Genomic DNA, 72,089 nt, shown 5'->3' with positions numbered 1-72,089 from the left:
CGCGCATTTATTTACAAACTCGCTCGCGGGGTTCGCGCACCCGTATATATATAAATACAAAAAATGCATGTTATGCATTCGTCTGAAGTAATTGTTTAAAACTACGGACCAACTCGTTCGATTTCATTGTTTTCCTTATATAATTATAATTATTTTCGTATGAAAGTTACATTCGATAACTTGAAAGTTTTCTAAAGTTTTTTTTTTTATATATATAAAATTATCAAATTTTAAAATTGACAATACGAACTTTGGGGCGTTGGAGTCACATAAATCTAAGCCTTATGTAAGTTCTATACATAACGATAATAATAATAATAGCGCGATTCATCGCTGAATCAATCTTATCGATACGGCGCTCGATAATAGGGATTTCCGGCGTTGAACCGAGGCGCTGGATGACGAGGAGGAGCAGCAAGAGGAGGAGTAGGAGGAGGTGGTGGTCGTAGATAGGGAAAAGGCCCCATCGGGAAAATCGGGGGCGGCGGCGGCAGGAGGAACGGATACGGCATCTGGGGCCCGTAAACGCTCAACCCGCGTCGACTCGACGGTGACCTAGATCGCGACCTGCTAGAGCAACGACGACGATGCGATCGTTCGGGGCTCCTGCTCCTCCTCCTCCTGTCGCTGGCGCGATGATGGTGCTGACTCGTCCTCGAGCGCGACGGCGACCTGGAATGGTGGATGCTTCGCGACTCGGGACGTCGGGACGCCGAGCTCGATCTGGATCTCCGCTGGACGCGTCGATGATCGTCGCGCTCGCTCGTCGGGACTCTCGAATCATCTCGACTTCTGGCTCGAACGCGATGATGATTGCCCAGCGATATGTCTTGGAAGCGTCGACAAATGGACGACGACGACGACGACGACGCAGGCTCGAATATCGCGGGCTCGCGACGATGATCGGTACGTCGCGGGGCCGACACAGCCGAGCTCTCCGCTGCTGCTGAGAAAAAATCGAATGAGTCGAGGAGGCTCGAAATTTTGGTCGAATCGATTTTATACACTTACGATCGACTACGGAGATGGTCCGGTATTCTTCTGCTGGAGCGTACGACGAAGAGGCTCTCTCGCTACTGGTCCGTCTGTGAGTTGTGAAATTCGACCAGGACTCTCCGTTGACACGTACTTCGGGTCGATCGAAAATCGGCCTAGATCCTTCTCCTGCAATCGATCCTGGAGATGTAGAACGCAGCCGAAAATCAAGATTTTAATCTAGTTTTCTGAAACTCGTACTGAATATTTCCTCAAAAGGCTCTATGGCGACCTTAAGAACATCGAACTAAAGGTTCAGCGCAAGTTTCAGAAAACTGTATTGAAATGTTGATGATTTGTCTGACTTCTATATCTCATCAAGTATTCGCCCTCTATCACCGTCTTCGAGAATAAAAATTAAAAAAAAAAAAATTACCGGGTCTTCTCTCTATGACAACGTTTTGGTAATTCACGGTAGGCCTACTCGGATCGCTCTCCCTCGCCTCCACCGTGAACTTCAGCTGCTTTTCTTTGACCATCGGTGATCTGAGCGGTGAAAAAAAAAATAAAAAAAAAAATTAAAACCGACTCGTCGAGAGAGAAGAAATTTCAACGAGGCACGCACTTGCTCGGTTCTCGATGATGGCACCTAGAGGGTTCGTCTCGGCTCTCTCTGTTATCGTCGCTCCCGTTATTTTCACCCCCTTGCCTCAGTCTTTCGGCTCTGTTTCGTTCGTATTCCGCCATGAACTCCCGCTTTCTTCGCTCGTGCTCGCGGCGCTGATTTTGCTCCCACATCCAGCGCAATCTTAGGTGTTCTCTTGATTCCTGCGCCTTCGGATGATCGTTGCTCATCGGAGATGATGAAATTTTTGAAAATCCGACTCCGACCGATGTGCAGGCGATCGGTGGAACACGCGCGCGCGACCGACCGACTCGTTGACTTAGACACACCGGTACACACGGCTTATTTTGCCCGGAAAATTCGAGTATCGAGTAGCGGAATTCAATTTTCGTGTTTACAATAACATCCGATCGTCTCGACACATTGAGCGACGCGACGAACTCACTCCCTCTCGCGTATTTTCATACAATTTCAAAATATTATCGAAGCGCCGAAATTTGAAACTTCGATAATTCATTGTTAAATTTATCAACTATTAAAAAGCAGCAATTAGCAAAGCATCACTGATTCATTACTATCGTATATTTTTAGCGAAAACAAAATTAACTCGTAACATCAACTTGACGCTGTTATTTCTTTTGTGCACCCTAACGAAATTAAAACGTTCGCTCGATTCAAAAAAGAAATCATTTCAAGCCGCTCGTGGTGCCGTGCAGGCCAAAAAACCTCGAATTTCTCTTCCTTCGCGCTCACAATAGACTCGCTTCCTATATGCAAACATCTGCGCGCTGTAAAATTTACGCCCTCGTATAACGTGCTTCGCTCCTACGACGGAGTAGACGAGTACTATCGTCGTTATTATTGTCATTATTATTATTTTTTTTTTTTTGGACTATCCTGATCAGATAAAAATATACCACTATACAGTCGCTCGCGCGGCGCCACCCCCGAACGAGCCTAAAAAAAAAAGAAGGACCTGTGCGCCGAATTCCAATATCGAAATTTGTCGCCTACACCTGCGCGCCAGGCCTCGCCGAAAATACGCCCGCGTCGAGTATCGCATGCATATTGGCATGCGTATACTTTGCCGCTCGGCTCGGTACAAAAATTTATGTACATGGTGCGCGAGGGTGAGCCTCGGTATTCGAAGATGTGTGGGTTTGATTCGAGTAATAACGCGGGGTCGATGCGAGGCCCATATACGCTTGAAATCTTGATCATAATTTGCGATACATTTATTTCAAATATCTGATGGATACGAATTGCAGTAGCGTGACTTATGGTCGATGTAATTAGGTCGATACAGCACTTTTTTTTTCGTTTCACGTACGAGAATAAAAGATGAGGTGAATTTCGATTCGTTTTCGAGCATTGCTTTCGATGAGTGTGTTACTAGAATGACCCGTAAAACACACAATATCTGAGGCCAAATTTAAGAGAAACACAATAGTTTTTGAGAGAAATTTCATAATAGTTCAACAATAGAAATATGAGAATTGAAAATTTGTCGTGATGTGGCTGTTTATTTATAATACTTAGGCAAGAGGTTTCTTTAATAATATCAACAACTTGGTTTCGTTGTGTTTATAAATTTTGAAAGCATGATTCGTAATTATTATTAAATCCAATTTGAATGAGTTTCAAATTAATACGGTACAATTAGTCGTAAACTAAACTCTTGGAGAATAAGATGGAATCTAACGGTTTATTCAACGGTGCCATCAGGTAATAATGAACTAAAAAAAAACAGATAAAAATATTATACCATAATTTTAACTGAATGATTTTAGAATAAAGGAGGAACCTATTGAGGTGTCGCTTACAGAAAATAATGATTTTGAAACGATTGACAAGGAACCCAATAGGAAAAATGTTCAGTCCTCCAGATTTCGAGATAATTCTGTAAGATTTAATATTTAAATGTAACTGGTATTTCATTTATTTGTCATGAAACTTTACGCACAACTGATTTTTCTATAGACCTGTAAGCTCCAAGAACGGGACAGATATTATGAATCTGAATTGAAAGATCTGGAAATTGAATTCGAGTGTAGAGACGAAAAGCCTCACATAAACTTATTAGTAGTAAAGGACGATTATTCTCAAAATTACTTGCAAAACATGAAAAATAGTGATGATTATATGACTCAAAACATCATTAAAACAGAATCCGTGGTTGTAAAAAAAGAATTTTCCGACATCGATGATGAAAAATTGAAAAAATTTGTTGATGATGGATTCAGCAAACCAAACAGTACGAAAAAGAAAATTGATTTGGCCCACAACGGTGTTACACATTCGTGTAATGTATGTGGAAAAACGTTTGGTTATAAGACAAGTGTAAAACATCACATAGATACAATTCATAAAGGTATTAACTACGCTTGTGATGTATGTGGATCAAAATTCAAAAGTAAAAGTTATCTTAGAATCCACATCAATGCGATGCATAATGGTAATATCTATGCATGCGATACGTGCGGCAAGAATTATGTAACGAAGGGTAATCTCCAACTTCACATTGATTCAATGCACAATGGCATCACATTTGCATGTGAAATATGTGGAATGACTTTCTCAACTAAAGGAAATCTCCAATGTCACATCACATCGAAGCATAAAGGCATCACCCACACATGTGACAAATGCGGGAAAAAAATTGCAAAAAAACACGATCTAAAAATCCACATTGATGCGGTGCATAATGGTATCAAACTTACATGTGAAGTATGTGGAAAAACGTTCTCAACTAAAGGGAATCTCCAATTTCACATCACGACGAAGCATAAAGGTATCACCCCCCACGTATGTGACAAATGCGGGAAAAAATTTACACAAAAGTGTCGCCTCAAAAATCACATTGATGTCGTGCATAATGGTATCAAACTTACATGTGAAGTATGTGGAAAAACGTTCGCAACTAAATGGGGTCTCCAATTACACACCACGTCGAAGCATAAAGGCATCACCCACATATGTGACAAATGCGGGAAAAAATATACGCAAAAGTCTCGCCTCAAAAATCACATTGATGTCGTGCATAATGGTAACAAACTGAAATGTGAAGTATGTGGAAAGAAATTTACACGAAAACATAATTTAAGAGCCCACATGCGTAATATGCACGTAATATGCAGTCGGTAAAATGCGACAACAGAACGGCAATCTGAAAGCTCAGAGTCATGTTCAGATTTCGGAATGATAAATATTCGGAATCGTAAATATTCGGAATATTTAAAATTCGGAATGTTTGAAAATCGGAATATTGAAAACGGAACATGAAAAATTCGGAAAAACAAAATTTCGGATTAAAAAAATTTCGGAATGAAAAAATTTCGGAAAAATTAAAATTCGGAATCCACAATATTGTTAGTGGAGAATGTAGACAATAAAATTTCCCATTAAAAATTTTGTGGATTCCGAATTTTAATTTTTCCGAAATTTTTTCATTCCGAAATATTTTTATTCCGAAATTTTGTTTTTCCGAATTTTTCATGTTCCGTTTTCAATATTCCGATTTTCAAACATTCCGAATTTTAAATATTCCGAATATTTACGATTCCGAATATTTATCATTCCGAAATCTGAACATGACTCAAAGCTCATAACGATGCAGTTTGCAATGGTACTATGTTACGAACGCCTTAAAGAAGTCCAGTTGGAAAAACAAATCTCAAATTTGAAACGGGGTACAATTTTAAGCGGAATTTCAATTTTATAGTGGGTTTCATAAAAGTATCAAGCAGAAATATGACAAGTGAATTTTACAGAAAATTTACATATCAACGAATGTATCGATGAGGTGCAAAAGGTACCAAGGACTCTGGATTTATTAAAATGTTCTAATCACTGAAGAGATCAATAAAATATGTTTCACTTTCAAAGCAATTAGACACACAAGTGATCAAATAAATTCAGTTTATGATAATTGTAGGCTCTATTAATACTATATGTTTAAATTGAAAATATAACTCATCTCAATATAATAATATAAGTTTTTTAAATTTGTTCCCTCATCAAATTAATCTTTCAAAAATCCTTTCTCTAAAATTAATTGTAACTATATTATCTCATTAGTTAAGGAAAAATAATGACTTATTTTGAAAAGATCAAAAAAAAAATATCGTTAAATTGTATAGTAGTTTTTTATAATAAGAGCGTCTAACAAGATATCGAAATTATATAAAATCATACCGATACTCCGATAATTATTCCAGTTATTTTCTCGAGAAATCAAAAAAAAAAAATTATTTTCACGCATAAGCAAGCGAGTGCTTTCCGTCTTCATCTTCATCCCGTCGAGACTTGGTCATTAAACGAGCTACGAGCTGTCCCTATTGTACTATTCAGGAGAAGATACATTTTTTTTTCATCGCCTCGGCGAACGATGTCACCTCGTTAAAAGAAAAAAAAAAGGAAAAAAAAATCACAGCAAGAAAATCGCACACCGTGTCACACTGCGTGCGTAAGCGTTATAATTAATCGCGCGTCTTTCGCTTCGTTGAGCATCTCTCCGAGAATCTGTGTCGCGCGATTGCCAGGCTCGTAAAACCAGCGACTCTCTCTCGCAATTATCATCGTGCAAGAGAAAAAAAAAGTACCCGTATTATCGAAAAAAAAGACTGCACAAAAAAAGGTATGATTTTTACTGCCTCTCGCGTACCCAACCCTTTTTTATCCATTCACTCTCGCCTAGAAGCTCGTCTCCGTCGAATCACTCCTATGCAGCATTCGGTATTTATTATACATGCTGCACGGCTCATCGATGATCGACACGTTGGGCGCAGCAGCAGCAGCAGCTGATGACGATCGAGGGACGCGCCTTATACATCGAGCTTCTGCTCTCTCTCTCTCTATATCCACCTAAGTACGAAACGATCCTCCGGAATCAACGGTTTGGAAGTAACGCGATGTCTGCTGCTGCGACACAAAGCTGCGAGGTGTGTGCACGCGGACGGAACATCGGCTCGTCGGGGGGATCTTTTCGCGCTTCAGCGGCCACATTGGTATATTATACGGACGCGAGGATATATTATAAATACGCGGCGTTTCCGCAAGCCTCGAGATCTCTCTATTTCGCTCGGTAATTCGGAGGCTTATTTCCCAATGGACGCGTGTAAAAGGCATCAGGGAGGAAAAAATGTCTTCATCGATATGACTAATAACCTCTGGCCGAGCGACGATCTTGTCCCGTGCGCGATAATTATGCACACGTACCGATCGCGGCGACCGGTACACGAATGATCGTAATTTCTCGAGCCTCGCATTATATTCATGATGTACGTTTGATAGTACTTGAATTTTTACCCTCTTACTCCCCTTCCAGGTCGATTCTTTTCGCGTTGATTCTCGTGTACACTCGCGCGCATACATACCTTCCTTCCTTCCTTCCTTTTATTCAATTTTTTTCTCTCTCTCACTCTCACTCGCTCGCTCCTGTATATTGGGGGTATTAAATCTCGGTACGAACTCGAATAAAGACGCACGCGGGCATCTGCGCAACAGATTAAAGCGACCTTTGACCCCTCTCCGCGTCTCTCCTTTTTTTTTCTCCTCATCTTTTTCTTTTTCTCTCTCTCTCTTCACTGCATAGTTTCTCTCCACTTTTCTAAACGTATACTGTATATAGCGGAGAGCGCGCGTGGCTCGTATTTTCGGTTTTATGGCTCGCTACCTCTTTGTCATCGGATGCTTCTCTCGGGGGCCTCGCGAGAAGTCGTAACTCGGAACAGCGGGAGAAAAACCAATCGATGAAATAATTGCGCTTCGTGCCTCGATTCCTCTACACGTATACACTTGCGCTCGATACACCTAAAAGGGTTGCCGAGTTATACTAGTTGCAAACATTACATCGAGAGAGAAAGAGAGAGAGAAAGGGTCGCGATCGTCTCTAGCAAATTTGCTTTATGATATTATGTTTCCAAGTGATAAAATATATAAGTGAGCGAATCATTGCCCCTTGTACACTCGTGCTCGCAGCTATTATAGTTTACGAGCGCATAGACGTCGTTGCGAAAAGTAGAAGAAGAAAAAAAAACAACTCCGTTACGTACTTCATACGTATACTGCGTAACTTTGTAGCTAATGTCCGAAGGATATACGATACATACCACCGCTAAACTCGTACTGATTCTTCGAAGGGTCGTACGTACTCGTATCTCTCTTTTCTTTTTTTCGCTACCGTGCTGTCGTTGTCGAGGTTGTTTATGAAGAGGCTGGTCGATTTTGGACGCGAGGTAATTTTCTGGAAAAACTTTCTCGAATTTGATGGTCTACGCTCTCGACGATGTATTTTCGGGGCTCGCGGCGCCTGTATATAAACTAAGAACGATACACCGAACGCGATATGAATGTATGTATATCGCAAGTGCAATGCGGCGTAAAATTTTTATTACGATTTCTATACAGAGTAATGTGAGCACTTGAGATTTCATCTCAGTTGTAGCTTGATTGATATCGCGCTCGAGTCAACGAGTTTACGACCTTATCCTTAAATTTCGGACTCGAAATAAGTGTATTAAACATAGCTCGTAAAAATTTCAAGGCTATATATACAGTAAACCCAATAACTTGTTAAATTTGCTTCGCTATATCACAGTTATATCATCTTTCACCTAATTAATTGATTGAAGCTGACAAGTATTTTAGATTAGGAAATTTCCTTCTTTGGCTTGGTCACTTTTTCGCAAAAACAAAGTCCAGCACTTGTCCCATTCATTATCCAACACTTACCGACTATACAATATTATAATCATAACCGTTTTGCGTGCGATTCGGACTCCAGGAAAAAAACATCGTCGTGCCAGCCTATACAGTCGACGCAAACACGCAACGAGTACCTTTAGGGTACTTAACTTGGATCGCGAGTCGGCCGCCTAACGCTTTTTTAATGCGGCGCAGTTGGCCGCGTCGCTATTATATTTGGTCGCGTGCGACGGTCATCGAGTCGTATAGCCTCGCTACTACATTGCTCACATATAAACCTTCGCAGGGGGTGAGTGCGCGTAAGTTATAATATCGAGCGAGCCGCGTTGATGCGTGCTCGATTATGCTCGTCCACTGGGCTGGCGCGTATGTACATCTGTATATTACTGCGTGGGTTTCGGCGCGATTACGGTCATTAAGTGCGAGCTTGCTGGCCTCTCTCTCTCTCTCTCATTTTTTATAAGCTGCGGAGATACGACGGGTTTAAACGGGCGTTAATAATCGGCGCGCGTTGACTATTACTGTTTTTTTTTGTCAGTACGAGTCCACCGCGGTGCGTACGCGCGAAAGCTGCCGTTTCTCATTATATTCCGGCACATTAGCCTTTCGCATCGACGCGTGGTTATCGCATTGTATTATTATTATTTTTTTTCATTATGCGATGATCATTGTGCGTTTGCGCGGGTGAAAAATGACCATTGACGCGCGCGTTATGTTTATACGTTATCGCGATTTCGTTGCGTCGCGACAATCCTGCGCTCGATTGTGCATAGGTACTTTGGTGAAAAAAATGATCGCTCGTATTATTCTGCCTCGGTGTACCACGCAAACAGCTGCCGATATAAATGCCGATGGTTCGATGACTTTCGGTTACCCTTGCAAAATGCTACTTCAAACGTCAAAATGCTATTCGAGATTATACCTAAAGTTGAGTGTACGATCGAAGTTAACGAGTGTTTAATATCGAAGAGATGTCGACGTTGAAGTTTATAATTCGTTAGTTCGACTCGTCTGTATGAGCGAGCTCAATATTCACGACCGCCAATCCCTTTAATCCCCTATTACACGCGTCGGTGGCAGTGAATCGATGGCCTCCAACGCCCTTGAAGAGGAAGAATGGAAGAAAAAAAAAAAAACACCTCTCAGGCATGATCTGCCGAGCCACCTACGCAGTTGTGTGTGATTCGGTCATTGGGCTCATCCCCTGCTCATTTTTTTTCAGTGCGACTGAGAATAACAAAAAGGAGCATAAGCACCTTTGAAACTCGGTCAATCGATTTTTAATACCGATCTTTCGTCACGAAGGATATCCCATTGTTGTGACAATTTCATTCAAGAGGCTATAATAATAGTTACTACGAACGGACTCAAAAATAGCCTCGCAGTCAAACGTAAAAAGTCACTTGTACCTCGAGCTTCCATTAATTTTTGAGTAAACTCGTGATGAACAAAAAATAAATTTACGGAATAACAGCAATGAACTCTGGACACCTCCAGCAACGTAGAATGGGTACACTTTTTTAATTAAGATTAAAAGATTCGATATATTGCATTGACAAAATATTTTTTGGTAATTTGGGTGACAGCTAATGCCACTGCATTTATAAAGCATCCTCGCGTCAAATGAGATTTTCAATTCGAGCCATTAGTGTTATGCATTTGAAAAATTGACATTCTAGCTAATATTATCTGGTGAGAAGAGTTTTGACTAAGAGTTTCTGATACGACTAATGAATCAATGGCACAACTAGCGTAGGCAGACAAAGCTGCCGATTGTTTTTGGGTGAAGTTAATGATCATCGATCGGATCGATTTGTGTCGGTTCAACTCGGTACTTAGCTGCATTATCATGTCTAAAAATTGAATATAACTTCAGAATAAAAAATATTATTAAAAATTTCAAAGTATTTACTTACATTAATTGAATTGAAGTGTCTCTTATGTAAGATAACTCGTCATCGTCAATATAATCAGATATTGCTTTCAGGTATGATCGTACGGTTTTCAAGCATCCATTTTCTTTTAAAAACATCATACAATGAAAAAAAGAATATGCTGCTTTAGCTATATCGGCTGGTTGTTTCTGTTTGATTGGTAAATCACACAATTTGTTATATTCTTTGATTGCTCTTGATTGATTACAACGATATACCTTGATACAGTTTTCGTTATTTTCGTTTAATAATACCTCGACACACACAACCAGCAATACCCCAACATTCATTCGATATAAATGTATTGTCTTTAAATATTCAGGTGTCAACATAAGAAGTGTGCGTTTTAATGTGCTGTATTCTATTCGTTCGGGGTTGCTATTCACTTGTCTTTTCATCCCCTTACGAATGATATCCTTTAAAATATTTTTATCATCTAAATTTTCTTTTTCAATTTCCTCAAAAATTAAATATTCTTGCAAATTAATGATAACCTTTGCATTACATTTAGCATTAAGATATTCTCGAGTTATGAGAAGCGGCTTTTTTTTTTTTATCATTTTTATAGAGTTAGGTAAAATAGATTTATGGTTTACTGATTTCGACACGCTCAATTCAGGAGCAGACGTGAGTACATTATCTTCGATGGTACCCTTAAGATCTACTGGTAGTTGAGCAATGACGTTAGCTGCCTTTTCTTTACTGAAAATTATAAATTATTTTTGAGTAAGAAATTATATAAGTCACTTTTAAAAAATGTACTCACATTACTTCAATAGATTTTGTTCGTATAAATTGTAGTTCGTTAGAGTCTATCTCAAGGCCTCTCAAGTAATTTCGAATTGTTTTTAAAAATTCACTTTTTCGTATAAAAATTAGGCATTCAAAAAATTGTCTAGCTGCTACAACTATGTTATCGTTTTGTTCTTTCTGTTCTGGGAAACCACGCAATTTATTATATATCTTTTTCGCCTTCACGTGGCTACAATGATATATTTTTCTCAGTTCTTCATCGTCCAATTCGGGAAACAAAATATATTCAATGCATCCCACGAGAAGTACGGCGGTATTGATACGATATAAATTTACAGTTTTCAAATAATCCGTTGTAAAAGTAATAATTGTACTTTTAAACGTGTCTAAGTATATGGACGGAGGTGGATGGTTTACATATCTGTTCATCCCATCACGCAATATAGTCGTCAAAACATTTTTATCCTGTAATTGTTCTTCTTCAATTTCGTTATCATTTAAATAATTTACCAGATTAATGAGAACCTCAGCACTCGATCTTGTAAGAAAATATTTTCGATCTATTAGAGTTTGCGGCATTTTTTCTGTATGCTGAATGCTTCAATAACGATGAAATAATATATTCAAAACTATTTGATGTTTGATAAATATTATAAATATTTTATTTAGAATGGATTAATCAATGTTCAACAATTTGATGTGTGAGATCCGAAAACAATCACAGCTTTATTAATTCTAACCATTGTACAAATAAATCAGCTTCACGTCAACATCATGTCTTCGCGCTCTAACTAATGCTAGAATACAAACACAACAGTCGAATAATACAAATACGAGAAAATAATTTCAAAATTTTCCTTGATAGATGATTTTCAATTTTGTATGCTACTGATAGTATTTTTTATTTAAGAAAGTTGATGGCTTTAGTTTGAGGAGGTGGTAGGATCTGTTCGATGGTTTTTCGAGCTTTATTTTAATAATATTTTTTAGCACATTGATTACACATTGATTTTTATATTTTACAATGCTATTTTTTACTATCTTGGTGCATTATATGTGAATTATTATACATACATCAAAATAAATTCATAAAAAAGTTATTACATGTTTATATTATGCATAGCAAAATTGTGCTTATAATATAAGCCTTATATACTAAATACAGTGGTTTAATGCAAGCCTTTCTTGAGTCTACGCGCTTGAAGATTTGGAAGTTGGCTCTCCCAATCGTTCAACGAAGGGTTGAGAAGACGGAGAAATTTTACTAGCTTTTCTTCAATTTCTAAATTAACCTTTTGAAACATAAAATTGCTAAGACTGCTCACAACGCGTTTTTCGCAACGACACGATCAATGATCAGGATTTCAACCTGCTTACAGTGAAGCGAAAACGCGATGTTGACAAGTGCCAAGAAGAATAAAAAGAAGAAAAAAATACACCTCGCAGGTACGATCTGCCGAGCCACCTACGCAGTATAAATGCGCGTGTAATCCTGTCATTCGGCTCAGCCCCCGCTCAATTTTTTTCTCGTTGCAACTGAGAATAACAAAAAGGAGCATGAGCACCCTCGAATCTCGGTCGATCGATTTTTAATACCGATGTTCGTCACGAAGGATATCTCATTGTTGTGACAATCTCATTCGAGAGACTATAATAATAGTTACTATACACACACGGACTCAAAAAAAAGGCCTCGCAGTCAAGCACAAAAAGTCACCGCATCTCGTCTCCATTCGTTTTCGAAACCAAAGCCCCGATGGATAAAAGCGCGAAACGTCGCGTAGGTGCACGAGGGGAAGGAAGAAAACACAATTACGCGTTCGCAGTTGAATGCAATCGCCTTTGTTTGGTAATTAGATATCCAATTACTCGACGCGTTCGTGGTGTGCACCCACACACGAGTTTGGCGCAGCTTCCGCGAGTCGCGTGCATTGTGATGCATTTAACTATATTACATTTGTAAATGCGTTTACGCGCCGCTCGTACATACGTGTAAAGCGCGCGTAAATGTGCACGCAGCTGTCCCGCATCTCACCTTCGAGCCAGCCAGCAGCAGTACCGGATATTATCAAACTTTCAGCTTTTTTCTCTCTCTCTGTCGTCGGGATAATGTAATATTTATTCGTCTCGTTTCCATACGTAGTCCTGCTCGTGTATAGCCGTTACATTCGAGAGCTGTGTGACACATCGGCCACGTATAACACGCTTCGGCTCGTGTGTATACATACAAACACCCATGTGCCCCGTCGATGATAACGTACGATTTTTCCTCTCTCTCTCTATGCCCCGCGTTTTGCGTTGGTCAATTGAAAAGTTTTGCGGTCGTTTCGCGGTACATATTCAATGCCACCCCGTATATACGCGTATACGCAAGTTTAATGATACGTTTCGAGCGTGTATCATGTGCGTATTTATATATTCATATATATATATTACGGAGCGCGTGTTGTACCTGTGCGGGTAGTACACCGCAGATCTCTGCGTTGACCCGCCGCGCGCGCGCAACTGCTTTTTCTGCTTGCCTCCGATGGCGAGTTGAGTAACATTCGAGTGCTCAATTATTCACGAGCGCGCGCGCGGGGCTATATTGATTTTTTTTCTTATTTTTTTCCTGCTTTTTTTTTTTTTTTGTTCACCACCGCTGACCATGTTTCACGAGCTGGCCCGTACCTTTGTGCGCGTTTACGCATTAGGATATTCATAAATTATTGAATCGTACGATATTCGAAGGAGCGAGAGCGCGCGAGCTGGGGTATAAATCGTTTTTCGCGAACGATACGGGCTTCTAAGGTAAGCGAGGGCATTAAAAAATACAAGTTTTAATCGTATAAGCTATTTACATACATAGAGTAAGAACAATAACAATGTATTCGTTTCTTTTTTTTTTTTGTATTTATTATTGTAAAACCGACAAAATTAAGCCGAGTGAATCAGTTGCAGTTTGACTCGGCGAGCAGCTGGTTTATAAAGTAATATACTACATAATCAGAGAAATGCAATTCGATGATGAATTCAATTACAATCCAATAAATCGTAGTCGTCGTCGTCGTATTTTCGTCATCAATATGAAAAAATTAATAAATTAAATTAACTTACAGCATTTGCTACGATCGATGGTTCGAATATTGAGACGTGCATCGTCGAACGTTCACAATAAATATTTCACGCTACGTCACATCTTCTAGATGGAGCTTTTATTTATAATGCGCACTCGGCGTCCATTGAAAATTCATATCCGATTCTCTACGGCTTTTTTCTGTATGCGCACGAAATTCAAATCGATCGAGTCGCGCGCGATCAAGGGTGCACTCGATCCGGCGAAAGGGTTCGAATTCTCGCACTCCAAAGGTCGTAAATTGCGCATTTGTCGCGGGAATAATATCGACGTATCTCTCACGCGTATACTCGATTTATTCATTCGCGCATCCTTCCCAAGTGCTCGGTAAGATGCTTTAATGAACGAGCAGTATAATTCGTGAGTTATTCATTTTGGGTCGCGAGGATTTGCCACAAATCAAATCGCGTACCCAATCGAATCGATAGCGACAGCTTTATACCATATAGTTGCAGAAAAAAAATGAAAAATTCAGTTTAAATTAAGTTATGACTTTTATTATTTTCAATAGTAGACCTGTAAAAGTCATATAGCTCAATACCGTTTTTTATTAATATTTGTTGCGTAAAAAATTATTTAGCTGCGACTTTGAGACTTTTCAAGTTTCGACTGAACTCAAAATTCGAGAATGACCTATCGAAAGCAACCGAAGATTCGAAGATGTTACCTTTTTTATCCGAAATATATCGAACTTCGAATCGTTCATACCACCAAGGAAGTACATCGATCATCATTTGAACGTAATGAATGTCATTTTTGGGCACTCGAAGCGACATGGCGCGCGCGCCCGTAGAAACCGAGGCTCGAAGTCATTAGAACTTCAAGTGCTATGCGTTCGAATTTTATACTTCAATTTTTTACTTCCGTCAAAAGTGAAAAAAGAGTGAATGATGAATGGGTGCTTATTTTGGGATCGTTTCGGAAATTAAATAAATAACGCAACGACTTTCGAGTCAATCTCAGCGATACAGGCTCGTATAGTAAATAAAATCGTAACGAGGATAATTGACTTGAATTTACACGCGTGTCCGACAAACGACTCGCGCGTCCAAGACGCTTATACATCCACTCGAACGACGACGCCCTCCCGTGTACCGCGTCAGATTTTCCTTGTAAGAGCGATTAATATTCCTCGCGCGCCAAAACGTCGCTCGCCAGACTTCCGAACCTTCGCGATAAATTAATCGCTTTCGGAGTTTTCGATTTTCGACATCGACGCAGCATACGCCTCTCTCCCTCTTTTTTCCTCGTCCTTACGGGCAGGACGTGTTCCATTTTTTTTTTTGTTTCACTGACCTTTTGGGTCAGTCCGCGTGTGCTGTATACAGTACACAACACTCGTACTCGAGATAGGAACACTTTTCGGGGGCCCCTTCGTGATCGATATTCGCCCGTTACGGATTCACACATTGTGTAACGTCCACAAGAGGTCCGGCAGCTCATCTATGCGCTCATTGTGCATCGCGCAACAGAAGAAGAGCGAGGAAAAAATTAATGTTCGGGTATATTTTTCTTTTACCGGAATATGCGGAAATAAATTACGATCGGGCGGTTTTTTTTTCATATGAATTAAAAAAAAAAGAGAAGAGAAGGAAGTGAAATCATCGAGTGCGGTCGACATGATTCTCGAGGGCTTTTCTTTTTGCCCTTTAAACGTACGATGACCGGTACACTTCTGAAGCGTCATTGGTTATGCTCGAGGATGAATTTTTTTTGTTGTTCTGGAACGCATCGATGAATGGCTTTTGTGCATATATAAGTAAAAATTGAGAATGAAATCCACTCGAAGGACTTGAAATACTTCGGTTGCAATAGTTGGCAACGTTCTCGGATTAGAAGCTTCCATAAATCTCGAAGTTAAAAAATTATTTATGCAGCCTGCGCCGAAACCGTGTTTCAGCGCGAACGAACCATACATCGATCGCGGTTTCAACCATTGAATAATAACTTTCTAATTCCTCAAAAAGACGTCAGTGCCCAGGTTGGCACGCGTATATACAGCACACTTTTGTCATTTATCATTCCTCCAGAGAGAGAGAGACAGAGCCGATCCGTGTCAGCTCTCAATCAGCGCGCAGCTTTCCAATATATAATAATGATCGACCCGTGTCAGGCTCGCCCGCGAACGGCACGCTTATGTGGGCGCGTGTATGGGGGTATATACGTACGAATGCAAGCGAGGATCAGCTGTGCCAGCCGAGTATACGAATTCGAAACGTCGAAATTTAGCCGCTGCATAACGATTATATATCGACGATTCTGACTCATATATATTTCCGCATTTCGCAATTGGCATTTAACGAATTATCGATTTTCCGTGCATTGTATATAGGGTACACGGCTCGCGCGCAGATTTCAGCTGCAGCCTATATATATTCGAATGCACGTACGGGGGTGGATGCGTCGCTCTCGGCTCTCCAAACGCGCGGCACGGGGTAATCGGATACAGCTATGTGCGGGTCGATCCGGTACAACAGCAGCCACAGGATTATAAAATTCTGCTACTCGATCGTATACGCATGTAATAGGCCCACACCCGACGTCGCTGTATTTATTATTCGCGTCATTGTACTCGGTCGAGCCAGAGTCAATTTGCTCCTGTAAATACGATACACGCCTGCGCGCGCGGGGCGTACTTATAAATATAACCGCTATTGCCGTTTGTATTATTGAAATTAGACAATCAAGCGACTGCCGTGGAGCTAATCAGATTACACAATGCTCGCGGTGAAATGATTTCTTACAAAAGCAAAAAAAAAACGGTATAAAAGGATCAGGGCATTAGAAACGATCATGTAACAGCGTAGCAGCGATAATCTAGAAATAGCCATAACTTAATAAGCTGACTCGAACGATCCGTAATAAGCGATTACGAGCGATTATTAAAAGCCACGAGGATCGACGGATGTAACAGAGAGAAAGAGAAGAGAAAAAAAATCAAAGCTGCACTGGACGCGCTCGTGGACGCGGCGCCGTAATTGGATCCGAGTCGCGTGCCCGCGCCGCCGCGAGTTTCCTCTTCGTATACGCGCGTATTTATATAAAGAGAGAGAGAGAGAGAGAGAGGAAAAGCTCGCATTTGCATAAACGTCCGCGCCGTAATATGTCGAACCGACGTCTGCGCCACTACAGTAGCTTTATAATTAACGAATTAGCCGAATAATGGGGTCGGATCGACGATCGGATCGGTACAGCGCGATGCTCGCGTCTACATAAACAGCTCGTTTCCAGCTAATATAAACGTCACCAACCAGCCCGCCAAAGCCGATGTTTTTTCTTCTTCGTTTTCTTTTTATGCGCCTGTATATATATACGCGTGCTACACATTGAGTCCTCCCCCGTAATGTGTGCGGTTGTATATATACGGTGCGAGATGATACGTATCAAAGTATACTCGCAAACACGCATACACATACACACACGGTCGAGAGATGACACGCGCGCGCGCCTCTGTGTGTATTGTGTTACGCGCGACACTTGAAAAGACGAGCGCGAAGCCCACGTGCTCGGTCCTGTACATACATACAACAACATCCCACGCACCGTCTCGGCCCAAGACTTGCATCTCGTTTCCAATCTCTTTCTATACACACATACATATTTATTTATTTATTATTATTATTTTTACACATGTCATTCACGCACACGCGGTTAAATCGTTACGTCACGATCCCTATACACTCGCGGACAAATCCTCGACGAGCGTACATGTATCTTTGTAATGTACCCTCATTTTCTTCATTGTACCTCGTATATATTGGTATTATGATCGCTATAAGAATGGCCGCGCGGAGCACTCGACGCCTCGTGTCATTGTCGCCTACGTAATAATAACATATATTACGTAGACGTAACTGGACTGGAGCACGCGATCGGTGTGTATGGGTATAGTAGGCGATCGGTTTTCACCAATTTCTTCGAGGGCCAATTATCTCGGGCCTCGTATACGTAGAATAGAAATAATTTATATAGAGAGAGAGAGACAGGGGTAAGTTTTTGTCGAAAAATTGCCGGCGCAGAGAGAAAAGGTGTAGGTACAGAGCTTTGACAGAATATATAAGAACGATACATGTGTGTGTACTACGATTTATAGCGCGAGCTGTCTTCCTTCGACCTTATTTTCTCTCGCTCTATCTTTTTATTTTGAAACGCTGCGCACTACGTCGAGAGCTGCGTGTACATTAAAGTATATATTTATACGCCGTACACCTATATACGATACAAAAGGAACGTTGAGTACTCGGCTGCAGCTTTTCGACTTTTCCTCATAGTCTTACATATCGCCCCGCGCGATTGTCCAAAAAAAAAAAAAAAAAAGGTAAAAAGAAAGAGAGAATACGTATATTATTGTACGGAGAGAGTCGTCGTCGTCGCGCGATAGAAGCTGTATACTGATCGAAGGGCAGATGTAGCCCGGTTTACACGTATAAATCAAGCGAAAGCCAAAAAGGAGGCGATTAATCCGTCGTTGTAATTGACAATTAGCGGCCGTCGTCGTCGTAGTTGAGAAAGGATCGGAGTCTTGGAAGAGGATCCCCCGAAATCGTCAGCATCTGCGACTCTTCGATAAAGTCCTAATTGAAGCAATCGCCACTTGATTGTGTCCGCAACGACGATGTATATTTATAGGCATAGGTCCAAGGAAGCAGCCGTGAATATCGTAAAACACAGGCTGGTCGCGTTATTACGTCGAATTCTCGCGGCCGACTTGACCGCGCGGGGCGATAGCTGCGACGTAATCGGCTACTCAAGAGCCTGATCGTAAATACAGATTATACGTCATCGATAAGTAGGCACGAATATATATGTACGGGGGCGCGTGTCGCATGCGTCCCATTTTTTTTTTTTTTTCCTGATAAATCCGATGCCGCTGGCACGCGCCTACGATCATCGCGAGAGAGAGCGGAAAAATCGGACCGCCCGTTGTATAACGTATAGCATACATTATGTAGAATCTTCGGAGCTGCTGCTTGGCGTATATATGTATACAAGACACATAGACACAGACATAAATATCCTTGCGCCGGTACTTCTGGAGCTCGCTAAGGTAATTTTTCTTCGCTGGTATACAATAACAATAACAACAGAAGCAGCAGCAGCAGCAGCACATCTGACTGTATATATATACGGTCGAGTCGTATACACATTATGTTGTATAATAATACGCGCGAGATTTCCAAAAGCATAAAGCCTAAGACCGAAGAAGTCTTACAGGAGTCTCTTCGAAAGGGGCGAAAGTCTTTTGATACCTTTTGCTTTTTGGCGCGTGTCCTACACACACACACACACACACACACACACACACACACGTATAAGCTGCATATGGTTTTCTTGCTGCTGCTGCACCGACACTATACCATGCGCGATCGCGTACCTCTGCGGGATGAGTGACAAGGGCTGCTGCTTTACTTACTCGTATACTTTTATACACACATACACCTTCGAGATTTTTGAAAGAGAGAGAGCGAGGCAAACAGTAAGTACGAGTACACGTACAATTGAATTTCTGCCACTGCGTCGCGCGCTTCTGCATATACATGTATGGTTAATGTGTGTGTGTGTGTGTGTGTGTGTGTGTGTGTGCCTCATTCTACAAGGGCGTAAAATGTATATACTTTTCGCCCGAAGTAAAGAGAGAGAAACGTAATAAGACAGTTTCGGGGTTATTATTATTGGGCGTGCGTGCTATGTACATTTCTGCGCGGCGAAAAAAGAAGAAGAAGAAGAAGAAGGAAGAGAGAGAGAGAAAAGAAAAAGGGCCCGTACCCGTACCGTGCACGCATTATATATAATGTATAAGGGAGTCAAAGGGTTAAAACGCGCGTGCATATTTTCGAGACTTTTATGTATATACGCACATATTGCATTATACATACATAATGTGTATCGCCTGAATTTTGACGAGTAGTCGTCGTCGTCACTCACTCACTCGCTCGCTCGCCTGTATACCACCGTCAGCGTCACGTATATACAGACATCATCCCTCCCGCGGGATTCAATAATAAATACGCGTATATTATAATGTACATTTTTTGAAAGGCCATCGTATTGTATGCAATAATGAAAGGCTTTATTACTCTGGCAGCGTGTGGACTGCGTCGCGATCTCTGCGTGAAAACGATCATCGATCGACGCGCGCCTATATGTATTGGTAATCATGTACACACACATAGCCGAGGAAGATGACAGAAAAATCAGAATCCGAATGGCGTATTCGTGTCCAACGCGCATCGAATCATTAATAAATGGGCCTCGGAAATGAATTGGTTTCTCGGAAAATAGACGAACAGGGCGAATCGGAAGGAGAAAAAAAAAATCATCCGCACACACCTGCTCCTGTATATATACCATACTGAAAACACAAGCGATGATTTTGAAAATCTTCTACGTACATAAATATAAGTCATCGTTATAAATGCAGGGTAATGAGTCGCTGATCATTACATTATGAAACTTAATGCGACGGGCAACGATACTAAATTCGCGATACGTTCATTATGCTTACGTATTAAGTGTATCCTATTACCTGGGCGATTCATCAAGGCGCGCGCGCAGAGTCCGCGAAAAATCCCCGTATATTGTTGATATATAAATTTGGCCGAGGTGCCGCATCGGTCCCCTTTACATAAATAGTTAACCACAAATCATAATACACATTGTATAAGTACTGCAGACAACGTATTCGGGTTTTTCGACTTGGTATATATATATATACGGCAACAAAAGTCACCCGGTATCGTCTTCGCAATTTTCGGTGCACGGCGTGTCAGTACTACTCTCTCTATGTGTATCTGTGTGTGTGTATATAATAAAACGTGATATATACATATAAGCGGACTTACCCCCCGCGGTATCGAGGGTCGTTGTGTGCGCGCCTCGAGTGAGAGATGCACTCGATTTATATATATATAGGTGTGCGTATACATTACACAGGGCAGGCTTAGGGCCACTGCTGTTGCTGATGCTGCACGGTTAATCAGATGCTAATTCTACGTGACCTCGGACGTAATAAACTTTTGCGGACTGCACACGGCTCGGAGAGATAATAATTTATTGCATATTATGTGTCTGTGTAGAGGTAGAAAGATATGGACTATACGCATCGGCGAAGGATTTATATAATATACCCAAACAGAGATTATGATCCTTGCACGTACCTATATGTATACGAATGTGTGTGTGTGTAACAATGGCCCACATACGCAGTGCGCAGTGTGGGTTACGATATAGAGACGTACACAGGCCGCCTCTATTTAAACAACTAACAATAAACAAAAAAAAAAGGGTTGCGTTATGATAGGTGAGATTATATAGATAATGATACTTATATTCATTATATTATATGCGAGAGTAGACGCGAGGCTGTTCAGCGGTGGTGGTGGTGGGATATTCGAGGGCGCTCGTATCATATTTGCGGTGGCGCGTATATTTATCGTACACGTATTCGTATGATGCAGAGAGGCTTAGGCTTTAAACAATAATATACGCCGGGGTAGTTGCATAGGAATCTCGATGTCGGTGCAGTTATTTCCTTCTGATTTTTTTCATTTTTTTTTTTTTTTTTTTTTATAATTAAGATCTTTTCTGTCGAGGGTGGGTATTCATGGGCAATTTTTTATGATATATGTATTATATTATAATAAAAGATCTAATAAGAATTTATAGCGGATATGTGCAAGTTAAGTAGCTTAATTTCAACTAGTCGCCCTATTGTGTCCCCGGATATAAATGCGTTCGAGGCAATCGATTCGACCTCGATGATTATTTTTCATCGGTTTAACGCCGTTTAACGGCTAAAAATCTAGATTCGTCACTGAAATATATATATACGTCGTACTTGTGTGCGTTTGTGCGTCACGCAGCAAGTACACACGCACATACAGAATCAAGTAGAGTATAGACGAAAGGTGCAGTACGTGTGTGTGTGTGTGTGTGCAATCCGACCGAAGTCGAAATTACAGGGTGCTGCGCGGCGTACAGCGGTGAACTCCATACATATACAACACCGCGTGCAAGTGTGCGAGTACACATACGCACACATACCAGTACACCGTATAGGGAGAAATATATAAAAAAAAAGAAAGGTAGGGATAGATCGGCGGCGGCGGCGGCGGCGATGGATGGTTGGATTATATACCAGCGGTGGATGGTAATGCGTGCAGCGGCAGAAGCAGTAGTAGTAGTAGTAGTAGTGTAGGTTTTATACGTAAGGCCCCGAGCGTATAACAGCCCCACCGCCAGTCAGTCCGTAGCCGAACGTTCGACGCTGCGCACACGACGCACAGCGACACGAGAAAGAGAGACACACACGCGCGCGCGACTTTTTTTAAATAGCAATATACTGTATAAAGTTATATATTTTATCGAATAAGTTTATTATTTATTGTTATTTAAATTTTATTTATTGCAAATTATATAACTGGGTGACGCGCGTGTGCGAACGAAAAAACGATATAATAATATGCACAGTGACTCGTCGAGGATAATAATGTCGAAATCGAACGACAAGTGCAGCACATAAACACAAGGCGGAGTATACCTTTGGGAGAGCGGCGTAATAATTATAAAAAAAAACGAGTGCGAATAATGCGAATAATCGGCAGTGGAGTTTTTCCCGACAACGTCGAAGTAGTAGTAGTAGTAGTGCATCGTCGTCTCGTCGTCGCAGGACAGAAGACGAGAGAAGCAGTAGTGGTGCATCGATTCACGGCCTAACAGCCAGAAATTCTTCGAGAGAGAAAAAAAAAAGTACCCACCCGAGGAACGCACAGGAACGAAACAAGCGAAGGAAAGAAGGAAGGAAAAGAAGGAAAAGGGATCTAAGGGTTGCGGATCTGCCGAGGAGGTGTCTGTGCACGGACTCGTAGCAGCAGCGGCGGCGCAACGTAAGAGAGTGAGTGTCAGATTTATCATCGTCGCATTTCCGCCGTATTGCTTCTTTTTTTACCGTGTTACGCGTACCTTTCACGTTTTTTTTTTATTATGTAATACGGGGTGGAGTAAAAAAAAGAAGGAAGAATATAAGAAAGAGAAGGAAAAAAAAGTACATAATCTAATACACGCGAGTGTGTGTGTGCCGAATCCGTGCGCGTGAAAAAGTAAAAATGTTCATCTCTTCCCGGGCTATATGATATTACTTACACCACGAGACAGCACGTGCGATACGTGCCTATGTAGCTGAGGGCTGCGCGATCGAGACTATATACACGACAAAATATAATATATCTATCTATCCACGGGTGAAAAGCGTGTAATATTTTAACGATCGCCTCGAGAGAATATATCTGCCCGAGGATGAACATGATCGATGTGTCGCGCGCGCTATCTATCTATATCCGTATATTATATATATTATAATTTACAAACTCAGCTGTGGAAGGCGCGCGAATATTGTTGTGTACGGAAAAACAGCTGTGATTTTAGGCTCTTTGTATACACATGCTACATATAGGCAAGGCAGTTGTCGCGCGATTATTATTTTTGTATTTCTTTTGCTCTCTCTCGAACGAGTGACTCGTCGAGTGGTCAGCGTGATTTTTTATTCTCTCTCTCCCTTTTTACGATTACCGTACACGCGAGTGCAAATTCGTCGCGAATAAACAAGCGCGTATTTGTCGACGCGCAATGGGCCGCAGAGGCGATTTAGAATTGGCCCGCGGCGATCGGCGCGCAGGATTCAAATCGAATTGTTTACACTGGAGTCGGCGACATTAGCGCAGTCACACACACACACACACACACATGTGCAGCAAAATGTCATATACAGAAAAAGCTAAAGCCTAATCCTTCTAAATATTTGCACAACTGCCTTGGCGCTCGCTTATCCGATATATATTCTTAGGCGAGCGCACGGAGGGAGAGAGAGAGGAGGTATATATATGTATAGAGTCTTAGAAACAATACATGCCGTGGACAGCGGCTGCAGCAGACACACACCGTACCACACACGCACACATGTATATAGGTAAAAAGTCGTTATAGATTTTTAGGACGACATTTCGGGCTCTCTATCTTTCTCTCTCTTTCTTTCTCTGCTGTTGCTACTCCTGCCTATATACATGGTAGTAGTAGTATCCGACTTTTGCGCTCTTATAGAAAAGAAATTTCTTCCAAAGCGAATTTCTGCAGAGAGAGAGGCCCGCGCGGATGGGACTCCGGGTTGAACCGGTTTTTTTCATTCTCCAGGCCAAAGGCGCGCCGAGCGATCACCCATGCATTGTACACACACACACATGTTTATATGTGCTCTCTGCCCTGCATACATATCTTCCGACCGGCTTCTTCTTTCTCTCTCTCTTTCTCTTAGCCAAAAAATCTTTTCTTCGGCTACAATACTTTCTAGTTTAACTGATCCTGACCGGGACTCGTATACATGTAGACACACACACACATACACATACATACAGAGTGGAGAGAGATAAAAAAAAAGGTGGAATGAGGGACGAAGTTTCGCACGATTTTAATAATGTCTCGTGCACTGCTGTTGCTGCTGTTGATGATGACGACGACGACGGCGACGATGATCAGTTCTACACACACATGTACATTTTACCCACTTGCGACTGCGTATATACGCGCAATGAACAAGTTTCTTTTATTATAATCGCTATATTGTCCGATCGCAAGTTTATATTTATTATGCGCGAGCGAGCTGCTATACTTTTCTTTTTTTCTCTTTCTCTCTCACTGCCTCTCTCTCTCTCTCTCTCTCTCTCTTTTTTTCATTCCTGACTCTTAGACGCTGGGGAACATGATTTTTCTAACTCGCAGATTCCATACACACTTTGTGTCGGAGCTGCAGCATATATCCTGCATTGATACTCCGATCGAGCGTAACGGAAAGTACGTTAAAAAGCGCCCATCATCGTCGTCCATCGGTATACACACGGACGATTAAGCAGCCGCAGCCGCGTTAAAGCGATTTTATAATTCAATTACGGGCATGGCCATTGTTACGAACTCGAGTCACTGTCTCAGACACAGAGAGAGAGAGAGAGAAATTAATTTTTTGCCCCCGCGCTCGCTTAGAGCGTCGCCCCCTGCGCGCGTTACACTGCACACGTCTGTCTATCAAAAAGCTATCGTGGTGACGCAAAAAAAAAAAAAAAATTCAGCGCAATGACACACAAAAGCTCGATGAAAATCGCGCGTGCACACACACGAGCGATTCGATTATAATAATATAATAATGATAATAATGATATCGCGACCCTCGCGTCTGCTTAGCTACGCGTCACGGCGTGTAAATAGTATATCCCGGGCACAAGTGGGTGTGTATGTATACGATACACAAGAGTCGGCGTTGCGAGCTGATCTCTGCGCTCGTTCGAGTGTCCTTTATTTTCGTATACAGCTCGTTGAAGAGCTCATTAGCATATACATATTTTTTTGCCTCGAAACTCCAAATTTCGAGAGGTCACGTCAATAGGACTGTTTCTGTTGCCTCTACCTTCGACTTCTTCTTTTTTTTCGCATTCGTGCGAGCGTCTTTATTATATTACATGCGCTGACGTCGCGAGCTGCACAGCTGTTGATTTTTGTATTTTTTTTTTTTGTCAGAAACTAATGAGCCTCGGCGTTTTGCGAAGTTTTGAGGGTGAGCGCCGATAAATTATCGACCGACCGCAACGAGCTTCTTATTATATTGGCCGATAATTGCTTCATTCGAGCGTTTGTACCCCTTTCTGAAATTTTTGATCGGAAGATTTTCTTCGTACAAAATATATAAATATGTTACATCGACGAGCGGACGTCGCCGGTACACTCGAGGACTCGACCGCAATTCCAACGTATTTATGTCACGAAAAGAAGAAAAAAAACAGAATAAATAAAAGCCGCAAAAATCGTACTAGGGTTGGCTCGGCGATGCTATAGACGTATTTTATTAAAAAAAAAAACTTTCCTGAAGTCTCGACTCCGTTCGTTACGCTCGCGCGAATCGAGGACGCGAAACGACTCCGCGCATTATATACAATATTGTCGTTTCGGACGCACGGCAGAAAATTGCATCGCTCGCGTGGACAGGGTATGCATCATAAAAGGGATTGCATACGAACGAGTATATGAATTTAAGTTAAAAAAAAAAAAAAACCCAACGGTAATCGTATACGTATAGATCGTTTGTTTTCCTTAGTCTACTCGCGCGACAGACAGACAGACGAATGTTTTCACATGTGCTGCTGCGTGGGATGACGTCGCAGCCCCGATACATCATACATCCATATTGATAAGTCCGATTCGTTACTCGGGATCGAAAAACGTAACGTAAAATGACAACAATCATATATGGTACCATAGTAACAGCGATTGGGTTATCGCAAATGGCCAACGTATAACGTATTACGGCGCGCCGCGGCACTCGAGCCGAGTTACGCGTATTATACAATTGGTCCGGGAAAAAAGTGCCTCGCGTAGCATCGATGACTCTTGTATGCGTTATGTATGCGCAATGGAAAAATCGACAAATGGTCATCGTCGTCGTCGTCGTCGTCGTACGGCAATTAAATGTCACAAAAGGATAGGGTGATCGAAGTTTATAAGCGCATGTGCCCCGCGTGCGCCAATCGACAAATAGGATAAAGGGAGAGAGAGAGAGAGAGAAAAAAAACCCTTGATTGGTCAATGAATCGAATCGAACGAGAGAGAGAGAAGGATGAAATACGCGAATATGCGTGTATTATTATATTCGTAGTATATATACGCACACAAGCCACCCTCATGCTAATTTAACGAGGAAGGAATTACTAGAGCGAAAAATTGTTACGTGCCAAACGATTTCCTATACAGAGCAATAATACATATTATGTATCCGTCGATCATCGATATCGAACTCGATCATTGATATCGAATGCGAATCGAATATTATATACCTTGAGAATCGCGACGAGAACTATACCTATACTCTCGATAATAATCCGAGCAATTTTTGATCATTGTCGCGTATATCGAGTACTTTCCACCCGGTTGAGTTCGATGACTGTTGGAGGGTAGTATAGATTATGATAACCAAAAGCCGTTTCGACGATTACATGAATTGAATATACAAGCATAAAAATATAAATATAATGTTTATACATGTGTGTGTGGCTCGTCTAACGAACCGCGTATACACAGGATCAATTTACCTCCGAAAAGACGTTTATGAAAATATTAAAAAGGAAAACACGGAATGTCATATATTTTTGATGCGGTCTGCCGCACACATGTCGCTGTTCTGCATACGCACGCGATACGACAAGTATAAACCTCCTCCTGTAATGCAAGCAAAACAAGCTTGTCAAAAAAAAAAGTCAAAATTCCATACCGCGATCACCGTTGATGTCGATCGTTTTGTGATCTTCTGCTGCTTGTACAGCATAACCGCGACGCGGTGTCGATGTCGCGCGCCTTCCATGCGTATGTACGTATACGCCTACGCGCGTGTGTGCATGAAAAAATAGAGAGAGACACATATAATGTATACATTTCTATTTTCGTCAAAGGGTATGCACATTAGACGGTTATAAAAGCCTCGATACGTATAGCATAAATCAATGCGTGTGTGTGTGTATAGGGAAATTTCTTAGTTGGACAAACACGTCGAATGTGTCGGGGGCTGCTTGTAGTACATATACGCATGTGACATGCATGAGCGCGCGGGAAAAATCAGCCTCGACTCCGTCACGCGTATAAGTCGGATCGGTCCCTATATACACGTATTTATTGTTATTTTATTCGTCTTCTTATTCTACTCCTTTTTTTTATTTTTAAAACGGTACCTAGACGGTGTAAATGTACATATATACATATGTAGAACCTTTTGATGATGCCGCCGATACATTTGTATAAATACTGCACTCTGTCGCGTGTCTCGCGCTTCTATACACACGCACACATGTACGCGTTCGATCGATTGTTAACCCGCATTGCATTCTCAATTGATCGGCCCGTGCATTGAAACGGCGTACCGCAGCTGTTTCGAGAGCTTTTCGTTTTCTCGAACTTGTGCGGCGCGTGTGGTGCATGCTATTGTTTCAACAAAAAAAACGCATTGTTTTCTCGAGCTTTTCTCCTTTGATCTCTCTCTCTCTCTCTCTCTCTCTTTCGAGGATTATATTATAGGTAACCGACTTTAGTGATATTTATGATCATAATGTCTTTCCGATCGGAGCTTCCGAAAAATAAAGCGTCGCCGATCGCGCGCCGACGAACGGAAAAAGGCATTTTAAACTGTCGGAGGTGCTTTTGACGAATGGCGATACGGAACACAAGCAGTTTTATATATATACAGTTGACAAACGGAAAAATCGTAGCGCCGAGTATATAAGACACTCGAAGAGGCGGTAATTTATACGTTACTTACACGCACGCGACTGTGGGCACTTGAAAAAAAATTAAGAGAGTCGTCAAGTGCCGTAGGGTTTTTTATCGTAACAACTTTTTTTTTCCTCCTCTTCTAAATACGCGAAAGGGCATTTACATTATCCTCGAAGTTAATCAACTTGTCATTGCGTAGGTGTGTGTATACATGTGTGCGCATAATGTACGTACGTATACAAAGAGAGGTATACAGGAATTCAAAGTCACTCTGCACTCGAGAGCTTGCATCCGGCGAGAGCGAGATCGAGCGCCCCGAGCATAGTTCCGAGTTCCGAGGGTAATTCATAATGTACGAAACACTCACGGCATTTAATCGCGCACGTGCGCCTCTACATCGCACTATACGTATACTTGATAATTATTTCGCGATCTCGGTAACTTTTCTTTGATTCGAGATCGATGCAAACTCGTATATACGTGGCTCGAGTGTAAGTGCATCGCTATAAATCTCGATAATCAGGTGCGGGCCGTTACGTTATTATAATGCCGGGGCAAATCTCAACGGAAAAAAAAGTTGTGTATTTATGCACGTGGTGTAAATAGAACTTGCGCAAACTAGGCCAAGGGGGTGACTCAATCCTAAAAGGATTGCGCGAGGCGTTTCATCGATATTTAGCTGCATTACGCATTATACTCGAAGTAGGCAGATAAGCTCGTTACACGCGATAGAGTCTTGATTTCACGGGATGATCGTCCGATGTATACACACTTTTAGGTACAGACGCAAATACAGTCACAGCCTGTATATAGAATTTCTCGAAACCAACCCCCTTGCAGCAGCAAAAAATCGAGTATACGAAATCCGTCCGCGCGATGAAAACGAAGAAGGAAGGTAAGAAAAAAATCGTCACGAGGAGGCGCGTTACACAATACAATGTATATCGAGAGCGGAGTCTGCTGCATTACGAAATTCACGGCACGCGACTCCGGACATCTGCTCTATAAAATGTATATATATGTATAATAAGTAAGGCTGCTGTTACGCGCGCGCGCGCGCGAATAAGGAAGGAGTGCGGCGCATTTCGTACGTAAAAAGAAGAGAAGAAATCTTTTTTCCTAACCTCGATGAGATTAGAAAAGGAAGCAGAAAGAGAAGGGGGACGACGACGACGACTTCCATAAACGTATTAGACGACGTTGTATATAGAGGGGTGGTCGGTTGGCTGCAGCGGTGGCGGCGAATTTTTCGGTCTGCCTAGAGAACAACAACCCCCCGTTCGCCCGAGGATCGTCTTCTTCTTCTTCTTCGTCTTCGTCTTGAAGATAGCGACGTGACGGTTTCTCTAGTACAAAGCTTTATACATAGTTACTATGTATCTGCCGATGCATCGAGTCGCGGCTACGCAGAGGGTTGGCTATATGTACGTACGACATATAAAAATTGTATAATTCAGCGTGGAGCGAAAAATCGAGCGCCAAAGCTGGAGAACGGCCTAAAATCAGAGCCCAAAGTCGCTCTCTCTCTCTATATATACCTATATATACAGTATATAAGCAACAGTCACCTGGGAACGAGGGTAAGGCAGCAGTAGAAACGGCAGCAGTCGGGAGCGCGCTGCAGGTGCTGTGTACCAACCTCGGCTCTATATATACGCATATATACTGCTGCACCGTATACACACGTACATTTTGCTCGCCTTCCTTTGCTCTCGTATGCGTGTATGTGTGTGTTTGCTGCATAAGTACGCACACCGATACGCAACGAGCGATTGAATTTCAATTAAACGTACTTACAAGTAAGTACATACGCGTGGTGTACATATATATGTGGATGCAGCTAGAGAGAGAGAGAGCTGCGTTTAATTGCGCGCGCACACGAGCGGTTTTCTCGCTGCGTGAGATACGTACATGCAACGGTTTAGATGGCGAATTACATCGACGCGGTGCGATTTAATTAGCGAGAGATTACGCACCTTATTACGCGCCCAACCGACCGTACTCAAATTAGGTCTTGGCTGCAAGCTATATATGTGTGTGATATAATGCATAGGTGCGATGTGCCTTTTTCGTCCAATACCTCGGGGCACGATTTCCCTTCCTTCCTTCTATTTTACATGGTTCTTCTCTGAAACATCATTTCCAATCATCGGAAATGCGAAATGAACGATATTGTGACTCGAGGGCGACTGCATATAATGGAATATGAATAAATGCATTACAACGGGTCAAATAAGCCGATGTGTTTACTCGAGAGTGCATCCGTGCAGCTTCCACGTATATTACACGGACGCAGCTGTGACAGCCTCTGCATATACACACACGCATAGAAAAATTTATATTTTATATACATTCGCGGTAAGAGAGAGAGAGAGGAGGTAAGCGAGAAAAAACAATGGATTTATGAGTAGTAGCTGCGCGATTCAAAGCCGCAGGATGGCAGCAAAGAAAACAATGCAATGGGGCTGCTCCGAGGCGAACGATAAAAAAAAAAGAAAAGGAAAGGAACCCTGAAATCTCAAGGTGCAAGTCTCATCTAGAAATATTATATGAAAAAAAAAGTATATATACCCTTTTCTAAGTCGAGTCCAATTCGAATGTCATATTTTATTATATACGTATATTCAGTATATTTTTGCTATATACCTTTTTCTCTCTCTCTCTGGGTTGCTCTCGTTACTCGAGCGCGAAGAAGAAGAAGAGGAAGAAGTAAGGAAAAAGAAGTAAAGGCAAAATCACCGATACGTGTACTGTATACACTGCTACCGTGTACATTTGCGAGCTTCGAGGCCTCCGGGATTGGGCACCTGGAACGCGCCGCGTAGTGTACTGTGTATACATAAACTCACTCACACCATAGGAGGTCTTAGAAAATGTTACATATGAACAACTGCGCGTACGAGTTGTTGTTTTTTTTTGCTTTGCTTCGCTCGCTACCTCCACGTGGCCTGCGTACATTACTTCCTTTTTTTTTTTTTTTTTCAAGTTTCGTCGGTTTCTTCGCGACGTTTGCTCGGATTCTCGGCTGTGCGCGGGTCGTTGAAAAGTTGCTCTCGGCTCGACCTATATCGACCACCCTTCGTATTTTTCATATACGTATAATTCGATATATATATGTACGCCGCGCAATAATGCGCGCATTGTTGATTTCATTGTTTCGTTATTAAGCTGCGATTTATCGAGCGGTACGGGAGCGCGCTAAGCTCGCCCCATTGAGCCGACCAATCGTGCGTGGCTTAAATGCGAGGCTGTTATTATTTAAGAAATTTCTTCCTTTTTTATTTTTTATTGTTGCTTTTATTATACATACATATATATAAGCGGTCGATGATTTTTCGCGATCGGCACCTGCATTAAATACACAGTAGTGTATTACAAGTACACAATGTAAAACGGACTGCCCGTATAATTTTCGACTTCTCTCTCTCTCGCTTTTTCTCGGTACACATTTTTCATCGGTTGCGACTGTTGCGCTCTCGAGGCCAACGATCTTTTTTTTTAACCCGAAAAAATCACCAGTTGCTTTACCGCGCGCGTACGTCCAGTACTCTCCGAAACATTTTTCAGTGTCGTTATCAAAAAAAAAAAAAAAAATATGTTTTCTCTTTCGGAGTAAGCTAGGTAGACGGTTGAACAAACGCGCGCGTAAGTCGAAGAAGAGCTCTCGTGTGGGTTCGAGGGAAATGTATACACACACTGCACAACTAGAAACTCCTCAAAATTCATACACAAATATATCTTTGTAGTGGCCCGCGCACAGATCTCAAAATTTGTACAAGCCGACATATTATATACACATTCGTACCGCACATGTGTACTGACGATTGTTCGCGTTACGCTAGAGTTTCTGTATCAAGAAATACACGACTTTTGGCCCTCCCTCCACCAGCCCTTAGGATTATACGTGTATAAAGATGTATTAATAACGATTCGTCGCGCGCTTATCGAGCTTCTCTCCTTTTTTATTTTCTTTTCCTCGTCGCTACGAGGCAAGAAAGAAAAATCGTCACCACGATATATGTACGTATATGTATATAGCAAGGGTGGCGACAAATATACACAATGTAATAACGCAAAATGCGAAATTACTCATGTGTGACGTACGAGCGCAGCCTTCGGTGCCTATATATACATAATGCATTATATAGGAATTATATATCGACGCGCATTGCATTCGCTCGTATACGCGACAAATATATATGTGTTCGTTATTGGGCGCGTTCGGTGGTGCACTTGAGAAATTTTTGCGCGACACATGTGTGTGTGTGTGTGTGTGTTTGCGATCGGGAAGGTCACTGCATGAACGTATATATGGTACGGGGCACGTATATACATGTGTGTTTACAACGAGTCTCTCACCTGCGCGCGATCTCTCTTTCTCTGCCACGCGTATTATCTTTATCTCGTTGTCGAGATCAGCGGTATATGCACGATCTGCTGCTAGAAGGGTGGCCGGCGCGTCACTGCACGTTATGTATATAAGCGCGCCTCGACGACAATAACTGCATACATGGGTGTAAGAATAAGAAGAAAAAAACAAATGGTAAGAATTTCTTGACTTCGTCGATGACGACGACGACGACGACGACGACGACCTCGAGAGTTAAGAGTACGTGCTACACATTGACTCATTATTATTATTTTTATCGCGGAGTAGTTTTCGAGCGAATACGAGATCGGTGCGGGTACTTCGGTACGTATAATATGCAGCGTTGTCAACACTCGTGTATACGTTTTATATTGTGGCAAGGTGCGGACTCGGTAAACAATTTCTCCTTCTTCTCCTTCTTCTTCTTTCTTCTTCTTTTTTCGATACGTATAACGAACTGTCGTAGACGCAATACGGCACATAAAAAGATGCCGTAAAGATTGCCAACAACAGCATCGAGGGATAATCCTGTACACGATCCACCCTCGCGCGCGTGTAACAAGTGCACCCACACAATAACGCACGCGTCTTTTTTTTCTTCTTCTTCTCGCGGACAATGAGAGAAGTCGTCTCGATGGGATAAAAAGCCTCGTCGGGCACAAAAACGAAATTCACTTGTAAAGCCGTAAATCTTAGCGCCGCGTTTTATTGATGCACAATTGAGTTCGGATCACGGTAGCAGCGAGATCGTCACGGGGGATCGATTACTCGATTACTGCACACACTCGTAATGACGATGACTGGAAATTATCAGCCCTCTCTGTACAGGTGTGAGAGTTTTATGTTTCCTCTTTTGATTTCGACTCATTTTTTTTCCCCACTTTTTTCATCCTCGTTAAAGCTCGTGATATTCCCACGCAAAGTCGGAAGTAGTACACACATCGCAACGCGTTCGTATGTAACAATACCTTAACCACCACCTCGCTCGAATTTCCCTCGCGCGCGAGCGTTTGATGCCCCAATTGACTGAGGTAGCCTGTATTATACGTCGCGATTTTGATTCTCGTATACTAACCCGCGGTAAAAGGCAAAAGGCGAACGAAGAAAAAAAAATGGAAGGAAGGAAGAAAAAAACTAGCGCATCATCGAGTGCGAGCGAGCGAGAGAGAGCGACATTACAGGAATTACATTCGTCACGCCGCATATAACAGATCGTAAAGGAGTGTAGTAGTAGAGAAGTATAAGGTAGGAGAAAAAAAAATGAATCGTCGTATACGCTATACTACACGGTTATACACGTATTATAATAACGCAACGCGCGCGTAACAGCGCCCTGGCCGAAAGGTTCATTTCACGTGTGTGTGTGTACATGAAGAAAAAAAGGGGGGAGAATGAGATTTCTCGTTCTAAATTATAATCACCCGGGAAAAAGGGGGTAAGCTGTAGAGCACAAGTTGTTGTTGTTGTTGTTGTTGCAGGTTTATACGCGAGCTTTACCTAAATATATCGTGCGGTAAACGCTACGAATCAAACTGGTATCAAACGTGTGTCGCAGTGCGTGGAAGAATATATAAGTAACGTATACGTATAGCAATGACCGCGATCGACGCCTAGTATATAGAGTCGAATTCGCAGCAGCAGCCGCGAATCGAAATCTCGTCGATCGACGTATTATTATTTACATATAAACACGAACGGCGACCGATCACGATATACGAGCTGTATACATTATACGTGTCCACGGGGCCATCCAGACCGATGTTTAAAATCTCACCTTACCGTGCCCCGCGTGTGTACATTATCCGAAACTCGAGGATACAACCCTTGACGCAGCAGCAGTAGCAGTGGTAGTAGTGGTAGTAGTGGTACAAGCAATTCGGTTCGACGTTTATATTACATTTTTATTTGTATATTTATACAAGACGACGCGCACGACGCTTTAAACTTTATTGCTTGCTGCGCTCCATTTTTAATCTCTCGCTGCGTTCACGTTCGAGTCGTGAGTACGTATATAGAGCACAAGAAAGCCGAGAAAAACGAGGAAGAGGAAAAACGAAAAGAAAAGACGAATACGACGAGGACTATAAAAGTTAGACAATGCGATTATTGCTAGACACAGGCGCATGGGTTATATACAGGGAGGATATGTACAGGCGTAAAAGTGAATCGAGGTGTACGGCACGGCATCTCTCGATATATATGTATTATATAAATAGTAAAGTTGCAACCGTCGATTTACTTTATTCGCGCCTTACACTCGCACGTTTATATCGACGAGCGAGAGAGAGAGAGAGAGAGAAATATCCGAGGCTATTGTCGCGAATTTCTGCAGTCGGTCTCTCCTTATAGGCGCATTATATATTGTATACACTGCAACGAGGGCTGCTGCTGCCGCCGCTTCTATGCAACCAACGACGCGCTCGCGCCAAGGGGAGAGAAGCTTCTTCCTTTGTAAGATTCTTGGAGCGAGGTTCACGGAGTCGCGCGAGCGAGCGACGACGTCCTATATATTTCCAAAGCGAATAAAGTGGACCAAAAAGGGACATTCGCCTTGTATTGCAGTATTGAATTGGTACACGGACGGACGGACGGACGGACTGCACGCCAAATAGGCCGAGAGCGAGACTTTATGTTGTTGACATACACGGCGCTTCCTCTGTTTATACACACACGTATAACACGAGTATGGTATAGGTATATATACGCTATGAAAATCACAGGGGAGGATATGCTGCACCGGTATACACACGAGAGTCGATGCATTTGTACCCGATATACGTGTGTGAGTGTGTGTATATAATTTACGATTGCATTTTGTATCAAGTATATAAGCGCATTTTTATTCTCTCTCACTCTATACATATATAAATGTAATAATATATAAACGTGCAGCGACGCGTCAGGTATATAAACACGTATATACGACTGCAAGCGGTCAGTTTTCAATATTTCTCTACTCGGACAATGTAATAATTGCTTCGTTTTGTATATAGTACACACACACACACACGTTAATGCCATAATATACGTATTTCGTGTTTTGTAAATATGCGTATTGTACATACGCACGGGACTGCAGTGTACACTTTCGACTTTCACAATACGCGCGCGCATATTATAATGCGTATATTCCATAATCCTTTAATGCAGTAATAGAAATATATATGCGTTTATGTATGGTGGACGTGTACGCCATTGAAATGCATATCGTGCGTCACAATGCGCGGGTACTCCAGTTTTTTTTTTTTTCATTTTTATTCTCGCTGCAAGGGATGCAGGTCGTTAATCGCCGTTTAAACGATCGTCGATTTGTGCCGCGTATCTCTTTTGACGGATGCAGTTGTACGAACGAATTGAAATGCTCGACTGCTACTGCTCCTTGCATACATAAAGACACATGCTACATATGTACTCGTCAAAAAAAAAAATCTCTGACCTACTAAAAGCAGGACGACGATATACTGGCGCGCATACCATTAACACAATGCACGCTGATCCGTCCTTTGCTCCAATTTACCCGGCAACGTTTCCCGCTTATCTCCCTCCTCTCTCTGTCTCGTGTCTCACGTCTAGGCCAATTTTTGGCACATGCACAACTGCTTTCTCGCTATTATACACGCTCTCGGGCAAGATTCTCTCTCTCCGTCGCTCACTCGGTTCTGAAAACCATCTGTTTTTATCTCCAAAGCTTTTTCTCAACAATCGAGTCGGCTACTTATACACACACACACAGACACATATATATAGGACGTGCAGCTAGGCAATTTTCTAAACTTCGCACCGAGAGAGAGAGAGAGAGAGAGAGAGAGAGAGTCGTCGTCGCGCGGCGACCTTACCCTCGATTCTCCCTCTCGACGCGCGGACAGCACACATGCCGCCGCACACACAGAGAGAGAAGCTCTTTTTCATTCTCGCGGCGCACAGACTTACTTTCTTCGCTTCGGGTAGTAGTAGTAGTAGTAGTAGTAGTAGTAGTCGAGATCGAGTCTAGTACCAGTAGTAGTTGCCTCTATTTTCCTCCTGCCTGTATCTCGTTCCACGGCAGAAGCGGTATTATATACGGCTCGCCCTTCGTAATACACGATACGCGCCGAGAGAGAGAGAGAACATTTACCCCTCCGCAAATGGTGTTTCGCACTCGTTGCGCATTATAATGCCCGAGGAAGCCGAAGGGCAGCCTTCGACAATGGGCCATTTAAACTGGGCCATATATATATATATCTATGTATATAGAGAGCGAGTGCTCGCGAGCGATGATATAATTACACAATAGTTCGGCCTCTACCCTCGATGCGCAGCTCCTCGCGCTGTATAAAGAGTGAGCGAGAGAGAGAGAGAAGAGAGAGAAAAAAATAGTAAGTAATCTCGTGGAAAAAGGGGTGCTCTCTATTTCTCTTCGACTTGGGATAATATGTGCGAAAAGTTTCGGGCTCAAGGTCGAGAAATTTATACATTCAATTATTGTATATATTTATGCGTATTATATATAGATAGCCCGCGCGGCATATATACTTCGGAACGAAAGGAGGGAGAGGGAGAACTAGAAATTATTATATTATTACGAGGCGAACATGTGCCGTATAAAGAGGGGATTATCGTCGCGATGAGAAAGAAAAGTGCGCGATTTTGGATTAGTCACGCCGTACGCTCGCACGTAAACGAGATTTTTATGTATACGCAACGTCTTTTATTTTTTATCCTATTTTTATCGCGAACGATTCGATCACTCCCGATATTTGCATCGAAAATAATAAGTATGTTACGGCATATACCATGGTCGAAATGTCAAAAGTTTCGGCGGCGCGCGGCTGCAGTTTTATATTGTCCTTCTTCCTTCCGGCGAATTAATCACAGGCACCCTTCACTCTCTCTCTCTCTCTTAAACTCTCTGGCTATTCGTTGCATTGTAAAAATAATTCGTCGCTTTTGTGCTTTATATATATATACATTTCGCTTCGATCCTATTGTTTCGCTCGCTTTTATTTTTCCTTCTCTCCTATTCTTTCTCCTTTTTTCGTCAGCCAAGTTAAGCCTCGAGCGCCTGTGTATTGTCGAAGCCACTCGCGTGGCTTTTCAAGGCCGATTCGGTTGACACTAACGCACAAAAACGTTTAGCAAATCCATCTCTCTTCAGAGGCGTGAAATTTCGCTCGTACTTCATCTCGTCCAAGTACGCGATCGTGTCGAGTTCTCTCTTCTTGCTATTTTCGTCTTCTCCTTCTTTTCTTTTTTTTTTTTTTTTTGAATTTTTATTTCGCTGCAATCGCGTATCGAGCGTAATGAAAAAGAGCGCGGATACTTCAATTTTTCGTGCCAAATGTTGAGCTGGTTATACGTGCCGACGACACTCGAATGTTTAAACGATCGAGCGTATATATATCGAAGCCGGCCAAACGATCGGTGTCACAACGAAAGTGGACCGCACAATCTGTTCCGGCTCGTGCTCCTGTTTTCATTTTATTTTATTTTACCTTTTTATCGCGCTCGCTCGAGTCCATCTGTTGAATAATCGAAAAAAAGAAATGCAATGCCCCTGCACGATATTCAACCGTATACGGTGTCTAATCGCGAAAGCCGCACACGGTGGTCAGTTTGCCAAACGGCGTTATACCAACCGCAAAATGAACATCCTAATCGTCGTGGCCCATCGTCGAAAAATAAAAAAAAAAGCCGCTGAGCTAAGTTGTGTGCATTATACACGCACTTAACAATGTGTGACTTACCTCGATGCAACACACTGTGCGTTCAGAGAGAGGATATCATTAGGCGTAATCGAGAAGCCGCAAAACTTTGGTTTACCATGGCGCGTTGTAGGCAGAGATTTATCTCGGCTGCGTACCCCTTTTTTTTCTGTGTGGATCAGAATCGCCGGTACGTATACAACACAATGGAAGTCGGTCGACAAAAGTACGGCTGCCGTTGCCGTCGCGTCGATCGCGCGATAAGATTCGATCGAAAAAAAAGGCTTGCTACCCTGCGCGCTATATACGCGTAGAAACGAGCGCGGATCTTTGATAAATTAAGCACGAAGGCGAGAGGGATGAAAATTTCGCGTCAACGTTATATTATATATATGTAGCTGAGACTTTCACTCGGCATATGGTATATATGCATTTGACAACGAGCAGCGACAGCGCAGCAACGAAAACAACCAAACAATAATAGTAACTCGCAGCACGGAGGATGGGAGGTAATTCGAGTGTGCCAAATCCTTCGAAGCGTATACAGCGATGTATGCATCACGTCCGAGTTATATCCCGCATCGAGCGAGAACGAATAATGCACTCGTGCGAGAGCCCAGAGCACTGCACCGAACACGTCGGCTGCGGCGGCGCCGAAAATGAATTATCAAAGCGTGAAAATTATTAGCTCGAGCTCGAGTGCATTCGCTCAATGGCGAGGAATGCCGCTGCTGTGTTGGGCCGCAAATAGCTGGGTTGATGTACGGAGAACTATACGCGTATTCGAAGAATCGCGCGCGAAAAAATCGATTAAGAAGTAGCGGTTATCGCACGACTTTATTCATCGTTGTTATTAAAAGTTCAGAGTGCCGCGCGCGGAGTTGTAAGGAATGCGAGCGCATCTCATTCCGAGCATACCGACATTTTCATCGAGTGCGAAATCGAGGGGTACTAGTGGGTATAAGGAAACGATTAAATTGTTGTTGCTGTTTTTTTTTTTTTTTTGCAAATCATCGATGTAACGAATCAACGGTAGGACATGGTCGCGATCGCGATTCGTTATTGCGGATCGACGCGTAAGCGCGCTCGAGAGATCCATCGTCGAGATTATTACAGCAACGTCGTGAAATTTAATGAAAAAAAAAAAAAAAAAAAAAAGATAGTCATTTACACGGTTTTTTCGGGGCTCCGATTATCGCACCCAATCGGGACACAAATTTCGACCCCCCACGCTACGTCGCGCGGCCGCAACCAGCTCGTTTCCTCTTTTTTACGCGTTCGATCGTCGCGATAAACGAAAGCGATTTATATATACACGTATTATACGTAATCAGGGCGGTCACACGATTTAAAGGCGAAAATCTCCGAAAAACAAAAAGATATACGCGCGCGTGAAGGTTTTCGATTTTACGCGAGGGTTAAAAAAAAAATATACGTATGATTAAGAGAGACATCCGATTATAATATAACGAGATTATCGATTTTTGTGCACGTAGTTGCCGAGAAAATACAAATTAAATTGTTAGAACTTTTCAGCGAGTTTCGATCGATTACGAGGCGCAGATTGCATTACCGGCTGAATAATGATGTACTCGCGTGTATGTAATAATACACTCGGTGATCGTTACGTCTTATTCATTAATCTTAATTACTTGGGATTTGCTGTAAGCTCACGATCGTGCATCGCGTCGCGCTCTCGTGATTGATTATGGCTAATCGATACGTCGTTAATCGGAAGCGTTTCGATCGACGTCGCTCGACTTTCGACAAAGATGTCGTGTAACTCGCGTCAGCTTTTACAGCATTGGTGCTCGAATAACCTACCGAAGCTTCGACGTTCGCGAAATTTTTCATGTCGATCGAGAGGAATAAATAGATCAGAATCCTGCCCGAGAATCATATTTTTTTTCTTCCTCTTCGAGTCGAGCAAACTCCAAGAAACAGACAGCTGTCATAATCTGACCGGATACACGATCGCGTTCCATCCTCCGTCTTATCATATTCTCGTAAATATTTTTCTACATAAGCTTTATTTAAACAAGTATTTTTTTTTCGTCTTTATCCGCGTACCCGAACGTGTGTTTTATACGCTCGTTCGACAGCTGCTGCTGTTGCTGTTGCAGGTCGAGTAATAATAATCGCAGAAATTTCCGAAACGGTATGTATATACGCATACGCGTACGAGAGGCCGACAGTTGGGTTGATACGGAAATCGCAAGCTAAATTCTAACGTCCTGCAGTCGGTACGCATTTGCGTACACGGACACACACACACGCGCGCGCGAGCGTATAATACGTAATCCCCATATATACATACACACATAGCACGAGGCAAGTGTCCTGCTCGGCCTCGAGAAAAACCGCAGTAACGCAGAGCTGCTGCTTACAAATACTCTCTCGCTCGCGCGAATTACAATTCCCATCGCTTTTAATTTTTCGATAAAAAAAAAAGAATAATAAAGAGAGTGAGAGAGAGAGATACAATAGCTTGTCTGCTCGCGGTGCGGCAATAAGGGAAAAACATTAACGCGAAAACGGGTAGTATGTATAGCGCGCAGAAAAAAAAGGTATGTGCGTGTGTGTAATATAGAGAGTGAGTGAGTGAGGCACACGGACCAGATGGGGTGATCCGTGAAGTATATATACATGCTATAGCTATGTATGCGTGTGTGTGTGTGTATATATAGACGCGGAACCGGAGCGAGCGAGCGAGACAGACACGAGGCAGGTGCGGCTCGATGTGTCTGTCGTTGAATGACTTCTCTATGCCAGCGAGTAACAACATACGATATATATAGATATAATACTTGGCTCGAATAGTCACAGCAGTACGTACAGCCGAAAAGTCAATCGGTTTATTATCACTATATTTTTTCTCGCTGATCGCTAAAAAGAAAAGATCGTCACCGAAAAATCTGTCTATATTTCCTCGTGTGCGCGTATTATGCGCCTCGCGAATCGGAAGAAAACACAACCATTATGCGCGTTTACACTGCAGCTCCAACCGGAGAAGCGTGAGAACAGGGCAAAAATCGCTCGCCGCGGCTCTCGGGCGCGTTAATAATACAATGTGTATTATTACGGCAATGTATATATGTCCACATTGCATTATGTACACATTGTGTGTGTTGCGTGCAGTTTGGGCTGAAAAGTCTTTTAAACTGAAAAATTTTTCGGGGGTATACTTGTATACATGGCCGCTTCCTTATGTACATATATGTATAATATGCACAATGCCGTAATACACGTGCGCGCACGCGTTACATACACTTCCCTCCTTCTTTCGACGACGAGTGTGTATTTTTTTCGGAGAGTCGCTTATCGCGATTAACCTGACGTCGTCGTCGTCGTGGGTTCAATGTCTCCTTCGTCTTCTCCTTCTTCTTCCATGCGTGCTCGAACCAACCTGCTCTCGTTGACACCCCGTCTCTCTCTTTCTCTCTCTCTCTCTTCCAAATAAAGTTTATATGCCCGCTATACGTTAAATTTTGAGAAATCATCGCTCGTTATGCGCCCTTTCGGAGCTCGACGATTGTCAACGAGCTCGTTTCGCGTCAACCTTCCTCTCTCTTTCTAAGATCTGCTTAGACTTAGATATAATACGTCATACACGGGAAGGAGCTATATACAGAGAGAGATAGATAGGCGCAATAAACTCGCTAGGTCGTAAAAAGCTCTAGAATAATTAAATTATGCCATTTACGCGCATTACTCCAGAGCACATATAGGAGGCACAGGAGTCCAACCCCCGTTCCTGCGATGCGCGCACGTATATCCTTAGAAAGGACGTATATACAAAGTTGCTTGCGATGAAAAAAAAGAAGAAGAAGAAGAAGGAAGAAAAATAAAGCGCATATCCATGTATATATACGTACGTATGTATGGAGAGCAGGTATATAACGCACGAAATGCAAGCGGCCCCGTTATGTAAATCAGTATACTTTTTTTTTTTTGCACTCTTGCGCGCACACACACACACACGTATATATATACATACATGCATGAACGCGTGCGGCGGCGCAAAACGCAAACGCACCCCCCTGCGTGTGTGTATGTACGAGCTGCTAGGAGCGCGGCGAGGAACCGTTAAAAAGTTGAAACCCGCTGCTGCTGCTGCTGCTGCTGCTGCTGCGTATGTATGTGTGTGTACGCACAGAGGAGGGTAGTTCGAAGGAATCGGGTGCTTTAAAAAAAAAGAGAGAGAGAGAGATTGAATGTGTATATATACACTGTGTTGAAAAGAGAGAGAGAGAGAGAGAGAAGGAAAAAAAAAGAGGAACGCGATTCCCATAGGACATCCCTTTCTCTCGTTCGCTCGTGTATATATAATATATATAAAAACCTCGGGCCTCGATTATATTTTTTGCAAGCCGGTGTTCTGCGCGCCCGAGCAAGTTAGATTTCTTTTGATATCACGAAAGTCGGCTCTCGCTCGCTCTATATATATAGGTACCGAATGAAAAGAGATTCATGGGAATCGATGATACACTTTTATTGTATATAATATAGGGCTGATCGTATTCGCGTAACTTTACGTAATTTTTTTTTTACTCTTCGCTATTCGATACGAAAGAAAAGCATTACGTGAACGACGATTACGTTGCAATCGTATGTGTACGTTATAGCGACTGTATCGATCCGACGCTCGAAACGAAAATTCCGTTATATAGATTTCGCCGAGTTACGTTACATCGCGGGCGCAAAAAGAAGAAGAAGAATAGGAGGAGGAGGAGGAGGAAGAGGAGGCGCAGAAGAGGCGAAACGAGTTCACAGTCGAGTCAGCTCGACCCGCTAACCTTTCCGATACATATACACGTATATCGTACATATGTGCGCGCGTGTGTGTGTGTGCACATGCACACCTTATGCTCGTTTTGCGCCTCATCAGCGATTCCGCAATTGCACACATACACACGCGTGCTATATCGTGTCCCAGATATACACGGGTGTAGAAACACACACACACACACACACACACAGACACGCGTTCTGGCTCGCGATCGTTGATTAATAGTCCCTCTGGATCGACGAGGCGTGACAGCTTATGTATGAGTATATGAAACGGCAAGTGCATGCCATACATACACACATATACGAGACTCGCTTATTAAATGCACTATAATATTTTCGTATTACTACGGCAATATGTGCGCCGTATGTGTGTGTGTGTGTGTGTGTGTATACAAGACGTGACCGGACATCACCCACTGCGGGTGCTGTATAAGACAGGCACGCACAGCAGTGAGTTTCTTTTCTTATATGCCTTTTCGAGGCGCGCGTTTTTAATGCTCCATTAGCAAAGGACGAGGACGACTACGAGGCTCAGGTGCGTTTCACCTGTCCTCTGTATAGAGCGCGCGCGCGCGCGAAAAATATGTACATAATACGTCGGTATATAGCATTAGCCTTCCCGTATGTCTTCGACTGCTATGTAGGTACATATATACAGTCCTCGTCTTCTCATTCTTCTTCTTATACGCGCCGTCTTATTTTTTTTTTCGACTTCGCGGCAGGTGGCGTTCGACCTGCGGCCTTAAACGCGTCGTTTTTATAATATTATTGCGAGCTAAACAATGTTATTCGCCTCTCTCGGCAAACGCGATAATTACCCCCGGCGCGCACGAGAGAGAGAGAGAGAGAGAGAGAGAGAGAGAAAAGGAGGATTGGATGCGCGACGCGACGTGTGCGAGGGGGTAACGAAACGATAACGCCCCGAAAGAGACAACGACGAAACGTTGGGACTTTTGAGTCGAAGCTTCTTCCTTGACCGACTTTCGTGAGAAATTTTGGCCGACTGCGTCCTCCTCTCTTTCTCTTTATCGGCCCGATCCATCTTCCTCTTTTCCTTTGCTCATTTTTTTTTCGAGGGTGTGCGTACCTGCCGCGTGTACGTAGTAGCTTCTATTGTTGCGTTATAAATACTTTGAGAAAGCGGAAGGTCGCCAAAAAGACGTTGCATGTCCTTCTCCTTTTTTTTATTTTTTTTTAGAATAATAGAGGATGTCGTTTAATGTACCTGTGCGCGCCTTTATACACTGCGTGTGTGTGTGTCATCGCGCGCGAGAGAGAAGTTAACGAGTCTCTCGTCGCTGGACATAGCCCTCACTTCACGGGAATGAACGAGTGTGGGTGGGTGAATACACGTTGCGACATCGTAACGTCTTTTGCGGTCGGGACGGTTTCTCTCTTTTAACTATTATACGTATGATGAACTCGCGTCGACTGTTAGAGAACGTCAATTAGCCTTAGAAATTCAACGGACATCGTATTCTAATTTTGCCTTCCTCCTTCGCTTCCTATTGCAGAACCAAAAATGCTCAAGTGGACGGTCTCGCGATCTCTGTCGCAAGCGAGCTCGACGCCACATGGACCGGGCGGAGGTGGCGGCGGGGTCACCAATAACAAAGTCACACACAGCAGACGACCGTTTCGCGACCTGTCCAACACGCCACCAGCGGCGAGCGGAGGAGGAGGAGCGCCGAGCTCGAGGCTCAGCGGTGGTCATCATCGAGTTAAAACGACGAGCGCAGCAGCTAACGGTGACAACAAGCCGTCGCTCAGGTCGATCAAGAAGACGCCCTCGAGGCGCCAGAGGCGGTGTCGCAGCCAAGGCAGCGATCTGCGCGGTTACTTTCACGTGAGTATTTTATTTAACGATGAAAATGATTAGACGAATGAAATTCCGATCCTGTTGCAGGCGACCAAACCAAATTTGCGAACGGGAAAGCGTAATTCCCTGACGCAGCGTAACAGTAGTTCACCCGTCGTGATAGACGGTTTTTACCAAAGCACACCGAGGGTCGATGCCGACATCGGTCCCCTCACCGTATCGTACCCGCAGCATCAGCGCTCGACGACGTTGTCCTCGTCCTCGTCCTCGTGCTCGTCCGCGTCGCTGGCCATGAGCTCGTCGCAGGCCATGTCCTCGACGCTGATGACGACGACCCTGCCCGTGGACCCGCAGACTCTGCTGATCGGCAGCTGCTTCCCGAGTAGTCATCAGCAGCCGACGACGATGACGCTGCAGTCGCACGTGTCGGACTTCTTTCATCAGATCAGCATGGCCACCAGTCCCGAGGACGTCATGGAGTTCGAGTCGTTGCGCTTCGACCGTAACAACAGACTCGCCGCCAGGACGACGAGGTTCACCAGTCATAACCATCATTACAATCAGCAGCACACGCCGCACTTACCAAAGCACCAAGCGAGATCGGCCAAGCTGAGCTCGCGCACGGATACGCCCTATCATCTCGTGCACGACGACAGCGAGAGGAGGAGAAAGCAGCTGATGCCGCTGCCGCCGGTGATTCATCGCGGAAACGACGAGATGAGGATGGAACAGGACGAGCAGGTGGAGGAGGAGGAGAGAATATACGAGGAGATCCAGGAGACACCCTCGAAGGGCAAATCGTCGGGGACGAAGCTCGAGCGGAATAATAAGCCAAATAACTTGTACGAGGATGTCGATAGTCTTCGCAATAGGTATTTATACGGCTCAATATTTTCTTTCGTAAGCGTATAATAATATATCGAGTCAACCCTTTCCGATCGATACCCTCCCCTTTTTATATTATATATCAGATTCAACCCCCTTCTATCGATTGGTATATTACACGCATAAATCACATCCCTTAACCGGCGTATAATAATTCACACGCGTCGCAGGATAAAGAATCGTCGGCCTCAGGAGCTGCCCAAGGACGCGTTAGCGACTCACCGCGACGACGACGACGAGAAGGAGAACCAGGAGGTGCCGGAGGCGGAACACATCTACGAGACGATAGACGAGCGGCCGGTCGACGTTGTGTTCGGGGCGCGACGCTCGTCCGTCTGCCTCATGCGACCCAAGCACAACGACAGCAGCGTCTCGTCGGCCAGTCAATTGCTCGACGACCCGTCGCCCACGACCTGGATGGTCTTCAGCTCGCCGCCGAGCTCGCCCAACGACGACGACGACGACGACGTAATCGGGGAATTTCCCCTGAAACGGCAGCGAGTCATCAGGCGGAAGAGGACGCTGCCGCAGGCGAGCAGCAACTCGGTGGCCAAGAGGCCGAAAATGGGCGAGGAGTTGCCGCTGATCGAGGCGGTCAACAGGCACGTGAAGAGGCTCGCCTTGGAGACGGATCTGGATCTGTCGACGACGATGAAGCAGGACGAAGGACAGACGACGATGCAGGTCGACGACGAGCCGCAGGTAACGATGGATCCTCCTAAATTGGTGACCCCGATGCGACGTTTCTTATTTTCTAACCAACAATAATTCTCAGGCTCAACGAAAAGAGGAAGACGCCAAGGAGACACGTCCCATCGAGAGCGGACGAGTCGACGAGCGTCGCCACGGCTGCGTCATCGACGTGGACGAGCCCCAACAACAACAACAACAACAACAGCAGCAGCCACAGCAACAGGAATCGCCGATAACCAGTAGGAAACGCTGCCCGATCAACATCGTGAACGGCGGCGGCAGCCACGCGTGGCAGAGTCCCTGCAGCAAGTCGTCCTCGCTGGCGCTCATGATGAGCGCGGTGGACTCGTTCGCGACGCCATCGTCCTCGGACTCGGAGAGATCGTCACCGTGCAGCGGTCGTCGGACCGCAGCGGCGGTGGCCATGATCAGTAGTCACCAAAACCACCAGTGCAGCACGCCCGAGGCCACGCCGTTGGTGGCCACGGTCAGGCGCTGCCTCGAGTACAGCCCCGAGACGCCCAGCGAGTACGGCAGCGGCAGCAACACCCTGAGAAACGACGAGGCGAGATACGGCGGCATAGGCTCCATCGAGGTCGAGTGCTCGAGCGCCGACGATCGCATAAGCGTCAAGAGTGAGTATATATAATATAAAGACAGACTCTTCGCTTTCTTTTCTTTTCGATGATCTTCTCCTCCGGTCGAAAAATCAGAAACTTTTTGGCTTCCGTGCGCGGCAGCGACAAAAGTTTCTTTCTTTTCTAAAAGGGCCTCCAAAAGCGTAAAGTTATACACGTCGCAAGGACGACCGAGCATTGTGTGCTCCTTCTCTCTCTCTCTTTCGCTTTTTAACGCAAAAATATAACGCGAAAAAGAGAAAAGAATAATCGTAACGTAGAGCACCCCGAAAAAAGCCATGTAGCTTAGAAGTAGCAGCAGCAGCGGTGGCTAAACAATTTTGCAAATATCGCGCGCGACCAGCTAAGCGTATATATATATACGCATTTACATGTCTTAGATGACGATTAGCATGTGAAAAGGATCTCTGCCCTTGCGTAATGTAAGGCTGGTACTTGCTTTCTCTTTCTCTCTCTCTCTCTCTTTTTTTGTCTTTCTCGTCTTGTCCTTGAGATTTTGCAAGCCGAAGCTATATATATAAGCTGAGCAAAGCAAGCAGCGGCAGTTTTTTTTTAACGTAATCTCATATTGGAAGGCTATACTAGCTTCGACCCTTTCTCTCGTCTTCTCCACTTTTTTTTTCCAGTTTCGCCTCTTACTTTTCATTGTCACCAGGTCGTATAAAGAGGGTAGTAATGTGCACGCTCGTGTGTATATATGCTGCACGTATATAGGATTCTACCTGTCTCTTCTCCCGTTATAGCTCGAAAAATCCCATTTATCTTTTTTCTAAATCACTTTTGGCCCTTGCAGCATACACGGTATAATAATATATAATAATACAGGGGTGTGCATTTGCATTTACTTCTCTCTTCTTTTTTTTTTCTTCTTCTTCTTCTCGTTGCCGTGTGTATACTTTTTACGTTTTAGCCTCGTATTATGTACGTTTTGAAAGTCGTCGTCGTCTTTCCTCGGGAGCAGCAACCGTAAAAGCTGTATTGATTAACTTCAGTTAGCGATGCGGATGACGAGTGTGCGTGTGTATATACATTATGTATGTATAAATAGCATAAACAGGAGCTTTCAATTGCGAGGATATCCTTTTCACTACTACTTTTTTTTTCTTCCTCTCTATCTCTTATTTTGCATTTCTCAACTGGTGCATATAATGAATGTGCGATTGCTCGAACGATTCGAATAATTCGTAATTCCCATCGCGCGCGTACGTCACTCGTCGTCGTCGTCGTATAATATGTACAATTATCTCGCGCGTGAAATTGAAATTAATTTTTCCACTCCAATTTCTTTTCCCCTTCTCCTTATTATCGAACGATTAATCGACCCGAGAATCAAGTTCAGTTTCGTATCATCCCTCTCTCGTATCAAAATCCCTATACACTACGGGTGTATACGTATATACCATATATAGTTGGCAGGCGCTGCTGCCTGTCCCTGTACTCGTAGGTGTACGTAAAATTGCCGCGGCGCAGGCGCTTTAAAGCCCGCAGAGACGTTGATATACGGGGTATAGGAGCAGAACCTCGTCGATTTCAAGCCTCCCGTGCGCGTGTATGTATACTGCTGCCGTCCCCTGCAATGCACACCGCACAGTTGGCAGCGCGCACGCGGCGGACATGCGCCCCGCGTCACCACCGTCGCCGCCGCCGTCGAGACTATAGAAAAAAGTTATATTTCTGCTGCACTCTCCCCCCTTGGGCTCTCTTTCTGTCCATATAGCCTCGACGAGCTCCTCTGTATTACCAGCCGCGTTATCAGTGGCAGCAGTAGCAGAAGCTCAGTGTAGCATCAGTGATAGCAGCGAGGCCAAGTACCGTACTGTACTGTACTGTACGTAGTGCGCGAGAGGCTGTGCGTCTCGTCGAGAGCCTCCCTCGATTCCAAGTTATTTATTTATTGTAATTTATTACCAGTGGAGACAGAGATAGAGAAGAAGATGTAAAAATGTGAGACGCTGAGGTGCGTGCCAGTGAGTGTCGGTGCGCGAGAGCGAGTGTGCGAATCGCTCGAGCTATTTCTCTCTCTGTCAGTGTGCTCCACATACATACGTATATACGTTTTCGGCTATATAGCTGCAAGCTCGCTGCGCTGGGGCTGCAGCAGCAGCAGCAGCAGGACATCCATCCGTCCACGCGCGCCTATGCACGGACGCGGAGCTTTTTAGCTGCTAGTCCAGTCTCGATCCATCGATCGTTGGTATATATTATAAAATACGTGTGTGTCGTTAAGTACTCGTGCAAAAAGTGTGTGCATGTGTGCTCTTTGTGTCGGTCGAGAGAGAGAGAGAGAGAGAATGACGAAACTCTCTCCCTGCATCTCGATACATGAATACGTACACAGCACGTGTGTGTATGTGTGCTAGCTATGCTGTGCTGCGTACACGAGTACGGCGCAGTGATACAACAGCCACTAGCCCCTTCGCGGAGAACGTGTGTTGGTGCGCCTAGAGAGACTGCAGAGGTAGGCCATATCTACATGTATAGTATCTAACGTGCGCGCGGGAGAGGGGTGAGATATCCGTAGTCTCTCTCTCTCTCTCGCTCGTCGACGAGACAATTATCTTTCGGCTATTGTTCTCAGCCAAAAGCTTCGCGAGCTTTAAAATCGACAGTATGAGATTATCGAATCTCTTTTACATGTATGCGAGGCAAAAAATTTTCGAGCAGCATCGATCGAGCCTCTTGGAAAAAAGTTTAAAAAATAAAACAAGGAAGAGTGAGAGAGAGGAAAAACTCGTTAGTAAAAGCGCGCGTATGTGTCGCGTATATAACAGCGCAATCACATGAATATAGAAAGGGATCGGTCGCAAGCTCGACTTTAATCATGTAGCATATGATATATTATACAAGGGTTTAAGCCTCGGAGGCATGCACTCGCGTTGAATTAATTTTAGAAAACTCAAGCTTCGTTTACCGCGGTTTTGGTGTAAAATATTATTCGCTCGCCTCTTCGAAATAAAAAATAAAAATAAAAAATTAAAAAAAAATTGGTCGAGTATATAAAATGCAAGCTCGACGTGCAGGCAAACTTTTCTAGCTTGATCGATTTCGTGCTCGAGCACACATGCATGCGGTAGTAGCAGCAGCAGCAGCAGAGGCACACATTCGTTGCAGCCAAGCCGGGAGATAAGGAGGCTATAACACATGCAGCTCGAATTCAAGTGGAGCACACATACACGAGCTCGAAACTTCTATAGGCTAGATCGGATAAATAATTCGGCTATATGTACTCGTTCGATTGATACACTTTTTTTTCTCTCTCCCTCCCCCCTTCTCGTTACCTTATGTAATCGCGTGGTACGAGCACGATCACTGCCACAGATATATATATGTCGAGCTTTCGGCACGAGGCTTATAGACTTGGGCGAGATACAACGAACGTAACTGAATTAATTATTCGTTCAAGCTCCGATATTATAGCCAGAAAAAAAAGAGAGAAGCGGCTCGCTGGCCCAGTCGGGGCTCGCGTATATATAGCGATATACATCTGGAGCGAGAAAAATTTCATTATAAATACTTGGCTAGCTATATGGGGGAGGGATCGGCGCGTTTATAAGCTGCATCGATCATGTCAGCCCTATTAATGCCGAGCGCATTATATATATAGAGCAAATACTTACTGGCTATAGATCGGAGCTATATAGATTCTTGACATCGTTTTCCCATTAACGCTCGGCGAGGAATCAATTCGCGAGTGTACGCGAGCTTTTATACGTGCGCGAGCTTTTTCGATCGCCTATATTCACCCCGCATCTCCATGTAATTCACTAATTCTTGTCTTCTCTGTCTTCTTCGTCGTCGCTTAGTAATCAGGTGTCGAGATCTGCGCCGGCCCGAGGGCCCGATCCACGCCTACGTCAAGGCCCACATCAAGGACTTGGCCAGCGGCGAGGCGCTCTGTCGCGTCGAGCGCACTGCCGTGCACCGGGCCACGCCGAATCCCGTCTTCAACGAGGTGCTGTGGCTCACCTTGCCGTCCAACAACAACAACAACTGTAGCAGCAACGATCGGGACACGAGCAGCAATAACAGCAGCAATAACAGCAGCAGTAGCAGCAACAGCAGTAGTAGCAGCAGCAGCAACGGCGTCAAGAGGCTGGCACTCGACATAGCCGTCTGGCATCGCGATCGCGTAGCGAGGTGAGCTTTAACGATACATAAAACGAATAGAACCGACGGTTTATATATATGTATATGGACGATGATGAATCGAAACCACGTGTTGAGCCTATACACAATGCATGTATATAAACGTACGCGTGAACTTGGACTGTATACGTATATAATACGCAGAAAAGAAAATAACGAGCGTAAGCCGATATTAATGCTTGATAAGTTGGCTTTCTTAGCGTCGACTTATGTATATACCTATACGCCGCGGAATAATAGCATTGATAATGTATGCTTTGCACGTACTACCCCGGCTCCGTGTGTGAGCTTGCGCGTATACGTGTATAATAACACGAAAACGTCAACACACGAGCGGGTACGCGACAATGAACACGTGTGTATAATAAGTACGAAAAAGCGAAAGCAATTGCGATTCGTTTTCAAGGCTTCGTTTAACGTATATATATGTAACGAAGACGGAGCTTATAACCGCGCGTACCGAAGAAAGAGGTACGGTTCGAAGGAGACAGCCGGAAGAGCTTTTAACGCGTTGTACACGATGATCGATACGATCGTGTGTGTGTGTGTGTCTGTGTATGCAAAAAGCAAATATAATGCAAATCTCTGACCTACATTTTCCTTGCGTACTTTTGCACACACAGCGCAAAACTAGCGGGGGAGAGAGAGACGGTATAGTATAGTACTTCTCGAGAATTGCGTTATATAGACGACCCTCCCGCCTTCGAGAAAATGGGGATTTGCGAGGAGCGCATATATGTAATATACGTGTGTGCAACTTCGCACAAACACAGTCGCGTGTCATGTGTGCATCGATCGGGCCATTGTACGTGTGTACGTGTGTGTGTGCGACATCGGCGCCGGCCGCCCGCGCGGCGCGCAAAAGCGCGACGATCGTCGCTCGACGGAGAAAGACGGAGCAGCGCGCGGGTATATGCAACGTTAAACGTGCACACACGAGCGCGCTCGCGAGAGAAAGGGAGAGGTTTCTCTCTGTCCGCGCGCTGGCCAGAGCTAGAGCTTAGTCGGCAGCCGATCATGGTGCGGGGCGCGCTCGATCTCGCTCGTAATAAATCGAGTCGTTGGATATTTTGTATAGTGGTGTATACGTGGCGCTTTGAAAATTTCTAAATGTGCGGTCAAAAGGTTTGCGGCAATTGGATGTCGCAGGCGACGATGACGAACACGGGCGCGAGAGCGAAAAATCGACGCGTCAAGCGCAGGGTCAAGTTCGCCAGCGACTTGCTGATCGTCGACGAGTCGTAAGTGTGTGTATAATGGTTCTGTGCGCGGTGATTTTGACATTCAAAAATGTAAAGAAGCTCAAGAATATTTCGATTCGATCGCGGCGTAAACAATATTGTTTTCGTATACGGGGGTTAGTACGTGCCTGGTAAATTCGAATTTATGTCGAGGCACGTTCGAAACGCGTATAAGAATCGGCACGAAACAAAACGAAAAGAAAGAAGGAAACGAAGGAGTGATTCGAATACAAAGTTTTCTCGAAACGCATTAAAAAGTAATATACGCGCGTGTATCTTGCAAGCTCGCTCGCAAACGATCCAAAGAGATCATTCGTGTGGCATACATTGAACGAAGAATGTAGCGCGCGCGCGGCCAAAGCCCCGAAAAAGGAAAATAAATAAATCCTACGAGCTTTGGGTGCGGATACCCACCGCGTTGGTGTGCGTGCTTGCAGCTATGTATAAGAGGAGGAGGAGGGTGGGGAATCGATTGGTATCGCGCGTAGGAGCTTGCGCAGTGTCCGTCCATGGTATATGTAAGGCGCCTCGTGCACACGTGCTCTCGCGATGCACGTCTATGTGTGCGCGCGCGTAAAATACAACGCGATCCGAGAAGAAACTGCTGCACATGCACATACGTATGCGCGCACGAAAGTGGGTGCGGGTTCGCTCGCACTTGCCGTATAGTAGTATCTCGCGCATTCCTTCCTATCGCACTATGCGGATATACGCGTATGCGTGTACGTGCATACACGTACATGGCTCGCGTCCGACGAAGATCGTAAATTTCATTTTTGTTTTCGTCGATGCCCTCTTACACGGTACATTATATGAATTATTATGCGCGTCGTGCGCGTCGCCCATAGCAGCTCATGTCGTATATCATAAACCTGTTTTTAGACTCCATTCTCTCTCTCGCTCTCAACGATCTAAATTATAAAAGAAGAGAGAGATGGAGAGATTTTTTTTACGACTCAAGTGTGTATCGTTTAATATGCTCGCGTCGCCAATGCTATGATACGTATGCATACGTACTCGGTGCATATATACACTATGTCGCGCATAATATGTATAACGCACGACGAAACGGAGGCAGGCTCGATTTTTATAACTCTTCGAGCTCGTATATACAATAACAAAAGCGAGGATACATTTTTTTTTACGTTCGCGCGCGTTACAATCGTCATTTACTCGGGACCAGAGATACGTATACGTACATAATGTCGCGATAATAATACGAGGTATATAAAAATGACTCGTTGCCTTTCTTCCTTTTTTATTTTTGAATCAACGCGCGTCGTCGTTACACTTTCGCCAGTACAGAGAGAGAGCTTTTATTGTCGTGATTATAACACGCGCATCGCGTCGCAATAATTTTGCATATAATTTGCAGTTTACGGCTCTCTCTCTCTTTTTTTTCATAACGGATCGGGAGTCGTAAACGCCTCTCGAACGATTTTTGCGCGCGCATTAATTTACGCGCGTATATCGTATAAAATTTTTATTTTATTAATTATATTAATTTTATGAATTCCATTGTGTTTACAGACGCAGCGAGCTGCTTGGCTGCATGACACTGCCGCTGCCGCTGTCCCAGGATAAGGTGAGAGCTTTTTTTACATTTTTTTTATCGTATTTATCATTTAAGTCCGTAGTCTTATGAGTAAAGCGCGCTCAAGACGAGATTTAACGAAATTGAGAGCTCGAGCGTTATGATATTATGCTTGGAAAATATCGTTATAAGCTCGACTTGCCTCAAGTCATATCCAATTATCGCGCTTATTATTCGTCTTATATATTGTATACATAACGTAGTCGCGTTATGTATACGAGCGAATTCGATCGAGCGTAATAAGTGACTTTACACCCTTTAGGTGAAGCTATAATACAATAAGCCGTTATTTTCGGTCTCTACTCTCGCGTTCGAGCGAGGAAAAGACAGGAAAGAAAGAGAGAGAGAACAAATCGCGCGACCGCAGAGGTAACACGTCGCGATCGCGGAAATGTTTTTTCTTTCTCTCCCTCTCGTTTTCCAACGCGAAACGATTATAGAATTGGAAAGCGTCCGGCGTAGCGTGTTGAAAAAAAAAAACAGGCGGATAGCTTTGGCGCGCGAATTCGTAAGACTTCGCACGGCAGTAGCGGACCAGGGTCAGGGCTAAGTTAATTACATCTATATAGATTTGTCCATCCCCGGCCGCGCGCGCGCGTTCGTCGTTAATGTCAGTCCGATATCTCGAATGACGCTCGATCGTTCGTCGATCGCTGCGTTGCGTTCCAATAACGTTTCAAAAATACACGGGACATCCAAAGTGTCTTCCCTCCTCAGTGACAATTCACAATCGCGCCCAAATGATAGTCGTCGCGATCTACTGCGTCGCGTTCCTCGTCGCCGGTGTGCTGCTCAAGATATTCATGGTTCTCTGACGGCAGGCCACTATCGGTGCTAGCGCGTACGGCCTCGCCGAGCGGACTCAGAACGACGATGAGCTGCAGCAGCAGCAGCAGCAGGAGGACGTTGTCGTGCAGCTGTCCGCACCGTCGTCGCTGCTGGTGGCTACGGACAGCGTCGATCGGTCGTGCGAGACGTGACGAACGTGAATAATTGTTTATTTATTTTTTTTTTTTTTTATAAGCGAGTGCGTGTTTTTTATCAGTGATAATAAATACAATGGAAGAGCCGGAAGTGTATCCTTATAGATATCAGCGCAAATGTCGCATGTATTATTCCGAAAACATATCGGTATATACATACACTGAGAAAAAAAATTCATCGATTCAATGAAATCTAATTTAATATTTTATTTACTATTGTTGGATGAAATAAAAAAGATTATTTCATAGATCGTATTTAATTAAATAATTTTATTGATTTTATTGAATCAATGAATTTTTTTTCTCAGTGTATATAATGCAGAAACTATAATGGTAAAAATATTGTGCATACACATGAACTAACTCGATTTCTCTATGGTCCGCTGACAGGAAGCGACATGGCACCCGCTGGAAGCCGGCCCAGGTCGCGCGGCAACCGCAGCAGCAACGTCGTCGTCGAGCATCGTCCACTCGCAGGACTCGGTGCGAGCCACCTCGCCCGCCAAGTCGGCAGCGTCGTCGTCAGCAGCCTCGTCGTCCGCAGCGTCGACAGCGATTACCGATCAGCATCATCATCATCATCAGAATCCGATGGTCATGGATCTGACGCTAGATAACACTAACGCCGTGAGCAGCAGCAGCGGCAGCACAGACGACCTGACGTATCTGCGCCACCTCGAGCTCGAGCCCTGCGATCCGCACACGGGACTGCCACTGCATCCGGGCTTCGCGGCGCGAGGCGGTCGCACCCCCTGCACCGTCACGCGCAGACTCGTCCGACATCCCGCCGCTCTTAATCAGGTACGACTTTTTTTTTTCAGTCCCATTATCAACCAAAAAACTCGAACGAGCGTGTACTGATGCGAAATTCGAAATTTCCCCCCCTCGCAGGTGGCATGGGGCTTCTCGCTGTCGTGGGGCCGACCGCCGCGGGTCGAGCGCGTCGATCCGGCCAGTCCGGCCGAGCGCTCGGGTCTGCGGCCCGGCGACTACGTCGTCTTCGTGGACGCGAGCAACGTCGTAACGCTGGCCCGCGACGACATACTCGAGCTCATCCAGGCGGCCCAGAGCCAGCTCGTGCTCGAGGTCTACAGGCGCGGCGGAGTGGCCGCCTTGGGCGGCGCCGCCACCTCGACCATGACTCTGAGTAACAATGCCGTCGTGCCGGCCTCCGTCCAACCTCATCACAGGCAGAGCATAATAGCTGCTGCGCCGCATCAGCAGCAGCAGCAGCAGCAGCAGCAGAGTAGTCAGTCGGCGGTCGTCGTCGCGTTCACGGCCGAGGTCGGTACTGGCGTAATCGTCTGAATAGCAGCGGGGACGGGGGGAAAAAAATTACTTTTTTTTTTTTTACGTATTCAATGTATTAGATTCATGTTTTAGATAGTATATATCGATGTTTTAGATGTTTTTTTTTTGTTCAGTTCTGTTCTGTTCTTCGTTTGTTCGAGATCAATTTTTGCGTTTTCTTGAGAAAAAGAATCGAGAAAAGAGAGAGAGAGAGCAAGTACTGAGGATCTAGTTTCGCAACGAGGCGAGAGATGCATGTATACGCTTAGAAATTAAAAGAAAATAATAATTGTTTGTTTAATTTATTAGTTCGTATATTATAGTGACTTGTTGAGGATATGTTTGAATAACGCCTAACACAGTTTGGAAGTTAATAAAGCGTTTGACGCGATGAACATTCAAACTTAAAAAAAAAAAAAAGAAAAAAAGGAAAGAAAAATTCAAAACTTTTCTCTCGGTTTTGATTTTCAAAATTTAGATACACTTTGTTTTCAACGTTTGTTTTTAGTAATTTTTTTCGTTATTCTGTATAAATTAGCACTAGTCTAGCAAAAAATTAAAGAAAAAAAAAAGGAAAAACGTCGATGACCATGATCGCACGTGTCCGGAAAACATAGATAGAAAGAGTATAAAAAAATTTGTTTGTTGCAAAAAAAAACAAAATTGAAAAAAAAATTAAAAAAAGGAAGAAACATTGAAAAGCATATTCTGAATACTTATAAGTTAATCGATCAACGGCACAGTATTTTTTTCTCTGTTCATCTTATACCTGCATTTATACGCGCGGGCTCAGGCGAATTTACGCGCCTGAAAACCATCCGCGCGATAATATACGTATTTTATATTACAACGATTCTTTTAGTCCACAAACCCACACACACATACATCTGTCAGTAAAAAAAAGTTGCAATAGCCAGTTAATATACCAATAATAGACTTTTATTATACAATAGATAATTCAACAAATAGACTTTCACACTTTATCAAACAGTTGCAATATTTTTAATGATCAACTCCGCATTTTCTCACTTTTTGTTGTTGTTTTTTTTTTATTTTTCATACATCAACCGAAAAATTTCTCTCAGCTCATCGACCAGTGAGTTCCACAATGTTTCTGTGATTCAGAATATAGCTTTCATTAGTTAATGTAATTGATATATCGTATATTACAAAGTCGGCATTTTTATCATATAAATCACATTATAAGTAATGAAAGATTTTAGTTTTTAATATTACGAAATCATCTGTGAAATATAGAGCAGTAAGTAATCCGTAGTGTGTTATGCTCGGGCTTATAGACACGCGCAAGTGCATATGCTTTATTTATGTATATTTATTCCATCATCGATTAAGATTCTTCAATTATCATTGAATACAAAGGCACTATACACATTCACACTTGATCATAATTTTTCTTGTACAAATGGCAGCTCACATTTTTATTACAATAGTACTTTTACGATAGAACAATGAATCTCCGATTATAAATATCCGCGATTGAAAAGAAAAAAAAATCTACAACGGCTTGCACGGAGAATCTTGAACAATTGTAAATACGAAAAAGTCTCTTTTCTTTCGTCTTCGTTGAAGTCGTGCGCAGACGCATTTTTTTTATATACGTAATACAAAAGCAATAAGAGCGAAAGCGAAATGAGAAGGAAGGAAAAAGACGTCGCGCGATCGAAGAGTTATATATTTAAGCCAATTCGGTGTAAATAGTATGTATAGATATATTTTATATTTATTTTGTGTACATATACGTAAATGCGACAGTCGACGGTCGAAGATTTGCTCGTGTTGTTTTTTTTTTTTCGTTCTGTTTTTTTTTTGTTTCGTTTAATCTCCGTCTCGCGAGGCTTCCTCACGGTCGCCTCGGTCACACACCCCTTCGATCGTATCCATTATACACAACATACGGTATGATGACAATTACAAATCCGACTTGAGCATTATTATTATTATTATTATTATTATTTATCATTATTATTATTATTATTATCATCATTATGATTAATGCGAAAGAAAATCTCGCCAGCGCAGATTAACAGAGCTTATTATTATCATAAGTTTTCTATTTCATAATTCGCTATACCTACGTACACACAGCACGATGCGTTCATATATTTATTTATATTATATGTCAATTGTAGGCTAATTATTTGTAATTGTAATTTTTTTTTTTTCAATCATTATTATTATAATTTTGTGCTTAATTATTATCGTTTACGTTTATATTTTATTATATATGTACGTTTATGCACGACATGCAGCACATACATCGATGTACACACGAAAACAACGTTTTATATCGCGCGTCTGTATCGCAAAAAAAAAGAAAATGAAGAAATTATTACCATCGCTCGATTTTCATTATAATTTTTGTACTCATTATGATTTTATGCGACGACATATTTTGTACAGAGCAATTTATATATACACACGCGCGCGCTCGAACGAAAAAGAAATGTATGTTTTTGTATCAAGCTTGACGTATCGATTATAATTTGTTGGCAAGAAAATTTTGTTTTTCAAATCAAAAAATTGATCACTGCATTTATTATTTTATTTTCACCTGCACCTCGTCCTGCATCACATTACATATCTCTCTTTATTTTCGTCGTTTAATCGCTGAGCACCCCTTATTATATACAAGCCTATTAACAATTATTAGCCATTCCACGAGAATCGCCATTGACAAGTATTATGAATTAAAAATTAAAAACAGCAGCATCGTCACGATCACGTCCAGCAGCATCAGCAGCAGCAGCAAGTGTCGATCGTCGGCGACGAAGCCAACTCGGAGGAGTCGGACGAGCTGGCGCTGCGCGAGTCGCGCTACTGGGCCTGTCTGCGCTCGGGCCAGGCCCGTTTCTCGGGGCCGCTGGCCGAGCGCCGCGACGTCCTCGCAGCCGCCGACCACATGATCCTCTTCCAGAATCTCGACGAGCTGCTGCGCATCTCCGAGGAGATCAGGGACGAGGGCGCCCGACCCTCGAGCTACCTGGCCAGGGTCGGGCGCATCGTCGCCGCCTACAGGCGCTACCTGGGCGGGCTGCAGCGCGCCTGCTGCCTGCTCGTGGCGCTGCGCAAAAACTCGGCCTTCGCCAAGCTCGTCTGCGAGCCGAGCGTGCCCAAGAAGCGACGGCCCGATCTCACCGGTGTGCTGCTACAGCCGCTCGAGCACTACAGGTACATAATAATTGGACGATGCGCGTTCGAGTGGGTGATTTCTCGGTCGACTCGACGGGTTAAAAAAAAAAAAAAATATTGAGTATCTGACATGATGATTTTGATGTGGCAAAATTGTCCCTGAATTTTACAACAATTTTTGGGACCCTCTATTATTATTTTTTTTCAGAGGATATTTGTTAGAAATTCGTGTACGAAAAAATCTATAAAGTAAAAATTACAAATTTTATAGTCAAAGATGTCACTCATTAATTATAAAATATGGTAATTTTTCGACTTTTTTTTCATATTAAGGCCGTTAAAATGATCAAACCATTACATTAAATTTATAAATTATTAGTTGATATCTTGAAAAAGCTCTGTGTATGTTTCGGAAGATGAAATTCCGGGTTATACTTGATTAGATTTTATAAAGTTGTGTGTTTTTTTCTACCATATGAGCCTCTGTAAGCATCTCAAAACACGATTTCTGAAAGTTTAGACGATTTTCAATAAAAAAGCTCTCATGTGCTTTTTCGCTACATTCTACACGGAGCTAGGAATTATTTTAATATTTACGATGATTATGAAGTTGAAAAAGATTTGGGCCTCTGAAAAAGGGATATAGACGTTTCCAAAAATTTTATAAAAATTTGGGAAAATTTCTGACTTTTAGAACAATGAGTTTTCCATGTTTGCAGAAAAATGATCGATTAAGTTGATAGAGGATAACCCTTGTATTGACTATGTTCGATCCGTCGATTCCAATGTCGTTTAACGTTTTTCTTTTTGAGAAAAACAATCAATCAAAAATCTCTCTGAAAATGATATTAAATAGTATTTCATTTTATAAATTAATACGATACCCTTTGATGTTCGACGATTTTTACAAGGATAACGATATCGGGCTATTTTCTTCAATTTTGGCTGCAATGTTTTGCAACAAATTTCCAAATGTCGAGTGTTCAAATCTTACGTGATACCTACAACAATTAACCCAGAGCTCTCTCTACACGATGAAAGACCCCAAATTTAATAAAAGCTCCCGATTGACCGTCGATCATCTATTTTTTCGTGCCCGCAACAACAGGGAAATGACGAGGCTGCTGTCGCAGACCGGCCCGCGCAACAGTCCGGCGGTGCGCGACCTCGCCCAGGGCTATCGCGAGGCCACGGCTGCCGCGGGCGTGATGGAGCCGCCCAGGGACACGGGCAAGCCGCTGCTGAGCTTGCAGGAGGTCGAGTCGCGACTCGTGTTCGCTCGCTGCAATCCGTTCGCCCTCGCCGTGCCCGGCCGACAGTGGTGAGTACGATCGATCGAAAAACCAAAAAAAAAAAAAAAAACGAAAGAAAAAATAAATTTAAACGTCGTTGCTCGTCGCTCGATCCGCGCAGGCTCTACGGCGGGGCCCTGTCCAAGGTCGAGGGCCGCCGCCAGCAGCCGCTCTGGGCGCTGCTGTTCAGCGACATTCTGGTGTTCGCCACGGTGTCGCGCGACCGAGTGCTCTTCGTCACGGAGGAGCCGCTGAGGCTCGCCTGCATCGCCGAGGCCTGCTTCACGGTGAGAAAGCGGCCCACCGAGTTCCGTCTGCAGCTGACCACGCAGGTACTTTTTCTTTTCTTTTTTGTTCGTACGCGTTATGATATAATTACGTTCGATTTGTAGCCGGATGACAATCTATAAACATATCATTATCAAATCATGTTCTCATTTTTATATAAATTAGACTTTGTTATATTGATGATTACATTATTCATCGTGATATACACTCCGTAACAATATTATCGTAACAAACATTTTCATGGAAATTTTGTTTATTTTCATTACATAGAGTAGAATTATTTTTGATTCCTTTTTTTTTGTTTTGTAATTTTTAGTGTTGCGCTCAAATACTACTGGTAACTCGATATTTATTTACATTCATCCATACTATGAATGGATCTAAAGAGAAAAAAGTTTCGAGAAAATAAAAAAAAATCCTACTCGATACGATGAAAATAGACGAAGATAGAAGTATTTGAAAATTGACAAAACTTCAATGAAAACTTTTGTTACAATAATTTTTATTGCGGAGTGTATCAATATCATTAAAAATGATGTATTAGAATACGAGAATAGCTCCAAATTATTAATTAGACGGTACATTGTTAAATTAAATGGGTAATAACTTTTCTCTATTCAAAGTATATTTATTATTAAATTTTGTTATAATTGACTCATCTAGATCTAATAAACAGTTCTTAGTATTACGTTCATTAATACAATATTTATATTGTCGATAATTGTTAAAATTAGAACGATCATCGATCGATTTAGACACACTTATTTGCCGCGATATAAAACAATACACTTTTACCCACCCTATATAATTTCGTTTTCTCTACAACTTTTACTGTTTCTTTTCTTTGCATTCGCTCGTGTGGCATTCAAAAAAAAAAAAAAAAAAAAACATATTAACAAAAATAAACGGCAAAAAAAACCACCTCAGCCAAGCGACCCGAGCGCGGAGAGCACGACTGCGAGCACGACGGAGATGGTGCAGTGCGGCGGCACCGGAGGCGGCGGAGCCGGCTGCAGTCCCCACAGCAGGCCGAGGCGGCGACTGCTCGTGCTGCGCGCCCCGAGCCCCGAGTCCAAAGCCGTCTGGCACAATCTACTGCAGCGGCAAATGTAAATTCGTTGTTATATAATATTACAATCATTTTTTCAGTAAAATTGGCAACCAAAAAAAAAATACTAACAAAAAAAAACAACAGCAACATTAGCAACAATGACATATCTCTCTCTCTATTATCTGTATGATTTGATATTATTTCGTATCAGCCATATAGACTACGAGTGACACTGTTTTAGTTTATACATTTTTATTTCATTATTTCTCGTTTTTGGTTTTGGATTTTCTGATCTTTGCCATCACTCTCACGTTCGACTCACGTAATAACTATACACTCACACGCAAACACCCATCATGCGTCAAAAATGAAAACGAACATATTTGAATGCGAGTGTTGTATCCGTATCGCGATACAATGAGACCGAGCAGGCTCAATATTGTTGCGGCACGTTGTTATGATTTTTTTTCTTTCGTTTTAAATTAGTCTCAAGATCGTTTGAGAGTATATCAATTTTATTACAAAATATGCACGTCTTTGCTTGTAAAAAATATCTTCTATGTAGTGGAATTTTCATCGTATGAAAATCCAGCCGTACGAAGTATAAAATGAAAATAATTATGTTACGTTGACTAGAAAAATTAGACAATCCGCAGAACGGAATTGGTTTGAGGAATTGGGTTAATAAAGCTTGGTTCTTTTTTTTCGCTCAAACCCTTCTCCGCCATGCGAGTAGTATAGTGTATTAAAAAAATTCATTAGTCGTAGTGCGATGTTATACTATAGTGCAACTGCATGATTATTATGTAATTACAGACATGTGTACACTGGAATGAAATGATTTATAAAGTATATCAATTTGTACGAAATAGTAAAACCGTAATTCAAATCGACATACAAAATTGATATATTTCGTAAGAGAATTCATTGTAAACCAACAATATTATATAAAAAAAATAAAAATAAAAAAAAACTGTTTTTCAATTGACATTCGAGCATCAAGATTTGATTGATTTACACACGTATACACACACACCATAAACAACGAATGCAAGTCGAACGCATGCAATGCTTTAGAAATAAGAAAAAAAAACAAGTTGTTGATAGCTCTACACGAAACTGCAAGAAACTACGTAGTGCATGCAAAAATTAGATGAAAATTTCTTCTGTCTATAATAAACATGTGATATATTTAGCCTCGTCACCTTCTAATGGAATGCCGTAATCTCGAGTAAAAAGTATAATTAAAAAAAAAGTAAACGAATTCAAAGTAAAACCATTTGACTCTGTATGTCGTAATCTATACTATGTATACCTTGTGAGCACAATTCTTTTCTCGTAAAGTAAAAAGTAAAGCAAAAAAAAACAACCAGAGATTATCGAGATTGACATGAAAAAAGACTCGAGGTGAAATAAAGCTTAGCGGTACTGGAACCGCTCCACCAGAAATCTGGTCTATTACAGAATCTACGTGAACACGGGCTACAGCATCGGCGGCAACATATCCGACCTCGACAGTCCGGACGACGAGAGCCCGACCGAGGACGAGTCCTATCTGCTGGCCAAGAGGAAGCTGCAGCAGCAGAAGCAGCAGCAGCAGCATCAGCGGGAGCTCGATAACAGTCCCGAAGTAAGATTTCAGTCGCATCAATTTTGCTCGAGAAAATTTTTCAACGTCTAATCTCTTACTTTTTCGTGTATAGATTTACAAATCGACGCAGCAGCTCGCCGAGGATCAGCTGGACAACGGCGGCAAGCAGCAGCATCACCGGTCCGCGTGCGACGACAATCTCGACTTCACGTACAATCGGGGTGGCTGCTCGACGTCGGCCTCGACGACGACGGCTACGTCTACCACGGCGGCCCGTCACCATCAGCAGCAGCTCCAACAGCAGCATCGCCAGCAGCAGCGCCAGGACGACAATCATCTGGCCCAGTGGGTGCGCAACTCGCATCAGATGCCGCCCGACCACGAGATGCCCATCGAGGAGTGGACGGCCGAGGAGCTGAGGGCGCGCATGCCGCGCGAGGCCAACCGTCACGATTTCACCGACCGTACGCGATTATTATATTTGAATTATACGCTCGAAAATGCGATCGACCAATTTTATATATACCAAGGCGATGATTTTTCCCCGTTCGCGCGCGCAGTGACCGAGGAGGGCGTGATCGTCAACTCGGACGCGGAGCAGCAGAGCACGGCGTCGTCGGCGAGCCTCAGCACCGTCAAGTCCAACAGTCTGCAGCAGCAGCAGCCGAAAATGAACGGCCAGGCGATAACGCCGAGGGACACCTCACCCAACTCCATCAGTATATGCAGAACCTGTCACAGGTAAACTTTTCTCCGCTTTTTCTTACGATCGTCTCCCCCGTTCCTTGAATTGTGAACTGTATGGACCGAGCTACCTTGACGTACGTATGATTCAACGGGAATGTTACTGTTTGCCTTTTTTTGACGCTGGACGCATTTCATCCGCCTATTAATTATTAAGTCGATTATTTTTTACAATCAACTTCTATAACCATCTGAAGCTTCTACTCTGTCTATAATATATGCAAATCATTTTGCTTGCTGCGCTTATTATATATGGTAGGGGAATTGTAACAGTTCACGGCCCCCCCATTCCGACTCCCTGGAACCCCACCCCTGATCCCTTCCCCTCTCCAAACCAAAGGAGTGGGAGGTTGATATGCGGGATATCTGTTTTACCTGCAGTGGGTAAATACCTACCTAATCAGATGTAGGTGGCTGTATCGGTCATGGGGTTACCTACCTTATGATGGGTGAATATCTATCGGCTGTAGGTGGCTTCGTCGACCATAAGGTTACCTACTTTATCATGGGTAAATACCTACCTAATCAGATGTAGGTGGCTGTATCGGTCATGGGGTTACCTACCTTATGATGGGTATAGTATATTACTGCCCTAGGTCGGGAAAAACAGAAAAGTCCCAGGGCACGTGAAATAAGCGACCGAGGCGAAGCCGAGGTTGATTAGCACGTACACTGAGGCTTTCTTTTTTTCCCGGTATAGGCCAGTATACGATTTTACATACCTCGGGCCCGAAAATAGCAATATCCCGTTTAGCGCAGCGGCCGGGAAATGCTACTTTCGGCCCGCTGGTATGTAAAGTATCTATCAGCCGTAGGTAACTTTATAGACCATAGGGTTACCTACTTCATCATGGGTAATTTAATTACCTACCTAGCAGATGTAGGTGGCTGGTATCGGTCGTGGGGTTACCTACCTTATGATGGGAAAATATCTACCAGCCGTAAATGGCTTTATCGACCATGGGGTTACTAACACAATCAGGGCTATCCGAAAATTATTCCTAGGGAGATATCTCGAAGTTGGGTAGCATATCTATCTTACTGGCTCTCGAACATACCCTATACCGGAGTATTCCAAACCATGAAAATCCACATTATCGCTGATCCGAAGGGTGGGTAGCATATCTATCTTACCGACTATCCAACATATCCTATACCTTGGATTCTCAGACATAAAGTATACATTATCGTTGATCTAGAGGCTGGGTAAAACATCTACATGACCAACTCCTCAACATAACCTATACCGGGGAATCTTAGCAATGAAGATTTCTGATCATGCAACATTAAATTCGAGCATATGGCTAACCATCGAAGGTGCATACTTAGCTCATTTACAAATCGTCGTATATTTTTTACAATCAACTTCTAATTAATGCTATGTCGACATGATCAATAATACCGTTATATATCGTAACGACCTTCAGATCGATAGTTTGGAAGGATCAGATAGAGGTATTCTACCCACTCTCCACATTGACTATGACAGATATGCTAGACTTTGTCGCTTGGAATACCCATAAACCCTAATATGGGTTATGTTCAAGAGTCGGTAAAGTAGATATGCTACCCACCCATCGGATCAATAATAACGTATACTTAATGGCTTGGAATCCCCGGTATAGGGTATGTTCGAAATTCGGTAAGATAGATATGCTACCCAGGTATTCTATATTTCCTCTATAGGGATATCCGGGAAACCCTCAGTCATGTCGGTAACTGCATGGTCGATAAAACCACCTACGGTTAGCCGTGAACTGTCATAGCTCCTATACTGCTCATACTTTTTTTTTATATCTCGAGTAAATTTTTGAATGTCGCTCAAACTTGCCAATCTAGAACGAAGATTTGATCACAATTAAGCTCATCACACGCTTTCGAGCTGCAGTCAGAAAATCGCATCTTTTTTCTCTCTCTCTCTTTCATTTTCTCAAAGTCGATATCGAGTACTTTATAGACAGAAAGGGCCAACGATCTATCTAAATTTAACTAAGGTAAAGAAAAACAATTAATCTTATCGTCGTCGTGCTGTCGGGCGCGCCGCACACCCCATCTGCACAGTAATAACCATCGCAGGTCCGGCTGTCCGACGCCGCCGCTGCTGCTGGCGCGCGACCCGTTCTCGCCGATACCCGCGCCACGACTGCCGCCGCCGGACTACAACAATTGCACGAGGCACTCGTCGAACTTCGGCACGCCGAGATCGTCGTCGTCCTCGTCGGCGGCTCGCAATATCTCGTCGTCGACTCAGACCACCTCGGCAGCTACCGGTGGAACATCCTCGCCGTCGAGAAACAATCGAGCGGACTCGAGTGGATTCGACGCTACGACGTCGACGTCGACGACGGCGGCCGCTTCCGGTGCCCAAAACGCGAACGAGGACGGCAACTGCAGCGAGGACGATCTCGACTGCGATGGTGAGCCACCCTACAGGTGTGACTTTTCATTTCTACTCATTACTTATCCATTTGTTGCCTCATTTTGTTGATAATTATTTATGCGAATATAGAAAAAAAAAAAATAATAGATAAATGCCTAATGCAATATATCTTTTATTCTTCTGACACTTATTTTTCAATTTTTTTTTATTACTATGATTAATGATGATTATTGATAATTGATAATAATTAATGATGAAAATTATTAATTTTTGGCGTGATGTGGCGTGTTTTTTCTGTTTTGCACAAAAAAACTTCACAAAAATTGCCTCTCTATTGAGCCTAGAAAATGACAACGGTATGTATTAAGATACGAAAAAAAAAACTCCAAAAAGATACACATCGTTCAAAAAAAGCTCCCCAATATAGATGTTTTTATATATTGTTATATGTTCGTTTGTTATCATGCATCATTATTATTTGAGTTTTCCGTTCTCTGTTTTCTGTTCTTTCTCTCTCGCTCTCTTCAATCAGCTCACCTCCATCATTCAATTTCATCAAAACTCCAATACGATATACGATCGATACAACTGTACTCTCTATAACAACAACAGTTCATGAAATTATTGCTGTATACTCATCGTTAGTTGTTCATTGTCACGAGAAAAAAAAATAAAATACAATGAGATTGAAGAAAAAAAAAAAAAATAAAGAAAAAAGATGGCTTGCTAGACGACGATGAGTCAGGGAAATCGTGCCAAAAATAATCCGAACTCTTCCCACCCCATTCAGGGCTCTTCGACGATTCGACACAATGAGTAGCCTAGACCAGGAGGACGAGCTCGACGCGGCGGACTCGACGCAGGACTGCGACGCCACCACCGCCGACGACGATCGTCATCGTCATCGGCGCCATCATCAGCAGCAGCAGACGGAAGCCTCGGCCTCGGCGCCGTCGACTCTGCGAGCCTGGACCCTCAAGGCCAGCACCTACGTCGTCAGCAAGATGTCGATATTCGAGCAGCTGTCGACGTCCATGCAGCAGCAGCAACAGCAGCAGCAGCAACAGTCCCCGCCGCAGCCACCCGAACGCACCGACAGCGGCGGCGGTGGCTTGGATCTGCACGCCGTGAACAATTTCTGCGACGAGGAGGTGGCCACGACGACCTCGGGCGCGACCTCGGGCGACGATATCTGGGGCACGCCCACCTCCGGCGGCCCGGACGACGATCACTTTCACGGCAGTCCGGTAAGGAAGCTCGCGAGACCCGTATAGAGCGATTGATTCGAGCTATATGAGGTGGTGAATTGCAACGCTGCGATAAATATCTCGATCGCTTGGCTGCATTTGTATTGGGAAATAATGCGAATCTTCAAGATGGCCGTTTCAATGGCCGATCCTAAGCTTTCGGTATAGGAGTTTGGCCATTAGAACGGCCTTACTTTACCCCCTCCAGCTCTCACGTTACTTCCCAATACAATTTACGTTCGATATGTACTCTGGGTTTTATTGCTTCAATCTCGCAGCACGTATATATACTAACTTTCTCTACTTTTTTTTTAATCAATGTTCAGCTTGTACATTTTCAACTTCCGATCTATAATTCTATCTATAAGCACTGGGTTGATTAATATTTTAAAGCTCAAAAATCAAAATAACAATTGCTTTTGGTTCCGTAAATTGAACAAGAGAAATCTTTACATGTAATCGTGTCAATCATTACGATGAGTCAACGACCTAGGTAAAAAAGAAACATTATAAGCTACTAAGAGTTGTTTATGCTCCAGGTAATAAAATTATTCCAGAGTGGAATTTTCAAATTATTAGTTTGTAATGTCCTCGGAGAATCTTGGATGAATCTTATAAAGCCTATAAAGAGCCCAAAAAAACTTAAAATAAACATGAAAAATCTACTACCGGCTAATTTTACTACCTAAAGCATGAACAAATGAAAAAATCATGAAAGATTCAATCGAGTTTAATGAACAAATTGATTGGGTTCGTGATTATTGGTTTCTTTATACAATCTTGATTCGCATGTGCATCTCTTTGATTTTATTTTGTTATCAACTTCTCTTTCTCTCTATCTATTTTTCTCTCTGCTGTCTTGGCCTGTACTGTCTACGCACGCTAACTGTAATCAATCGTAAAAAAAAACAACAACAACAAAAAATAGCCGCATGATCCGTAACAGCCGACGCACTACTCGCTGAGCCACGGCGAGGACAACTGGGGCCTGTCGGACGAGGACGAGCTGGTCGACGAGGACGAGATCCTCGGCATGGACGCGAGCGACATCGACGACAGCGAGGTCTGCAACATACCCGAGCTCAGCATGGAGCAGCTGCTGGTGGGCGGCAGCTTCGCCGGCGCCTCGACCTTCCGCTCGTTCCTCGGGCGCCATCGTCTCGAGCCGCTGCTCGAGGAGGAGGACTCGCTCTCGGTGTCCAGTGCCGGTGGCGGCGGCAATGCGGCCGCCGGGGCCAGCAACGCAACCGAACGCGTGAACGCGTCGTCGCCAAGTTACAATAAACAGAAGCAGCAGCAGCAGCCCGGCTGGTGGTGACAGAGGTGCGGACCGTCGACGTCGACTAACAATAACAACAACAACAAGAGACTACTGGACGATGTCGGCGGTGGCGGCAGCAGCAGCGAGTTTCGTCGAAAGATCCTCGATCTGCACAGGAAACTGTCGCAGGACGTGCACAACGAGGGCGAGCACAAGATCAAGCACTTCGAGATGGTCGTGAAGAAGGTCGAGGAGAGCCTGGACGACAAGGGCTGCGGTGATCCCCAGCAACAGCAACAGCAGCAGCAGTCGAGCTTCCGGCGCAAATTTCGCCTGAGACGTAGCCTGCTCGGCTTCCTGGGCGCTGGACGAGGAGCCAGCCAGGATAGTAATCATCGCGCGAGGAGGAGGAGGAGGAGAAACGACTGCGACGACGACGACGTCAACGAAGTCGACGACGACGGGGGCGTCGAGGCGCTGCTGAAACTGTGCCAGGCCGAGCGCGATCAGAGCGCCTCGCCTCTGCCCAACAGGTCCAACACCATCGAGATCAGCTGCGACAGTCCCAGGACGGCCGAGCGCCGCTTCTGGCAGCTGCGCGGCCGCAAGAAGGATTCCTAGTACAGGATGGTCGTCGTCGTCGTCGTCGCCGATCGTCGCCGCTCGTCGCTGTCGCGTAATTTGTAGCTTCGACGCGACGACTTTTCATCGTCGCAATTATTAGGCGCTGTATAACGAAGCGTAGCTGCGCATCTCGAGATTTCTTCCTCGCGTGGAAGGACGAATATATACATAAAATATATATTTGTTATGTCGCTGCACAATCGTCGATCATTCTACATTAGAGTGTTTGAATCGTTGAAGTAATCAATACAAACTTAACGTTTACGATCGCGAGACACGATTATAAATAGTCAATTGGTTAAAATATATTATATAACTGTATGCGATGTGTAAAAAAAAAAATGACAAAAACGATTATATTAGAATAACGAAATGAGAAAGAGCTGTACAATTTATCCTAGTTACCTGCGCACTTCGAAGAAGCGAGAATAATATTTATAAAATTGCATAAAAAGTGTACCTACGTAATAGTCATCGATGCTACGACCGGTGTACAATTACAATGGCGATTCAATTGAACAAAAAAAATTAATTAATTATCTCGCGCCCTACAGATGTAAATATAAGCATGATAATATCGATTGCCAATTGTTGAAAAAATAGGACGCGACGATCGGTAAAGAGAGTCGCGCGTGTACCGGTATCTGCGCTGCGAGCAAATGATATGCAGTTATTATATTACGTCCATTTAAACTACACTACTGATCTAATTCTTCTGTGAACTCGCTTTCGATTCAAATTTTACAAGCGTTATAAAGTAACTCGAGTTGATCTTTTCATTGTTATAAAAAAAAAACACTTCCATTAATTGTTACTACGAGAGTAATCACGTCCATATGAAAATACATTGTTGGAAAATGTCACACACTTGAATCGAACATTTTTCTAGAAACTAGAGTGCCAATAGTATTTACTGATAGATATCAAAAAGCCTACTTAGTTTTACAGCAATAATTGAGATTAAAAAATAGTACACTCATAATGCGCATATTGAATTATTAACAATTAAAAACAATTGAATATTTCTACATGATTGCAATTAAAAAGCTGCATTTATTATATAAATACGCTAACTTTTGTTTCAAATAACGTAACTATTTTTGTATAGATTAGCACAATTGAAACTAGCCTAAAGTAATTGAATTATTGGTAAATGAAAAATTAACTTTTTCTTTTAGAAATTCTTTAAAAGAATTGTTCTATACTTCTCATACACGAGGTAATAATTAATAAAGCAACTATTAGCTAGTGATTAAAAACTACGTACGTCCAATACTTTTCTGTATTATAGTAGGAATAAAATAATATTGTGTCTGTCAATACAATGAAAATTAAAAGATGATTTCTTGAAAAGTCTTTGAAATTTGTATGTTTATGTAACTCTGTCCATTGTCAAACTAATTTGATTATAGTTCTTTCAAGGAGCATAGCAAACGTAATCTAATTACAAAAAAGTCACTTGATATTCATTAGTTCCGCACGACTGACTCAAAAGCGGCACAATCATCTTCCAATTGAAATTCATGCTTTGCTCCTTCGATAAGATGAACTCAATATTTCAATGAGATTATAGTATAACTGTTGGTAGTGTGTAAATGGCCATTTGGCTGAAAGTATGAATAAAATATTAATTTGTTCAATTATATTTCGTACACTTTACTTCTCTTTAACAAAATATCTACAAAATAACAGGAATTTCATTCAAGTACTTGAATAAAACTTTCATTCATTATCTGTGGCACATATACTTTTAAATCTATTTTTAATCCATCGGGTTTACCCATTTATCCCTCAATACTGCTGTCAAAGTATCTCCACCCATTCTTTTGGGGTCATTTTTGAATGCTATCGTTGCTTCATAGCGTGATCCATTCACTTTTGGAAAAATCAACAGATCTCCATTTTCATGTAAGTAAGTACTATACCTGA

General features: G+C 43.2%; 4 protein-coding genes across 17 annotated transcripts; 2 read left to right on the top strand and 2 right to left on the bottom strand.

The window, feature by feature from the left end:
• Positions 1-213: 213 nt before the first annotated feature.
• Positions 214-1,979, bottom strand: LOC106652715 (zinc finger CCCH domain-containing protein 18-like). 4 transcript variants are annotated; one of them, XM_014371818.2, is made up of 4 exons: positions 1,601-1,979; positions 1,412-1,521; positions 1,012-1,176; positions 214-946 (listed from the first exon to the last, which is right to left on the bottom strand). In XM_014371818.2, the coding sequence occupies exons 1-4, from the start codon at positions 1,828-1,830 to the stop codon at positions 345-347; spliced, it is 1,107 nt and encodes a 368-aa protein (XP_014227304.1). In that variant the 5' UTR covers positions 1,831-1,979; the 3' UTR covers positions 214-344. The 4 variants fall into 4 exon arrangements, with proteins under 4 accessions (XP_014227304.1, XP_014227305.1, XP_023313785.1 ...); XM_014371819.2 differs by having other exon boundaries at positions 214-943; XM_023458017.1 differs by having other exon boundaries at positions 214-940.
• A 1,241-nt stretch (positions 1,980-3,220) lies between these two features.
• On the top strand, positions 3,221-4,808 carry LOC106652670 (gastrula zinc finger protein XlCGF57.1-like). The gene is made up of 3 exons (XM_023458020.1): positions 3,221-3,325; positions 3,391-3,502; positions 3,581-4,808. The coding sequence occupies exons 1-3, from the start codon at positions 3,291-3,293 to the stop codon at positions 4,742-4,744; spliced, it is 1,311 nt and encodes a 436-aa protein (XP_023313788.1). The 5' UTR covers positions 3,221-3,290; the 3' UTR covers positions 4,745-4,808.
• A 5,078-nt stretch (positions 4,809-9,886) lies between these two features.
• On the bottom strand, positions 9,887-11,710 carry LOC106652722. The gene is made up of 3 exons (XM_014371831.1): positions 11,006-11,710; positions 10,222-10,941; positions 9,887-10,158 (listed from the first exon to the last, which is right to left on the bottom strand). The coding sequence occupies exons 1-3, from the start codon at positions 11,569-11,571 to the stop codon at positions 10,095-10,097; spliced, it is 1,350 nt and encodes a 449-aa protein (XP_014227317.1). The 5' UTR covers positions 11,572-11,710; the 3' UTR covers positions 9,887-10,094.
• A 9,074-nt stretch (positions 11,711-20,784) lies between these two features.
• Positions 20,785-69,599, top strand: LOC106652671. 11 transcript variants are annotated; one of them, XM_023458028.1, is made up of 20 exons: positions 20,785-20,840; positions 22,577-23,000; positions 44,758-45,089; positions 45,150-45,934; positions 46,118-46,649; positions 46,723-47,275; positions 51,082-51,415; positions 54,196-54,250; positions 55,633-56,043; positions 56,134-56,526; positions 59,258-59,721; positions 60,791-61,003; positions 61,096-61,306; positions 62,190-62,371; positions 63,760-63,943; positions 64,017-64,368; positions 64,465-64,645; positions 66,710-67,081; positions 67,819-68,275; positions 69,222-69,599. In XM_023458028.1, the coding sequence occupies exons 3-20, from the start codon at positions 44,766-44,768 to the stop codon at positions 69,591-69,593; spliced, it is 6,375 nt and encodes a 2,124-aa protein (XP_023313796.1). In that variant the 5' UTR covers positions 20,785-20,840; positions 22,577-23,000; positions 44,758-44,765; the 3' UTR covers positions 69,594-69,599. The 11 variants fall into 11 exon arrangements, with proteins under 11 accessions (XP_023313796.1, XP_023313803.1, XP_023313802.1 ...); XM_023458035.1 differs by lacking the exons at positions 20,785-20,840; positions 69,222-69,599 and adding an exon at positions 67,373-67,384 and having other exon boundaries at positions 22,394-23,000; positions 67,819-67,894; XM_023458033.1 differs by lacking the exon at positions 20,785-20,840 and having other exon boundaries at positions 22,400-23,000; positions 69,204-69,311.
• Positions 69,600-72,089: the final 2,490 nt, after the last annotated feature.

This window comes from Trichogramma pretiosum, unplaced genomic scaffold, assembly GCF_000599845.2.
Source record: "Trichogramma pretiosum strain Unisexual culture from Peru unplaced genomic scaffold, Tpre_2.0 scaffold112, whole genome shotgun sequence".
Lineage (NCBI taxonomy): Eukaryota > Metazoa > Arthropoda > Insecta > Hymenoptera > Trichogrammatidae > Trichogramma > Trichogramma pretiosum.
The sequence above is the reverse complement of the archived record's forward strand: the minus strand, read 5'-3'. Positions and strand labels throughout refer to the sequence as shown.

Coding starts and splice junctions, on each gene's coding strand:
- LOC106652715 (XM_014371818.2), bottom strand. CDS start 1,830: ATGAGCAACGATCATCCGAAGGCGCAGGAATCAAGAGAACACCTAAGA. Junction 1,522..1,600: donor CATCATCGAGAACCGAGCAA/GTGCGTGCCTCG, acceptor TTCACCGCTCAG/ATCACCGATGGTCAAAGAAA. Junction 947..1,011: donor GACCATCTCCGTAGTCGATC/GTAAGTGTATAA, acceptor ATTTTTTCTCAG/CAGCAGCGGAGAGCTCGGCT.
- LOC106652670 (XM_023458020.1), top strand. CDS start 3,291: ATGGAATCTAACGGTTTATTCAACGGTGCCATCAG. Junction 3,326..3,390: donor TTATTCAACGGTGCCATCAG/GTAATAATGAAC, acceptor GAATGATTTTAG/AATAAAGGAGGAACCTATTG. Junction 3,503..3,580: donor CCAGATTTCGAGATAATTCT/GTAAGATTTAAT, acceptor ATTTTTCTATAG/ACCTGTAAGCTCCAAGAACG.
- LOC106652722 (XM_014371831.1), bottom strand. CDS start 11,571: ATGCCGCAAACTCTAATAGATCGAAAATATTTTCTTACAAGATCGAGT. Junction 10,942..11,005: donor ACAAAATCTATTGAAGTAAT/GTGAGTACATTT, acceptor TATAATTTTCAG/TAAAGAAAAGGCAGCTAACG. Junction 10,159..10,221: donor GACACTTCAATTCAATTAAT/GTAAGTAAATAC, acceptor TTCAATTTTTAG/ACATGATAATGCAGCTAAGT.
- LOC106652671 (XM_023458028.1), top strand. CDS start 44,766: ATGCTCAAGTGGACGGTCTCGCGATCTCTGTCGCAAGCGAGCTCGACG. Junction 64,646..66,709: donor ATATGCAGAACCTGTCACAG/GTAAACTTTTCT, acceptor CCATCTGCACAG/TAATAACCATCGCAGGTCCG. Junction 67,082..67,818: donor GATGGTGAGCCACCCTACAG/GTGTGACTTTTC, acceptor CACCCCATTCAG/GGCTCTTCGACGATTCGACA.